Source organism: Henckelia pumila, chromosome 3 (assembly GCF_033568475.1).
Source record: "Henckelia pumila isolate YLH828 chromosome 3, ASM3356847v2, whole genome shotgun sequence".
Taxonomy (NCBI): Eukaryota; Viridiplantae; Streptophyta; class Magnoliopsida; order Lamiales; family Gesneriaceae; genus Henckelia; species Henckelia pumila.
The window spans coordinates 146,045,844-146,117,932 of record NC_133122.1 but is presented as its reverse complement, the minus strand read 5'-3'; the positions used below and the strand labels follow the sequence as shown (position 1 = coordinate 146,117,932).

Here is a 72,089-nt window from a genome sequence, read left to right as displayed (position 1 = left end):
GAATATTAATTTGGGCATTTTAGACCCTAGGATTGAATATTTGAATTATTTGAAAGTTGAAATAAATGTTAGGATTGATGGAATGATAATTGCCTCAGGTTTGGAGTAATTAGGATTGCATCATTTTTTTAAGAATTACTCTGGTAATTAATTGACAATTAAGGTACGAATTGATCGCTATCTTACAGTCTTTATGAGGATATGTAAAATGCCTAATTGTTATTTGAAGTGTTGACTTGTTTATATGTTTTATATGATGATTATGATGAATGATGCATTGCATTCATATTGAGTCATTAGAGCCAAGGGCGTTTTGACGTCTCACCACTGATGCTAGCGTAAGGACCGCGCAGTTGTGCAGACTGTTTCCCCTTGATGCGTACTGATGCAGGGCCGCACAGTGTTTGAAACTGTCCCCCTAGAACAGGTGGCCACATCATAGCTATTATTCTTTGGATCTAGATTTGATACCTGATGTTCTTTGGTACCATTCACTTGCATTGCATTAGTTGTTACATATCATTATTTTTGTTGTGATTTATTTGATCTTCGTACTGGGGTTTGACCCCTGTCCCTCGGAACTGCTGTGGTTTTGTTGTTATTGCCATGACAGGTAATACAGGTGGTCTATTGCCTGTAGTGACCCTTACCCGGATCACCTACTAAACAGAACTTAGGCATGCAATTAACTTAATTAACAGATATCAGAATAAACTGCGAAAACATTACTAAAATTACAATCCCAAGGCAAGGAATCTGTAAATATCCAAAATAAATTATACAACCAAATCGAAAGCTGTATCAACCCAAAACAACAGAAATAAACCTAGACGAAGCTCCATCTGGCCAACCACTGACTAGCCCCTCTTGGAAACACCCGCCTCGTCCAATCGCAAACCTGCCCCATGGAATAGGGTGTTCAAAAACACAGAGTACGAGACGTGAGCATAAAACGCTCAGTACGAGAGTATGAGTATACATGCATGCAAAGTGAACTCCCTATAAACTCGAGGTCAAGGATCAGATAACAGAGACAGACCGGGCCCTGGTATGTAGCACGTTGTGCCGTCGCTTCAGGAGGTGGCTCCCATACCATAATACCAGTGAATATGCCGAACCCAAATCGATGGAAGTCCAACCACTAACAGGATAGGGAAAAACCCTACTAACAGACATCTCGAAGGAGATAGCTCAGTATGTGTAACGCCCCGATTTTATCTTAATTGACTTTATTTGAGATAATCGGAGATTCCAGAGTTCAAGAGCCGACTTGATTTTGATCAGGGTCTTTTTTGCAAATTTTGGATTTTTGAGGGACTAAAATGCAAATATTGGATTTGTTAGATATTTATAGGAGCTTTTACTATTATTTTCACTCCATCACCTTCCTCTTCACGCCTCCCTCCTCCATTGTTGAAGAAATCGATTCTTCAAGCTTCCAGATTTCATCCCGAGCTCGATCCGTCCGTTAGAAATTATTTCTGAAGGCAGATTAGCGATCACGGCTGAGAGAGCTTCGTTATACCGTAAGTATTTCTCCGATCGGATATGTTTTGTTTTTCGGAGGTGGTTAGAATCGATTTAGATTCTAGTATGTTGTTCCTGGCGGAGTTCTGATCGTTTATTATCTGTCAGTTTTGAATTAGAGCGACGTTCGGATTTGTTATGAATTTTTGAAGGGATTTTTCGAAAAAGTGAGTTTTGTGATTTGTTGGAATTGGATTGTTTTGGTTGAATGTTGATTGATATGAGTTGCTTAGAGTGATATTATGCTGTTTGCATTTTCGGTTAGTTGAATTTATAGCCGTTATGCCGCCGGTTTGAGATTTTGGAAATTGGAGATTCGTTTGAGTTTTTGGGAGTTGCTCGTTTTGAATGGATTGATATTGGATTGATTTTATCTCCGCAGATTAGTTGAAGATCGGGGAGTTCCGAATTGGCAACTTTCGAATCGTTGAAGAGTTGATCGAGGTTTGTTATCGAGTTGATCCATCCTCGAAAGTTGAATTGAATTATCTTTATCGTTGAACTTGATTTGGAATGGAATTTTGATTTGGAATTCTTGTATCGATGTTGTTTCCAGGTTTGGAGCATCGACGTTGTTGAAAAGAGGTATAAGATGACTCGGAATGGAATGGAATGGAACGAATGACTCGAATCCGACTTGATTCGAGTGTTCCGGAAAAATCACATACTTGCATGTTAATTGATTATTTGAGTTATGTTGCATTGCATTCATATTGAGCATATGAACCCTGATTTGAATAGCGGGCAGGACGGCCCTTTTGATGATAGACGTTTTGGGAATTATATTGTGAGTGGCCTGGGTGTAGCTGTTTCACCTAGTGCTAGCATACTCCTTATAGTTGCACCAAAGTCTAGAGGATGGAGATACGTAGCACCACCTCGATCGGGAGAGTCGGTGAGTTGTTTACGTGATCTCGTCCTCGGGATCCCAAAAGCAAAAGCTGAAATGTTTTGATTATCCGACTTGATAATCTCAGATTTAAAGACATGCATTGCATTTATGCATATGAATTGAGTTTTAGACATGCTTGTGGAATTGCATGGTTGTTATTTGAATATGTAGAAGATGATGCATTTCGTTTGAGATATTTTTATGATATTGCATGTTTGTCTCTTTTACTGGGAATATTATTCTCACCGGATTATCCGGCTGTTGTCTTGTCTTTGTATGTGTGCTTGGCAACAGGTAGGGCAGGACCGAGTCAGAGATCGTATGGCTAGGTGGATGAGTTGATAGAGTGAGGCCTTGTTATTGTAGAAGTCGAATTTGAAATCGAACTTAGATTGTATTCGAACTCGATTTGTATTTTGGATTTTGGAACTTAGAATTGATGCATGTTCTACTCTTTCTTGTAATTGAATACTTCGTTGTTGGAAAAGTGTTAGTTGGATCATGTCGGAGCCTTTACGGGTGTTGGATTGCACTTTTGGAGCCTTATTTTGAGCTAAAACAGCAGGCCATGCGCGCCCGCGCCTGGTGAGGAGCGCCCGCGCGTTCTGCTCCCTTTCTCGGAGGCCCGGGCAGGGCTGTATGCGCGCCCGCGCGTCACCCTGTGTAAAAAAAAAAAAAAAAAAAAACTTTGCTTTTAATCTTAGATCTTGTATGCGTAATTATTGTTTATTCTGAGATTAGATGATTAGAATCGAGGTCTCACAGTATGCAAATGAATGCAGCATAAATCAATGACATATAAATCATGCAGTCACATAATACATGCATACTCAGTCAGGATATCTCGAACAGTACTTTCGTACCTCAAATCAGTGCAAGCTCTACCAACTCTAGGTCCACGCCTATAGTCTGCTCTTCACTGCCAAATGATACTACTATCATTATAGTGCTCTAAAAGCCTTAACTAAGCTATTGTATACTCCTAAATATTTATAGGAAGCAAAAGTTATACCTTCGTCCGTCGTTAGCCCTTTGACGTCGATGCCTCCAGAACTTGGGCACAACTCCGCTACGACTATCGAACGCCTCAACGACTCCCGGGTCAAGCCTAGGAAGGCTAGAACAACTCGAATACGACTAGAGTAGAGAGAAAATCCGGAATTGGAAATTGAAAGTGAATTCTCGGCCTTCTATTTATAGACAACGATCGGAGCCTTCGATTCTTGATCGGAACGTCCGAACATCAATCGGACCGTTCGATCCTGCCATCGGAGCTTTCGAAGATCCTGATCTGCCACGTGTCAAAATATCACTTGTTGACTTTGGATAGGGGTGATCGGAGCTTCCGATCCGACCACACGTCATGGATGACGTAATATCATCGGTGCCTCCGATCGCTCATCAGAGCTTCCGATCCTGTTCGGAGCTTCCGAACTCACCTTTGGAGCCTCCGAACCCTCCCAAAGTAATTATGATTAATTCCTTAATCACTAATTTTGGTTACGGGCTACAACATTCTCCCCCAATTAAGATATTTTGTCCTCGAAATCAGATCTTAAGTACTGAATGTAATACAGAAATCAGAAATATTCTTTATTCAAATCAAACGTTTACAGAGTTTGCAACTAAATACAACTTAAGAATGAAATCAAAACAACTCAGGATGGTCTTCACGCATCCTATCCTCAAGTTCCCAAGTAGCTTCCTCAGTGCCTCGGCGCTGCCACTGAAGTAAAACCAAAGGAATGACTTTGTTCCACAAAACCTTATCCTTATAATCCAGGATACGAATAGGTTTCTCAACATAAGTCAAATCCTTGCTTACCTGAACCTCAGACCGCTGCAGAATATGAGACTCATCCGCCACATACCGTCGCAACAGAGATACGTGGAACATGTCGTGAATACTGGAAAGATGCGGTGGCAAAGCTAGTCGATAAGCCAAATCGCCAATGCTCTCCAAGATCTTAAACGGACCGATAAATCTGGGAGACAACTTGCCCTTAAGGCCAAATCTGAGAATCTTGCGGAAAGGTGACACTCTCAGAAATACTTTCTCCCCGGCATCGAACTTCAAAGGCCTACGCTTGGTGTTAGCACAGCTGGCCTGACGGTCCTGTGCAGTCTTAATCCGTTTCTTGATCTGATCAACAATGTCTATCGCCTGCTGGATAAACTCCGGTCCCTCAGCCTGTCTCTCCCCCACTTCTTCCCAGAAGAGTGGAGTACGACAACGTCGCCCGTACAATGCCTCAAAAGGTGCCATCCCAATACTAGTATGATAGCTGTTGTTGTACGCGAACTCGATCAATGGCAAATGATCCTGCCAGGCTGAACCAAAATCCATGACGCACGCTCTAAGCATATCCTCCAAAGTAAGGATAGTGCTCTCTGACTGACCATCAGTCTCCGGATGATAGGCAGTACTCAAACTGAGAGTAGTACCCATCGCACGCTGAACACTCCCCCAGAATCTAGAAGTAAACCTGGGGTCCCGATCGCTGACAATGCTCACAGGCACTCCATGAAGTCGAACGATCTCCTGAATGTACAACCGAGCCATACGATCCACATTGTACTCCCGGCTATAGGCAATGAAATGCGATGACTTGGTGAGTCGGTTCACCACAACCCAGATAGCATCACAGTTCCTCGGGGATACCAGCAAATGGGTCACAAAGTTCATTGTGATAAACTCCCATTTCCATTTAGGAATAGGCAGACTATGAAGCAATCCTTCAGGTCGTCGGTGCTCTGCCTTGACCTGTTGACACACCAAACATCTCGAAACAAACTGATAAACACTGCGTTTCATTCCCTTCCACCAGAAACGAGTACGTAGATCCTTATACATCTTGTTGCTCCAGGATGACTACTCAACTTAGTGCGATGCGCCTGAGACAAAATCTCCTCTCGCAACTCTTCATCCTGCGGAATCACAAGCCTATCAGACAAACACAGAAAGCCATCTGACTGATAATGAAATCCAGACGATCTACCCTCGTTAGCTAGACGAGCTAAATGCTGGGTCTTCGAATCAGACATCTGAGCATCTCGAATCCGCGAATACAAAGCTGGCTCAGATAATATCGCAAACATCTGGATACTCTGCATACCTTTCTTATGCTTGAAGGTATATCCCGAAGTACAACAGCCACTGATTGCACTAGACATCGAACAAGTCTGAAGTGCGGATAGTCGCACCTTGCGACTCAAAGCATCAGCGGTGAGATTAGCAGCTCCCAGATGGTACTTAATCTCGCAATCATAGTCCTTAAGCAAGTCCATCCAACGTCTCTGCCTCATGTTCAACTCCGCCTGAGTGAACAAATACTTGAGAATCTTATGGTCGGTGAAGATCTCAAATTTCTCGCCATACAGATAATGACGCCAGATCTTCAAAGCGAACACAATGGCTGCTAACTCCAAATCATGGACTGGGTAGTTGTCCTCGTGAAGCTTCAGCTATCTAGAAGCGTATGCGATCACATGCCCATTTTGGGCCAGGACACAACCTAACCCCTGAATAGAAGCATCAGTGTACACCACATACCCTCCAAATCCTGACGGTAATGCCAACACTGGCGCAGAAGTCAACCGCCGTCGAAGCTCACAAAAATTCTCCTCACACTCGGAGGACCACTCGAAATCCACACCCTTGCGGGTAAGCTGCGTCAAAGGTCGAGCTAGTTGAGAGAAGTTCAGAATGAAACGACGATAATACCCTGCTAGACCCAGAAAACTACGGATCTCAACAACTGTCGTCGGACGCGACCAATTAAGCACCGCCTCAATCTTGCTTGGATCAACAGAAATCCCCTCCCTGGATATGATATGGCCAAGAAAGACCACTTTATCCATCCAGAACTCACACTTGCTCAGCTTGGCGTACAACTGCTCATCTCAAAGAGTCTGCAGTACCAACCGCAAGTGAAAAACATGTTCTTCCGTATTACGCGAATACACCAAGATGTCGTCAATGAAGACCACGACAAACTTGTCAAAATACTCCCTGAAGACATGGTTCATCAGGTCCATGAATATAGCCGGCGCATTAGTCAAACCAAATGGCATCACCAAAAACTCGTAATGCCCATAGCGAGTACGGAATGCAGTCTTGGCTACGTCCTGATCTCGAACTCTCAACTGATGATACCCAGATCTCAAGTCGATCTTGGAGTAAACTGAAGTGCCCTGCAGCTGATCAAACAAGTCATCAATACGAGGCAACGGATACTTGTTCTTCACAGTGACTCGATTCAGCTGCCGATAGTCAATTCACAGCCGCATAGACCCATCCTTCTTCTTTACAAAAAGAACAGGAGATCCCCAAGGAGATACACTAGGATGAATGTACCCCTTTTCCATAAGGTCCTGTAGCTGATTCTTCAATTCACGCATCTCTGACGGAGCCAGACGATACGGTGATCGAGAAATAGGTGAAGTATCCGGCATCAACTCTATGCCAAACTCGACTTTCCTAACAGGAGGAAAACCTGGAATCTCATCAGGAAATACATCTGGAAATTCATCTACAACAGGAATACTCTCTATCCCAATTCTCTCAGTGGACAAATCAATTGCATAGATAAGATAGCCTTCCCCGCCAGACTCTAGAGCTCGACAGGCTCTCAAAGCTGATACCAAAGGCATCGGGGGTCGCGCTTACTCATCATAGAAAAACCAGCTATCACTCCCCTCCGGATGAAAGAGTACTAATCTCTGATAGCAGTCCACTGAAGCTCGATAGGTAGTCAACATATCTATTCCCAAAATGCAATCAAAGTCGTCCATCGCAAGAGCCATGAGATTCGCTAACAGAATGTTTCCCTCGAACTCTAAAGGGCAACCCATCACTAGACGCTTAGCCAAAGCAGATTGGCCCGTCGGAGTAGAAACAGACATCACTACGTCTAGTGCAATGCATGGTAACTTATGCCTCTTAACAAAACGTGCAGAAATGAAGGAATGAGATGCACCAGTGTCAATAAGTACAAGAACAGGTATACCATAAAGCAGAAATGTACCTGCCATGACTTTCTCATTCTCCTCCACTGCCTGATCATGTCTCAGGGCAAACACCTGGCCAGAAGCTCGTGGCCTCAAATGAGAACTCCCAGCAGGCTGTCCCTGCAACCTCTGCTGAACGGTGGCCTGAGAACCAGATCCTGAACCAGAACCAGAACCTCCTCCCCCAGATAGTGGACAATCCCTCCGGATATGACCAGTCTCTCCACAACGAAAACAAGCTCCAGAAGCTCTACGGCAACGGTCGGTCAGATGGTTCTTCCCACAGTGATCACACTTGTCCTTCTTACCGAAATGGACAACACCTCTAGAACCAGAGGAAGAATTAGATCCAGACTTCTTAAAAGATTGGGCACGGGGACCCAAAGAACTAGCAGGCCTCGACTGAGAAAAAGACCTGTTCCGTCGAATGTTGTCCTCCGCCTGGTGACAACGGCTCACCAAACCCTCGTAGGACATGTCGTCGTCAACCGCCACACGGTCATGGATCTCAGGGTTAAGGCCCTAAAGGAACAGATTATACTTCATCCCAGAGTTGTCAGCAATCTCGGGGCAATAGGATAGCAGATCAAAGAACTTCTGCTGATACTCATCAATAGATATGGCTCCCTATCGCAGACTCAGTAGCTCACATGCCTTCGACTGACGGAGTGCAGGAGGAGAATATAGCTTCTGAAAAGCTGTGCGGAACTCGGCCCAGGTGGCACTCCTCTCGCCACAATAAAGGGTGCAGAAGTAAACCTCCACCACCTACGGGCTCGCCCATCCAGAAGATAGCCAAGGGTCTCCATCTTCTGCTCCTCGGTGCAGTGGTAAGTCTGAAAAGTCATCTCCATACGGTCTAACCAGTTCTCCGCATCCTCCGGAGACTCACCTCCAACAAGGGGATTAGGACCCATCTGCAGAAATCGCCGTACAGTAAAACGATCCTCATCACGACGACGATGATGACGGTCCCGACGACGCTCACGATCGTCATCTCCCCAGCGTCCACCTCCACTACCATGGCTACTCTGGTCATCGTAGTTCGCCATCTACAAAAGCACCTCACGGTTACCTAATGCAGAGTCTAAATACCAAGAATACTATGCATGCTCTGATACCATAAATGTAGTGACCCTTACCCGGATCACCTACTAAACAGAACTTAGGCATGCAATTAACTTAATAAACAGATATCAGAATAAACTGCGGAAACATTACTAAAATTACAATCCCAAGGCAAGGAATCTGTAAATATCCAAAATAAATTATACAACCAAATCGAAAGCTGTATCAACCCAAAACAACAGAAATAAACCTAGACGAAGCTCCAGCTGGCCAACCACTGTCTAGCCCCTCTTGGAACCACCCGCCTCGTCCAATCGCAAACCTGCCCCATGGAATAGGGTGTCCAGAAACACAGAGTATGAGACGTGAGCATAAAACGCTCAGTACGAGAGTATGAGTATACATGCATGCAAAGTGAACTCCCTATAAACTCGAGGTCAAGGATCAGATAACAGAGACAGACCGGGCCCTGGTATGTAGCATGTTGTGCCGTCGTTTCAGGAGGTGGCTTCCATACCATAATACCAGTGGATATGCCGGACCCAAATCGATGGAAGTCCAACCACTAACAGGATAGGGAAAAACCCTACTAACAGACATCTCGAAGGAGATAGCTCAGTATGCAAATGAATGCAGAATAAATCAATGACATATAAACCATGCAGTCACATAATACATGCATACTTAGTCAGGATATCTCGAATAGTACTTTCGTACCTCAAATCAGTGCAAGCTCTACCAACTCTAGGTCCATGCCTATAGTCTGCTCTTCACTACCAAATGATACTACTATCATTATAGTGCTTTAAAAGCCTTAACTAAGCTATTGCATACTCCTAAATATTTATAGGAAGCAAAAGCTATACCTTCGTCCGTCGTTAGCCCTTTGATGTCGATGCCTCCAGAACTTGGGCACAACTTCGCTACGACTATCGAACGCCTCGACGACTCCCGGGTCAAGCCTAAGAAGGCTAGAACAACTCGAATACGACTAGAGTAGAGAGAAAATCCGGAATTGGCAATTGAAAGTGAATTCTCGGCCTTCTATTTATAGACAACGATCGAAGCCTCTGATCCTCGATCGGAACGTCCGAACATCGATCGGACCGTCCGATCCTGCCATCGGAGCTTCCGAAGATCCTGATCTGCCACGTGTCAAAATATCACTTGTTGACTTCGGATAGGGGTGATCGGAGCTTCCGATCCTAATCGGAGCTTCCGATCCAACCATACGTCATGGATGACGTAATATCATCGGTGCCTCCGATCACTCATCGGAGCTTCCAAACTCACCTTCGGAGCCTCCGAACCCTCCCCAAGTAATTATGATTAATTTCTTAATCACTGATTTTGGTTACGGGCTACTACATTGCCTCTGATGGTACATCTGCTAGTGGAGCCCAGGGAGGGTATTGAGTTATCGTGAGTTTCCAGATACTATGCAATATTATTGGAGTCTTTTATTTTCCGGGGAGATGCCCATGTACCTGTATCGATATTTGAGATTTGTTTGCTAATGTGTTTGAGCCTTGCCGGCTTCCATGTGTTTAGTCCTGGCCACTGCGCGCAGCTGTAGGTTTCTGTTGTTGAATTGTATTCTATTTTCGAGTATTGTATTGTTGTCTGAGTTTTTGATTTCCATGGTATGTCCGATTTACGGAGAGGTCATACCGAATTTTCTGTGGGCCCGAAAGCAAAAAAAATTTAACTCGTTTTCATTGTTTACATTAATTAACCCTGATTTTATGGTCATTAAATATAAATCAGGAACGGGCCCTCACATTAAATAGAATATCCTCTCAAGTAACTTAAAAAGGGGAAACCGATAAGCGATAGCAGAGCACTGAAGAAAACAGAAAATTGTTTTAAAGTAGAACAAAAAGTGAATCGTATACTGTGAAAAACAAAGGACTTTAGAACCTATGACTTATAGGAATTGATTCCAAATTTTATGCGGTAGTTAAGTAACTTAACTGTTTCTATAGACAATGGTTCTATGTCTGACATGGTTTTATTAATCTATGCTAAAACTTGCTGGAACCACATGTAATACGGATTTAAACCGGTCTTGTAAGTTGGTCGGTTGTAGCGATTTTCAACTGGTCCATATACTCGATCAAGTAACTAGAGCGGTTTTAGATACGGGGAGTGGATGCAAAACCTTAAAGGCCGTGATAGCCGCACGTGTATGCCAGGGCGTTCTTAATACATAGGTCTAACTTTACCTTCCTCTTTGCTGAGGATGAAACTGATGAGGAATCTTTGATGCTAAATTCCCCATAATTTTCATGCCAAAGATGCATACTTTGCTGACAAATTGTCACTTTCCACAAAAGGCAAAAGTTCAAATAGAAAATTTCTAAAATGTTGTACATACATACATATGCAACAAACCGAGCACTCTACATAATTAATCAACAAGAAGAAAATAAACAATAATCAAACCTGTTTTTATAATCATCTTGATAATGAAAATGCTCGATTCAAACACGCAATTTCTGTTCCTATCTGTTTTTCATATGTCACTAGTTATTCAGAAATCAGAAGAATACAATATTGTTCAAACAACGAAATACACAACCAAAGGTAATGGGAAAAAGAAAAGACAAGCACTTTCAACAACTAATTCATACACGGGAAAATCATACACTTGCATGTGTGCATGGGTGATCAATAAAAAAGAATGAAGGAATCCATATATCCCCCAAAGAAAATTGAAAAAGAAAAATAATCCACAACACAATGAATTAATTAAGAAAACCCCAGTTAATTGAACACATAAAAGGGAGCTGAAAAGATAGCAATAATCAGATCAGATGAGGAATGTGTGCGGTGAGTCTTCGGGACAGAGCTCAAAAAGCTTGAGGTGGGTGACATTGTAAGGGTTTAGTTGTATTGCTAGGGTTAGAGGGTTAAGGTTAGGGTAGAGGAGGAAAGCAAGGAGAAACAAAAAGAAGACATTATTTTTTTATTTTTTTTTTTAAAGTAAACAAATATATTACTTTAAGGAAAATATTTTTTTTTTAATTAACTTGTTTTTTTTTTTTTTGGTTCATTAACTTTTGGATTTTTTTATTTTTAATTTAAAAAATAAATTTAATTTCAAAAACCGCTTGCACAAAACCGCTTGCACTGACAGCAAACGGTACATAAGCACCGTCCGCTAGCTGTCATACACAGCGGACATAACCCATGCTTTGTTTTTTTTTTGTTCTTTGTTTTTTTTGGTTTGTTTAGGTTGTTTGTTTTATTAATTATATAATTAGTAAATTATTTATATTCAACATTTCTAATTTTTTAAAAAAATTGAAATTTAATTTGTAATTTTAATTTTCGATTTGATGATCTACTAAAATATTAATATTAGGTAACAAAAATAAAAAAATGTAATATAATTATTTTTGTAGAAAATATAATTATAATTTACACAAAAGTAATAATTTTTCAATGTGTTGGATATATATTTTTAAAATAAAATTCATGAATTATCAATTATATTCTAAATATAATATATTTATTGTTAATGATTGTTCTTGCACTGAACGACGTGAATAATTTATAAAATGATGAAACGATCATTATTAAAATATTTGATAATTAAACAAGTTTATTTAATTTTGATTAATCTTAAATAGGTCTACTCAATTTTTTAATTAGACTCATTTGTGTTTGTCCATATAACTAAGGGGTCTGCACTGGTTGACACATAGACACCGTCTCATTCTTCTTTGTTTTTTTGTTTCTTTTTTGTTTGTTTTATTAATTATATAATTAGTAAAATATTGTTGTCTATTATTTATTTGTTTTCAAAATTTGTTATTTTTTTAATTTTAATTTTCGACTTGATGATCTACTAAAACATTATTCGACAAAAAAATGTAACATAATTATTTTTGTAGAAAATATAATTACAATTGATACAAAAGTAATATTTTTTTTCTATATGTTGGATATATATTTTAAATAAAATTCAAGAACTATCAATTATATTTTAACAAATATATTTGTTGTTATTCTTTGTTATTGCACTCAACGACATGAATAACTTATAAAATGATGAAACAATCATTACTAAAATATTTGATAATTAAACAAGTTTATTTAATTTTGATTAAATTTAATTTATTTAATTTTGATTAAACAAAATCTTGGACATAATTGTATTGATATTTGAATTTCTTATGATATCAAGAAACTTAATAATGTTTCAGATTTATATGGAAAAACATAAATCAGGCTAATTGAAAAATTGAGTAGACCTATTTAAGTTTAATCAAAATTAAATAAACTTGTTTAATTATCAAATATTTTAGTAATAATCGTTTCATCATTTTATAAGTTATTTACGTCGTTCAGTGCAAGAACAAACATTAACAACAAATATATTTTTTAGAATATAATTGATAATTCATGAATTTGATTTAAAAAAAATATATCCAACACATTGAAAAAATTATTACTTTTGTGTCAATTATAATAATATTTTTTACAAAAATAATTATATTACATTTTTTTATTTTTGTTACCTAATAATATTCATCAAATCAAAAATTAAAATTACAAATTTAATTTCAATTTAAAAAATATTAGAAATGTTGAATACAAATAATTTACTAATTATATAATTAATAAAACAAACAAAAATACAAACCAAAACAAACAAAAAAAAAAGAACGAAAAAGAAACAAAGCATGGGTTATGTCCGCTGTGTATGACAGCAGACGGTGCTTATGTATACCGTCCACTGTTAGTGCAAGCGTCCTTAGTGCAAGCGGACGCTGAAAATTAATATTTTCAGCGTCCATTGATACTAACAGCGTTTTGCAGTATTTATGTAATATCTCCTGTGATGCTGTATTTTTTAAATTAAATTAATTTTTTAAACTAAAAAAAAACCCTTAAATTTTCAAATTTTAGTTTTTGTACACTAACTTTTAGTTTTCGATTATTTTGGTCCAACTGTTGACGTGACATCCAGAAAATGCTGACATGACATCGGAAAATGATGATGTGGCACCAGGAAATGTTGAAATTTCAAGCTATCGCGTCATTAATCGGACCGAAAATTAATATTTAGTCTACCAAAACTAAACTTTGAAAAAATAATGGACCAAAACCGAAAAATAGACAATTTAGTGGACAAAAAAATATTTTTCCATTGAGTACAATCTAGGGGTGTAAACGAATGAAACATGTTCGTGAGCTTTTCGAGCCGGCTCGATAAATATTTGATTTGTATTCGAATTTATCGAATTCGAGCTGAATTCGAACATGTTCGAACTTTTTTTCGAGCCGAGCTCGAGCCAAAATTATTTTGTTCGATAGTTCGCAAATAGTTTGCGAGCCTTAATATTTAATTAATATAATATAATTATATAATAAATATATATACATTTCAAATTTTTTCGAACATTTTGAGATTTTCGAACCATAATATCCGAGCAATAGCGAATAAGTTCGAATATTTTGAGCCGAACTCGAACTGGAACTTCATTTCTAGCCGAACTCGAGCCAAAATATTTGAAATTATCGAGCTTCGAATCGAGCTTGAACTCGAATATACTTATATCGAGCCGAATTAAAGCCTTAAAATTAATTTAACATTATTCAGCTCGATTTGGTTCGTTTGCATTCCTAGTACTATCTATTTACTAGCATCTTTTCGACCCATGATCTGATGATGCATGCGTGTTTTAATATATATATTTGTTAACAAAAATCTTTTGGGTTAAAATTATATATTAAATAAATTATGTGTATGAAAATATTATTTTTAAATACTAAATTTTGATTTTTTTTTATTTTGTCATTGAAGCAAAAAAATTAGCAACTTGGATTGTTCCACCAAAAAGAATCAAGTATCACAAAAATTTTCGTCATATATATGTTTGACTATTGCAATTATCCCTATATATTTGTGTAGAGTCTTGTTCTCCTGCACCGAAACTTTGGGTGCCAGGTGATATGGCGCCCAAGTCACGTTACTTTTTTTTTTTTTTAATTAGAACTCTTCACGCCTTGGCACCCCTTCACTATCCATCACCCCTTCCTTCTTCACCATCCGAGCACCACAACCCCTTCACTGTCCATCACCCTCTTCCTTCTTCACGATCCGGGTAGCAAAAGGAGCAAAAGCAGGCGGTGTGACCCCGACCGCGACGCTTCTTCTATCACTGCCACTCCATGGCCGACCACCTCACAAGCAGTATCTGCCGAGCAAGTTGAAGGGCCATGACCAAGACTCTTAAAACAAGACTCTCATAGTAGGATGAAAGGTCGTCGAGCAGGTTGAAGGGCCATGATCCGGGCAGCACAAACCCTTCACTGTCCATCAACCCTTCCTTCTTCACGATCCGGCCTGCACAGGAGCGAGAGACGTCGCAGAGACCCCACGACCGCGGAGCTGCTATCACTGCCACCCATGGCCGACCACCATCATCGACCCATGACCAAGATTGCCCAGATCTGCAACCATTACCATAGTTTGAAACTCGATCGTCTGCCCATGTCTTGATCAAAGGGTTGCCGATGAGTGAGAGTGAAGAGGTGGGTCGGATACTGATACGACAAGAAATAGAGAATAGATATAAAAGAAGATAAACCAAATATAACTAGACGATTGTGTGGAATTTAGAAAGAAGTTAGATGGAGTTAGTAGTTAGTTTACTAGTTAGTAAAGTGGGTAGAGAAAATGTATAAATACAAGTATATCAATGTAACTCATTTAGAACTGGAATATGAATAAACTTCCCATTATTCTCTAAATTCTCTCTTTATCTTCTCCGTTCTTCTCTACTTCTCTAGGAGACCGACCATCTCGAATCGGCTTCCTAACATTGGTGCTCGCGTTGATTTCAAGTCTCGTGATTTCTTCACTCAGCCGATTTATTCCCAAGTTAATTTATTTCGGGTTGTTGATTGTTGATAATGGCGGCTGAAATATACCACGCTAGATTGGATGAGATTCTATCTAGGGTTACTGCATTACAAGAGAAACATGCACTTTTGATTGAAAAACAGAGTAACTGTATCACGCTTCTCACGGATTCGGTGAAAGAAATCACAATAGATGTGCAAAAAATGGATGCCAAGGTTGAAGAATGCATGGGTAATAATACAAATCTGGCAGCGGCGACGATTCAAACACATGGGAAATGCAATTGTTCGATTTCTTTGACTCAAATCATAGATTCTGCTCGCTCGCAATCGCAACAGACATTGCCATTTGTCCGACCCATGTGCTTAGTCATTCCTTGATTTTCCGGTGCTAATCCGAAAGATTGGGTCTCTCGCGTGGAGAGGTACTTTGATTATTACCAAATTCCTGAATCTCAGCGCTTAATTGTTGCTTCGGTTTATTTCGATGGAGATGCATTAAATTGGTATGATTGGATGAAACAAAATCACTTACTTCCTAGTTGGCATGATTTTTTGTTGGCAATTGTGCGCCGGTTTGGTCACTCGGACAATGTGGATTCTTTAAAAATGTCGAGTATTGTGCTACAAGATGGTTCTTTAGCTGCATCCCACCAAGTGTTTGAGCAATTGTCTGACAATATTATCGGAGCTCCTAAGCCTGTTTTGGAAACTAAAACTGAACCACCTCACACAATCAAGAAATTATCTTCCGATGGAAAACACCCTCGGATTTTGATTGCCACCTTGGAGCAGCTTCGCCACGACGATGACACGTTTGACTTCGAACTAGGGGTGTTCATCTTTCGGTTCGGTTCGGTTTTTAGTTTTTTATTTTGGTTTTTTCGGTTTTCGGTTTTCGGTTTTAGAAATATATAATCTGATATCCGAACCGTTTTTTGAAATGGCCCGTGTCCTGATTTAATATTTAATGATCAAACAACCAGGATTAATTAATGTAAACAACGAAAACGAGTTAAAAATTTGCGTTTTGGGCCTATAGAAAATTCGGCATGACCTATTCGTAAATAAGACATCCCAAAAACCTGTACAACACAACCAGCAATATATATTCGAAAATAGAGTCACAACTCCAATTCACAAACCTATAGCCGCATTGGCCAGGACTAAACTCAAGTACAATGCAATGAAATGCAATGTAATGCGTGACACGTATCAATAGAATAAGGGATACCAAATGGAGTCCAAACGAAACGTATCACAATAATCTCAGTGGCCACCCGAGCCAAGAATGCAGCAAACCTCGAATCATCACTGCTAATCCACACACGTAGCATCGAGGGCGACAGGAGCTACCCGTTCGGCCTCATGATGTCATCAGGAGTGTCGTACGTAGCATCGAGAGCACGGTTGCTACCCGCTCGGTCTCGTGCTAACTCAGGAGTGCACTAAATAATGTCACTCGCTCCATCGATGACTCAATACATATCAAGAGATCAATATCAATAGCAATCAAAGGAGTCAAGGCTCAACGTGCTATGAAAAATTGTAAATGAGTGAATGCAATCATATAATCCACATAAGCACATAAAACACGTTATCACTCATTACAAAATATTTAATATCATTACATGCCATTATAGGCGTCGTAATTAAACGGCTCATACGTACCTCAACCAACACTTAATTTACCACAGAAATATCTCAAGTATTATTCGAATACTCCAATCCTGTGAAAAACCATTTATGCATATTAATTCCTAATCCCTAGTACAAATCTGAGAATTATTGAAACTAAATCTAAAAATCAAACTAACATTTCCAAAATTTCATATTTCATATCAAAGCATTCTATCAATGTCCAAATATCGAATATACGACTCTTAAACGCCGAAATACCGAAATTAGAACAATCTAAATTTTTTCGAAAATTCCTACAAATTTCAAAAATTCGCATTTATATTTTCTAGAGCATCTAAACACTCCATTAATGAATAATCAACACTAAAATTCAAAAATCCCCAATTATAATAATCTAAAATTTTGAAATATTGCCCCAATAATTTTTGAAAAATAGTCAATACCTTCAATCAACTCCGATATAATACCTACAACCAATAATAAATCAAATATCAATTATCGAAATTCAATTGAATCAAAATTCCCAAAATTTGAAACTCTAATCTCGAAATCTACCTCAAAGCTAAGAAATAAAGCTCCAACTAGCCTGAATAACCTTCCTCCTGCAGCAAGCGGCGATCGGCGGCGAAGCAGGCGGCGATCGGCGGCGAAGCAGGCGGCGAACGGCGGCGGCTGTCGGAATTCGAGCTTCGAGCGACGCAATAAAACCTTACAATATTGGTACCAAAAGAAAGCTTACGTCGCGAGGATTCCATAACTATATTTATTTTCGAAAATCGATTACCGACGGCAAAGATACGGCAATTTGAAGCAACGAGAAAAGTTTGAAATGAAAAGAAAGAAGAAGACGCAGAAGCCGGTAGAAAAGACGAGGAGAGAGAGAGTCGTATATATGTATATTCATATTTAGTTTAATGTATATGTATTAGTTTAATGTGTATCTTGTTTTATTCATTCGGGGTTAGAATTTGACCTGGTTCGAGTTATTTCAACTCTTGTGTGCTCTATAAATAAAATATGCATTTTAATATCGTCTATAAACCGATATTTAATAATACATATTTGTAACACACAAATTAATTAACATATTAAAATCGGGTCCTTACAGTTCTCCCCCTCTAAAAAAAGATTTCGTCCTCGAAATTAACACACATCAAACTTATATACAAGTGGTCAAAGATCTACTACTGATAGTACATAGGGAAATCAGAGTACATGGAATAAGTCACCACATTGTCAAACAAATGAGGCCATTCTTGACGCATTCTAGACTCCAATTCCCATGTAGCTTCTTCTCTCCCATGTCTACTCCATTCCACCATAACCAAAGGAATCGTCTTGTTCCTAAGTTGCTTTTCTTTACGATCAAGGATCTGCACTGGATACTCAACATAGCTAAGGGAACTATCCAACTCCACATCATTAGCCCTCAAGATATGAGAAGGATCTGGTTCATACTTCCGCATCATAGATACGTGAAATACATCATGTATCGCAGACAAACTCTGCGGCAAGTTCAAACGATATGCCAAAATACCAATCTTCTCAACAATCTCGTACGGACCAATATAACGAGGAGCTAATTTCCCTTTACGCCCAAATATCATAGTACCACAAAATGGTGATACTTTCAAGAAAACAAAATTGTCAACCTGAAATTCTAAAGGTCTATGCCTGTTATTAGCATAGCTGGCTTGACGATCCTGGGCTGCTTTCATTCTTTTCCTGATCAGTTCAACTTTTTCTTTCATCTCTTGAATAAACTCTGGTCCCGACAACTGTCGTTCTCCTGCTTCTTCCCAACATATCGGAGATCTATATTTTCTGCCATACAAGGCTTCAAATGGTGTCATCCCGATAGATACTTGATAACTATTATTGTAAGAGAATTCCACCAAAGCTAAAGATTCTTGCCAACCACCACTGAAATCCTTCACAACAGCTCGTAATAAATCTTCCAATGTCTAAATAGTTCTTTCAGATTGACCATCTGCCTGTGGATGATAGGCAGTACTCATGGCCAATTTAGAACCCAAAGCTGATTGCAAACTAGACCAAAACTTAGAAGTAAATCTGGGATCACGGTCTGATACTATAGTAACTGGCACACCATGCAATCGCACTATCTGATCAATGTACATTTTCGCCATTTTCGTATATGTCCAAGTACGATCATATGGAATAAAATGGGCAGATTTAGACAATCTATCCACAATAACCCAAATGGCATCACAACCACGATTAGATCGAGGTAGGTGTGTCACGAAATCCATAGTAATGTGTTCCCAATTCCACTGTGGTACTTCAAGACTAAGTAACATACCACCTGGTCTCATTCTTTCAGCCTTCACTTGTTGACACGTCAGAAACTTAGCCACAAAGTCAGAAATATCTTTCTTCATACCTTCCCACCAATAATGGGCTTTCAAAATATGATACATCTTTCGAATTCCAGGATGTATACTATGTCGACTACAATGAGCTTCTCGTAGTATATCTTCTTTCAAATCTATCAAATTCGGAACCACAAGTCTACCATTATAACGCAAACATCCATCAGAAGCAACAAGGAATTTCCCTGACTGACCAGCTGGAGTTAATTCTTTCAAGTGATGAATATATGGATCAGTCTTTTGTGCTGCTTTGATTTTCGAAATTATTCGTGGTTCAACTTGAATAGATGAAACTATGAAATGATTACCTTTAGCTCGATAAGTCCATCCTGAAGTTCCCAAATGCTCATGAACTTTAGAAATAGTTACAGATGCTAACATCTTAGTATGAACTTTTCTGCTCAAAGCATCTGCAACTTGATTCACATTTCCTGGCTGGTATTGAATATCACAGTCAAAATCCTTAAGTAATTCCAACCATCAACGTTGTCTCATATTCAAATCAGACTGTGTGAATAAATATTTCAGACTCTTATGATCGGAATAAATCACAAACTGTTCACCGTACAGATAATGACGCCATATTTTCAATGCATGCACAATGGCAGCCAATTCTAAATCATGAACTGGATAACGAGTCTCATGTGGTTTCAATTGACGAGATTCATACGCAATCACGCGTTCATTTTGCATCAAAACACAACCCAGTCCATTTAAAGAAGCATCTGTACAAACAACAAAGCCACCTGAGCCTGAAGGTAATGCTAGTACTGGAGCCGTAGTCAGTTTTTCTTTCAAAGTATGGAAACTAGCTTCACATTCCTCAGTCCACACAAAATGTTGATCTTTTTGAGTCAATATAGTCATAGGCCTAGATATTTCGGAAAATCCCTTGATGAAACGCCTGTAATAGCCAGCCAAACCCAAAAAGCTACGAATCTCAGAGACATTGGTTGGTCGAGACCAATTAAGAACAGATTCAATTTTACTAGGATCGACAGATACCCCTTGAGCTGATATCACATGTCCTAGAAATAATACTCTGTCCAACCAAAATTCACACTTCGAAAACTTAGCATATAATTGTGATGTTCTGAGTTTCTGAAGTACTAATGTCAAATGTTTTTTATGCTCCTTCCTTGACTTAGAATAAATCAAAATGTCATCAATAAACACGATAACAAATCGATCTATGAATTCTCGAAACACACGATTCATTAAATCCATGAAAACCGCTGGAGCATTAGTCAACCCGAAAGGCACAACTAAAAATTCATAATGTCCGTAACGTGTTCAAAATGTTGTCTTGGAAACATCTTCCTCTCGAACTCGAAGTTGATGATATCCGAAACGAAGATCAATTTTAGAATATACAGATGTACCCTGCAACTGATCAAACAAGTCATCAATTCGTGGCAAAGGATACTTATTCTTCACAGTAGCCTGATTCAATTGCCGATAATCGATGCACATTCTCATCGTTCCATCTTTATTCTTCACAAACAAGACTGGAGCACCCCAAGGCGACACACTTGGTCTAATATAACCTTTTTCCAGCAAATCTTGCAATTGTGTCTTAAGTTCTTTCAATTCTGCTGGAGCTAATCGATATGGGGCTCGAAAAATAGGACTTGTCCCTGGCATCAACTCAATACTAAGATCTATTTCCCTCTGAGGCGGAAAACCCAGAATCTCATCAGGAAATACATCAGAAAAATCCTTGACGACAGGAATATCTGAAACTTTCAATTTCTCCTCCTTCATCACATCAAGAGCATAAATCATAAATCCTTCATTTCCTATCGACAATAATCTAAAAATTTCCATTGCCGATACTAATGGAATGCGAGATTGTGAATCATTACCATAAAAATTCCACTTATTGCCATAATACGGTATAAATCTCACACTTCCATGAAAACAATCAACAGTAGCTCTATAATTCATCAGCGCATCCATACCCATAATACAATCAAAATCAGACATAGCTAGTTTGATTAGATTGGTTATCATGATCTTATCCTCAAATCTAATCACACAATTCAGAACTATCTCATTAGACATCAAGAAAACACCAGCAGGAGTAGCAACAGACACAGTATCCAACAACGGAGTAAAAGCAATCTCATGCTCATTAGCAAATGTAACAGATAAAAATTAATGAGATACTCCTGTGTCTATCAAGATACGTGCAGGATAATCAAAAATATAACAAATACCTGCAATAACTCCCCCAGGTGCATCTTGTGCCTGATCCTGAGTCATAGCATGGACTTGAGCCTGCTGTGGCCCTGGAAAACGTTGCTGACTCTGAGGAGATGAGTACCTAGGCTGCTGAGGTGGTTGTACCGGAACATAAGGCTGTGTAGGAGCAAACTGCGGTACAGGAGTATATGGCCTGAACGATGGTCTTCCAGGAAACTGACCAAACTGTTGTGGTTGAGACTGTTGTCTTCCCGCATTTGGACACGCTCTGGCCAAATGTCCAACCTGACCATAGATAAAACAAGTCCCTGTACAATGTGCACTCAAATGGTTACCACCACATCTATCACAGTACACTCTACTAGTCGATCCAACTGAACTTCCACTACGACTACCACTGGAACTCGATGAACTGGACTGCTGTTTCTTTTTAAATTGTTTTCCTCGCAGTTTAAACCAAGGCTTCTTCACTTGCTGAGAAGACTGAGTAGGCTGATATGGAAGTAAACCCATTGGTGTCTGTGAACTGCTTCCAGCTCCTTGAGGAACAGATGCTGGAATTGATTGTGGTTCACCCCTGAGTAGACTTGCTTCAATCTTTTTTGCCTTTTCTACGGCTTTCATATAAGTGGATGGAGTTCCAGTAGTTACCAACGTATGGATTGTTCGTGTAAGCCCCTTCAGAAAGTGTGAAAGCTTTGACCGATCATTCTTTGCAACGTGTGGGACATAAGGCAAAAGAGCAGAAAACTGAGAAGCATATTCAGCAACAGATTTATTGCCTTGCACCAACAGATTAAATTCATCTTCTTTAGCAGAATAATAGGATGGTGGTGCATATTCTTGTGCAAATTGAGTACGAAAGACTTCCCATGTAATCTTTTCACCAGAATCTGAAAGTGTTTCTGTCGTCATTTCCCACCAAAGTTGTGCACGGTCTTTAAGTTGAAAAGGAACTAACTTCAGTCGAATTTCATCAGGATACTCTAGTCCATTAAACATATTGTTGAAACTTTTCAACCAACTAGCAGCTTTCTCACTTCCTTCATTGCCAAAGAACTTTTGAGGACGCAATTCCTGGAATTGAGAAATTATTAATCGTATTCCTCCCATTTTCTCTGTCAATTGGGCCACTGGATCAGCATCAGCCTGAACCGCTTTCCTTTGTCAGGATTTACCCGTGGCTGTTGTTCCACCTCTAATTCCACATTCTTTGGAGGCTGAATAGCTGGTCGACCACGTCTTCCCCTGACAATATCATCAAGATTTCTAATATTTTCCGCTGCAGACTCTTCTACAACTTCCTTCCCTTTTCTACCTCTTTCTCCTGGTGCCATTCTAAAAGACACAAGGCTTTAAATACAGGCAAAAATATCTTAACCAACAGAAAACTATGATAGAAACTCAGAGTTCTAATACGAATTCATAAACTAAGTTCTGAAGCGAAGAACTACTGGTTCTATCAAATAAGTTCAAATAATAAACACAACAAGCAAGTAACGTAAGAACAAGTAGTCACACACATACGCAACCATTTTGTTAGTGTCTAAACTCGAGTGTACTAAACTCTAATTCGAGCATATCCCAGTACACGCTCTGATACCAAATGAAAGGGCCCGTGTCCTGATTTAATATTTAATGATCAAACAACCAGGATTAATTAATGTAAACAGCAAAAACGAGTTAAAAATTTGCGTTTTGGGCCTATAGAAAATTCGGCATGACCTATTGGTAAATAGGACATCCCAAAAACCTGTACAAACAACCAGCAATATATATTCGAAAATAGAGTCACAACTCCAATTCACAAACCTATAGCCGCACTGGCCAGGACTAAACACATGCAGAGTCGGCAAGGCTCTATCACACAAATACCAATTCAAAACAAAGTCCAAAACTATCGATACAGATACACAGGAGATCACCCCGGCAAATATAAAACTCGCTAAACTGATATATACATATATCTGGGAACATGACTCCAAGCTCGACTCACTGGGTACCACTAGATGACGCTCCACCAGACGCGTCAAATCCCCCTGGATAACCTGCTATGGAATCACAAACAACCACAACATAAAAAGAAAACAGGGGTCGGACCCCAGTACGAAGAACTAGAAAAATTACGACAAATATAAATGACATGAATAAAATCAAGTACAATGCAATGAAATTCAATGTAATGCGTGACAGATATCAATAGAATAAGGGATACCAAATGGAGTCCAAACGAAACGTATCACAATAATCTCAGTGGCCACCCATGCCAGGAACGTAGCAGACCTCGAATCATCACTGCTAATCAACACACGTAGCATCGAGGGCGACAGGAGCTACCCGTCCAGCCTCATGTTGTCATCAGGAATGTCATACGTAGCATCGAGAGCACGGTTGCTACCCGCTCGATCTCGTGCTAACTCAGGAGTGCACTAAATAATGTCACTCGCTCCATCGATGACTTAATACATCTCAAGAGATCAATATCAATAGCAATCAAAGGAGTCAAGGCTCAACGTGTTATAAAAAATTGTAAATGAGTGAATGCAATCATATAATCCACATAAGCACATAAAACACGTTATCACTCATTACAAAATACTTAATATCATTACATGCCATTATAGGCGTCGTAATTAAACGGCTCATACGTACCTCAACCAGCACTTAATTTACCACAGAAATATCTCAAGTATTATTCGAATACTCCAATCCTGTGAAAAACCATTTATGCATATTAATTCCTAATCCTTAGTACAAATCTGAGAATTATTGAAACTAAATCTAAAAATCAAACTAACATTTCCAAAATTTCATATTTCATATCAAAGCATTCTATCAATGTCCAAATATCGAATATACGACTCTTAAACGTCGAAATACCGAAATTAGAATAATCTAAATTTTTTCAAAAATTCCTACAAATTTCGAAAATTCGCATTTATATTTTCTAGAGCATCTAAACACTCCATTAATGAATAATCAACACTAAAATTCGAAAATCCCCAATTATAATAATCTGAAAATTTGAAATATTGCCCCAATAATTTCTGAAAAATAGTCAATATCTTCAATCAACTCCGATATAATACCTACAATCAATAATAAATCAAATATCAATTATCGAAAGTCAATTGAATCAAAATTCCCAAAATTTGAAACTTTAATCTCGAAATCTACCTCAAAGCTAAGAAATAAAGCTCCAACTAGCCTGAATAACCTTTCTCCTGCAGCAAGCGGCGATCGGCGGAGAAGCAGGTGGCGAACGGCGGCGGCTGTCGGAATTCGAGCTTCGAACGACGCGATAAAACCTTACAATATTGGTACCAAAAGAAAGCTTACGTCGCGAGGATTCCAGAACTATATTTATTTTCGAAAATCGATTACCAACGGCAAAGATACGACGATTTGAATCAACGAGAAAAGTTTGAAATGAAAAGGAAGAAGAAGACGCAGAAGCCGGTGGAAAATACGAGGAGAGAGAGATTCGTATATATGTATATCCATATTTAGTTTAATAGATATGTATTAGTTTAATGTGTATCTTGTTTTATTCATTCGGGGTTAAAATTTGACCCGGTTCGAGTTATTTCAACTCTTGTGTGCTCTATAAATAAAATATGCATTTTAATATCGTCTATAAATCGATATTTGATAATACATATTTGTAACACACAAATTAATTAACATATTAAAATCGGGTCCTTACAGTTTCCTTCGGTTCGGTTCGGTTTTTTCTAAATCGGTTCGATTATTTCGGTTTTGATATAATTATTTTAATTATTATTATAAATATATTTTAAAATATAATATGTTATCATTGATTTTTTGTAAAATATTTAAATTCAATGTCTAAATGACTTAAATAAACAAAAATCAACTAAAAATTATTAAAAATGATTCGTTATTCACTAGGTATCATCTCATAAAATATATAATATAAACCATTATATAAATAAAATTATTAATTTAATAAAATTTCGATTTTTTCGATCGGTTCGGTTTTGAGATATATAATCCGAAATCGAACCAAATAAATTTCGGTTTTAACATTTATATCCGAATTTCAAATTTCGATTTTCGGTTCGGTGTTTGGTTTTTTCGGTTTGAATTTTTGGTTTTTTCGGTTTTATCCGAAGTTTGAACACCCCTACTTCGAACTCCATGGAAATTATCGGCAAGATAAAATATGTTGGGCAGTCCTATTAGAAAACCAGAAAATGTTAATGTTGACGAGAAACAAGGATTCTTGTTAAGTGAGGTGATGGCCGAAGCGCCGAAAGGGGACGAAGCGATGAGAAATTCACGCATGTTGTCCCTTCCAATGTTTCTTGCACCATTTTCTCCTATTGTTGCAGAGAGTTTTGAAAATATTGCAATGCTTGTGGCTGCTGAAATGTTTGTCGAGAATACAGATGTCACTAATCAGGAAGCAATCAACCAGTTCAAAAACCATGTAACTCCTACTGCATTTCCAGATTTTGATTGTGGTGTACCATTACTGGGACAAGTTTTTCTTGTTTTAGCTGATGCCGTTGAATTTATTGGAAAAAACCATGTTCTAATATTCTCCTTGTCAGTGGCTCTACTTGCAAATCAACCACTATCCACTTTTTCCACCACTTTTGTCTTTCGGCAAATCAACACAAGGTGTGGCGGTAGATTGCTCAAATATTGGTGCAGCGGGACAGGTTGTCGGTGGAAGAAACTTCTTGGGATGAACTTGTGCCTCTTGGAGCACTTACCTTGACTTCTACCTTGAGGACAAGGTTTTTCTTGACGGGTTGGGTAATGATACGACAAGAAATAGAGAAAAGACATAAAAAAAGATAAATCAAATATAACTAGACGATTGTGTGGAAGTTAGAAAGAAGTTAGATAGAGTTAGTAGTTAGTTTAGTAGTTAGTAAAGTGGGTAGAGAAAATGTATAAATACAAATATATCAATGTAACTCATTTAGAACTGAAATATGAATAAACTTCTCATTCTTCTCTAAATTCTCTCTTTATCTTCTCTGTTCTTCTTTACTTCTCTAGGAGACCGGTCATCTCGAATCGGCTTCCTAACAGATACCGAACAGTGATGGGAGGAGATTTACAGAAATAGCACGAATATATTGAGCGAGGAAATTGCAGAAGATTTGGTGGTGGAAACAATCTGCAATGAAAGGGACAATAATATTGTAATGGACTTTTAAAAATTTGGGCTTAAAAGTTTGTGTTTAAAAAAACTAAAAAAAAGAAAAAAAATGACTTGGACGCCAGCTGGGCGCCATGTCAACTGGCGCCCAAAGTTCCCCTGGGTGCAGGGGGAACAAGACTATATTTGTGTATATTGCAATTTTAAAAACCAAAATTCCAATTTCTCCTAAATAAAAGTAGGAAAGTTTTCTTAGTAAGTAACTGAAACAATATTTTTTTGTTGTAACATAGAGTAATAAAATATATTTATTTGTTTATTTTTCTAAAAGAAAAAATGATATTTTTTTGTCCATTAATTTGTTTTTTTTGTTTTGGTCGGCTAAATTTTCAAATTTTGGTTTTGCTACACTTTTAATTTTCAGCAATTTTTCTCCAATTGCTGACATGAAAGTTTGAAAAGTCAGCATTTTCCAAACTCGCATCGTCATTTTCCAATATCGCACCAATATTTTTTTAGTGTCACATCAGCAATTAGATCAAAATAACCTAAATTTTAAAGTTAGTGTATGGAAATAATCCGATGTCATGTTTGACTAGGGTTTTTTTTATAACAGAACCTTATCTTTCTTGATGATCATGATATAAAGATTCATTGCTAACATATATTGAATTAATTTAGACCAAAACTAAGAAATTAAGAGGGTAGTGAATACGTCGAAGAGAAAATGTACCGAATGAAAACGAGTGGAATATCGGAAAAAATATTGATAGGATACAGTGAAGTCTTTGGGTTGTTTTCTTTCTTTCTTTCTTTTTTTTTTTTAAATGATTGGATTTTTTTAGCGATTTTACACATATACATAAATACAAACGGCCAGCAGAACAAAGAATGGCTAGAGCCTAGAGAAAATAATATCTTAAACAAATACAAATACAATGCAAACAATACCCAATTGTGATCATTACTTAATCTCGTATGAGGTAACTAGCTAATTTAACAACAATAATATATATATATGTAGCCCTGGAGAATTTTTATACTTGAATCATCAGTTTGCATTGTCCCATGCCTTGGAAGCTGCATGTCAGAGAAATAAACATTAATTAATATGACGTTAGCCTATCAGCATAAAAAATCGCAAGATCATCACAAGATTAATAATATTCTGTTGATTTCGAGTCACATATAGTGTGAACAGCTGATTCTATACTACATCGAGAAAGAACTCTTGAGTGTATTTTTCGTACGAGATGTTCGAGTTACCTGCTGCAGCAAGAGTCCAGTTGCTATCAAGTCCAAGTGCCCAGAAAAAGTATCCCCCGAGACCCTTAGCCTTGGCAAACTTAACCTTATACTCCACAGAATTTGTATCATCATATCCAATCCAATTAGTCCCAACATAAGAGTACGTGGATACAGTTGCCCTATCGAATACCACCGATGCATTGTTATCTGCATTGAATCCCAATATATCAGAATAACTCATCACACCCCCGCCAGGCCCCGTCCCCACCGCCGGAGCTCCGATTCCATGCTGCCTTGGATTCTTAAGCTCCCATGTTCGACCATAAACCGGCAAAGTTTATATATAATTTTCTTGTATTGATTGATGATATATCCCATGCATGGCACAAAGTATTTATAATGATTTGAAAAGTCAACGTGGAAAATCTAATAATATTGTACCAAATTGGACGTAACGGAGTCGGCAGTAATAATAAAGTATAATTGTTGATTGCTTGATTGGATATTTGTGCTTGGAACATCTTCGTGTATATCTGTAATTTTGGATTTGGCCAACTGTATTGTTGAAACTTTTTTTGTGGGCTTTGAATTGGAAGATTCGATGAATGTTTTGGATATTGCTACACAATAAGTGTCTAACTAACCATGGTTTAATTTAATTTTTCAATATGCGTCCTTGAATTAACGATATGATTATAGAAATGAATTGGTTTGTTGTTTGAATTGGTACGAAATCTAAAAATAAAATGAAATAGGAAGATTTAGACGTACGTACATTTTTCTTTCAAAACAATAAAACAATGTCGTCATATTTGATAAATTAAAATTTTGTATTGAATTCTTTGTAATGTAAAAATTAAAATTTTGTATTGAATTCTTTGTAATGTAAAAATTGTTGTACAAATTTGATTGTACATGTAGCATTGCTCAAACAATAATTATGTGGTTCTTGGCCAGCAAATCTACATAATACTAAATTAAAAATTTATTTCCTTCTTTTTATATAAAAGATCTGATTTCATTATTATATTTATCCTTTTGTACTAAAATATTAATTAAACTAATGTATAACATAAATCATATAATTTGGATTTTGGACACAACTAACATACAAACATGAAACGTATTTTTTTGCGGAAAAAAACTCAAAAATATGCATATTTTCCATATCCAAATGTTGGAAAATATTGCCGTAAAGAAAACACCAGCAGAAGAAGGCATTTTCATGCATGTTTTGGTACTGAAAATTAGGCGCAAGTGTTCAAATATACAACGGACAACAATGAGCATGACTCCATAAGATGAGACAGTGAACCCCTTCAATGGGGGCTAGTGTTGACCAACAATTTAAGTTACATATCACATTGCACCACAAGAAATGGTGAAAAAATATATTCCAGCATTATCGCGATGTAGGGGAGGCCAAGCATCAGGCTTTACGAACAATTTGTCGTCGTTCTCGGGAGTATTCAACTTCCTCTCTCTGATGCATGATCAACAGAGCTCTTCTCACCTGACATAAACACCAATCATGCAAAGTCTCATCAAGATACTGCATTGGGAACCTTAAATTCAGAGCAACGTAATACGTTTCTAAGTGTATTAAAGTATTTATCCTTACTATGGATTCATTCATGCCCATCCTGGTAAGCTCATCAATCAGACGTCTTTCTGATATACGCATTCCTATTCCCATTCTTCTCTTTATCTGAGTTTCAGCTTGCTGTTCATGGCAAAGGGTTAGCATGGCAAGTCAACTTCGAGACTGTAGACAAGGCTAATCAGACGGAATGATCTCACCTTTATCTCATTTGCTAGCTCGGGAGTTAAATTAATATGTTGATGGACACCGGAACGTGCTGCATCTATAGTTGAGTTGTTGAAGAGTCTGATAGCTTCACGAACGTGCTCGTCATTGGCAACATCTGACCTGATTATCAGGAAGATTGTAAACAACACCTAACTCAGAATTAAAGATAAAGATCAAACCACAACAAGCATAATATCATAAAACCCGACCATTAAGGGGGGGTGGGGAAGAAATAAAACAAAACCTTCAATGCCACAGACCTGTTCCATTTCAAAGTCGTGTACACGTAATCGATGGAACCATCTCGTATATGATAAAATATGAAAGGAGTCGTTCTGTTTGCAATGTGTTCTCTACTTGCCAATTATTTGTTTTACTACCATGTTACAAACCGAACCTTCAGAATTGCCTTTTCTAGCCATAACAAGCAGCAAACTTTGCATATTGACATGTCACTTTTCGGGGGTGATTAGCAAGATGTTGGTTCCAAAATTTTCTTGAATTTTCGTTCAGGTTATTGTTCAGACAGCAGTAAATACCCAACCACAAATCCATCACTTCAATGTAAGAACAATAAGAAAACACGGTCACTTTATTTATTGTCAAGCATTAAGGTAAGATATCCCGACAATTTGAAATCATGGTTAGTTGGAGAGTAACAGATGTTTACTCTATCACTGAACAACAAAAAAGTTGAATTGTCTGCATATATCATAAAAGAATTCTTATAACTTCCCCTTGAGATCTTACTATCCTTTTAATGTAGAATAGTTAATACCAGAAACAACTTTTAAAAGCAAAGGAAATCATTACAATCTTATACTGAGGACATACAACAGGTAATAACTTACAGTGTCATTCTGGCACTTGCTTCACTCAACCTCACAATAGCTTCCAACTGTCTGACTGTAATTGGTATTACAGCTGTTTCCCCTGTTTCATTTGCTTGACGCCTCATGTCCTAGAAGAAACAAAATATCAAATGAAGCAGAAGAAACTTATCTGATCAAAAGAACATTTGCATCATCAACAAACGTGAAATTTCATGCTTGGATCCAAAAACAGGAATTCTCAACACTGATACTGCACCCATAAAAATACTGTGGTTCCTCAATGAAACAAATTGATTGCCAGGAAGAATAATGACTTCAGAGTAACAGTCCACCTATTAGCTCACATGGACTACTGAAATCAGTTGCAGTTCTTTATTTGCTAAGAGTCTACTGCTCTTCTTAGAATCTAGATTAGCATCTAAAGGTGAAATGCACATGCAAAGATAGTTCATGGATCGTGAGATAATAAAATTTTCAACCTTGAATCTGAAACCTTGATAACTGGCTCAATCTATTGCAGAAATAATAATTCACCTGTATCTTTGCAGTAGCAAACCCAGGGGATGAAACCAACTCAATAAAACCGATATTACCATTAAAACATGACAAATAACTTGAGTGTTTCAAGTGGTAAGAACTCAAAAGATTCTGATAATATTTCGGCATTTAGTGCATCATCTTAGCCTAACTCTGATTGATTTGTTGACAAGTACCTGTCTAATGTTTACATATGTTTCTTGCAACAAAGTGGCAGCAGATTCTGAGAGACGGGGACGGCACTCGGTTCGAGCATACTGAATGTACCTGCACAAAACAATTAAATACTTCAACAAGGGAATGCAGTTACGCAACTATTATGACAATTGAAAGATGTTCTGCACAAAATTATTGACCTCTTCAGCCAGTTATCCTCCTTCGAAGTCCTTGAATCACTTGTTACTGCATTAGCAGATGCATGGATTTTTATGATGTGACTGGCAATATTCTGCAAATGAATCAAATTAGATTCTGCACCGTCACCTTGTACATCGGCTATTTTAGAGTATGCTCTCTTGGAGCAGGAAATAGAGATTAAAAAAAAAAACATTTCCACCAAGTTGGAGTATGCCTTCATTTAGTCCAAGAAATACGACCTGACACATTAAGAAAAGCTAACAAGTGTATGCATGCCTGTAGACAACACCAAACTTGAAGTTGTTCCAACTGTAATTAATACTTTTGTACCTTGTCTTGAGAGTACATTCTGATATCTTTCACTATAAAAATCAAATCAAATCTTGAAAGGATTGTGGTCTGCAAATCAATGTTGTCTTGTGCAGTCTGCAAACAAAATGGTTGCTAGTTAATCTCTTTTGCAATAAAAAAAAACCTTAAACTGATTAGAAGAAAGCACTCGGAGAACAAGGCAACGTGCCTTGAGATCATCATATCTCCCAGACGGAGGATTGGCTGCAGCAAGTACAGAGGTTCTCGAATTGAGAACAGTTGTTATTCCTGCTTTAGCAATGGAAATAGTCTGCTGCTCCATTGCTTCATGAATGGCCACCCTGCATACCAGATGTAATTTTCCTAAAAACTCCGGTTGTAAGCAGTAAAACATCAATTCTTATGTCAATAAAATTATACTGTCATCACCTGTCTTCTGCCCTCATTTTGTCAAATTCATCAATGCAAACAACACCCCCATCCGCCAAGACCATTGCACCTCCTTCCAAATAAAATTCCCTCTGCATATTTTGGTAAAAATCATTGCAAACATTGTATGAAGTATAAAGATAATGCATGCTAAATCAAAATTAATCAATAGCTATTTATCACGACCATAGCACCTTGTAAGCAATAGACAGGAGTGAAAACTTACTGAGCTATTGTCGCGAATGACTGAAGCAGTAAGACCAGCAGCAGATGATCCTTTTCCAGAAGTATACACAGCCACCGGAGCTGTCTTCTCAACAAACTTGAGAAACTACACAGTAAAAGTGTGCATCTTTTGAAAGATGTATTTTCATAAATTTAATGCAGCATAAAAGAAAAATCCCATAACATGAAAATCCAAAGCTAATTTAAGATGTACCAACTATGATGGGAAAGGTTTCCCATATATATGATGAAAATACATGATAAATTAATTAAGCTAACCTGTGATTTCGCTGTGGATGGATCCCCCAAAAGCAACACATTGATGTCACCTCTCAGTTTTACACCGTCAGGCAAAATCTGCATCAGCAAAGGAGTGATTTTCAAGAAATTGAACAAAATAATAATATCGATACTGGAGTTTTTAAAGTCACAATGCGATTTGAGACACATGGATGCACTTAAGTCTCGTTGCTAGTGATATTCTAGGACTTGGATGTGTGAAAACAGTTCATTTGCACAGTATCCAATATAAACCAACAATATTGAACGAAAATAAAACAAACATATATTTGACATAAAAAGCAATATAGAGTCACATTGCATTTCATCTGAAAATAACAATCCTGCATTAAAGACGCATACAAAATACACCTCATACATTCAGCCATGCCAAGGAGTGGACATCACTAAAGATCACACCCGCATAGAAGGGCAGAGCCCTGTCTTGCCTAAGTGCGCAGCAGGTGAACTTTTAACTAAAATTAACACAGATGACCAGTTTATTGCATACCTTCCTAGAACCTCCAAACAAAAGGCAGGCAACGGCCTTCTTCACATCATCATGACCAAATATGGATGGAGCAATCTTAGAGCAAATTTTCTCATATGCATTTTTATCCGACGAAAATTTTTTGAATTCTTCAATCTGAAAGGGTAAGATGGGGAGACAAATTTATTAATAAAATTTTCTGAATTATGTAGCTCTACCTATCAAAAATCTGTACATTCGATAACTAGAAACAAAGAAAACTATGACAATGATTGCTACCTCCTCTCGAGTGAAATTGGTTGGACCTCGGGAATTAGCCTCAGATGTTTCCTCTAGGCCAACCACCCGGATATAGGGTTGTCTAATTGCAACTGCTCCTTTGTGGCTGCTCAAAAAATACTGAACACGTCACATAATGAGGATACATATTTTGGATTCTTATTCATTCAGGAACAGATTTCTTACGAAGCAGAGGAGTTGGCAGCTTGAAAGATACTGTAAATTCCAATAATGGTCAACCTTGTCCCGGGAACGATTGTTTGCACCAGATGCCTATCAACAGATAAAAGTATGTTCCTTGGCAACTCTCCAGTAGGCACATCCTTGGATTAAAAAAAAAGCCCATATAACCACTAAAGATTATAAGATAATATCAACTTTAAAGAACACCGACGACAGAGACCATATCTGCATAGAAGTTTATCTCTACAGAATAAAGCACATACCTCAGGATTTTCCTGCAATTTTAGTGTCTGTTGATCGACGTACTTGCTTTTATCTGGAAGCACAATCCATGGATCAAGTGGGCATGGTTCTTCCCCAGCCTGTGAGATGACAGCAGTCAGCATATCATTCCAATTAAACTAGGCAGAATTTGAAAAGGTGTTCAGATAAATGTTTATGTTAAGAACCTGAGGGATGTGATCACAAGATCTAGGCATGATAGCTCCACCAAGCCCGGGACGGCATGGAACAAGCTTTACGTTCTTACAGTTCTTGCACAACAACGTCACGTATGTTGCTTTTGCCTTGGTTCTTGATGCTGCAATAACAATCCCAGACACCTTAACCAGTTTTGAAATATATTGTGCCTGCATGTCACAATACCAAAAGACGCTGGTGATTTCATTAAAATGCACACTCTCAGCAGATTGAAGGCACTAAAATGCGCAAATCAACTAACCCCCATTGATCTCATTGATATTGGATCCTGATCTGATCTCAACAATACTTGCACTTCCCCAGTCGTTGGTTCTTCCATTTCACCAGTTTCTCCAGCAACCCTTGATTTAAGACCTGCCAGTACTTCTGCTGCTGCACTTTCGAACTGTTTCATATTCAAAACAAAAAAGTAGGCATGCTTAGTATATCAATGAAGTGAGCTTTAACAACATACATTTTAGGCATCATCAACAATTAGAGAAATGTGGTAGGATTTAAACTTACAGTGACAAAGCTAGAAAATTTGTCTGTTGGGATTTAATCATGCGTTGATTAATTAAATTAAAATAAATAAATAATTCAACACTATTGCGAAAAAAATAGCAAACAATTTATTTCAAAATAAGAGTCAGTCTAACGAAACAATAAGTGAACATTCATTGACATTGTGGTTTCATGTTCTAGAGTGATCCCGTTAAGTTTTTACTTTTAAAATAGCTACAAGTGCATCAATTTTATTTTTATTTTTTAAACAAAAAAGGCTCGTAAAAAAACTTGTATCATGCAAGTGTTTCATTGAGAATCGTGCTTCCTTTGGCTTCATCGCAGTTTTGGGGAGCCAAATGAGACAGTTTTCAGATATAGATTAGCAAGGAAGCATACCATCAATATATAGATTTGCCCAAAACGGCCATAATGTAGATTTGCCACAGCACAACAATTTGCACTAATTCTTTTAACTAGAAAAGATCAAATTTTACTCAATTTCAGTCCACAAGCAAGCCCAGCAGAAGATGAAGGATCACACTTACCAGGGGAAGGTACTCAGCAGGGTTTTGGCGAAGGAATTGGGGAAGGGTTTGGTCGGGATCGTAAGAGATGAGATCGGCGAGATTGACGAGCAGATATTCAGGGTTGGACAACAGAGCTTCTCTGTAAGGGAAAACATTAGGCAGGCTCTTGCGCTGGAAATTCCTGATGAATTCCTTGAATCGCTGAAGCACGGCGTGCCGATTCACCGTCTCCGAGTCACCTCCGCCGCCGCGGGGGAACTGAGCCTGGTCGCTGTAGTATATCCCTCCCTCGTCCCAGCCAGACATATCTTCTCTCTGTGTTTGTGTGGAAATGAAAATGGAGACGGCGGGTGATGAAGTAAGTTTACTTAACTAGCTGTTTCTGGCGGGAGTACTTTGGCGGGAAATATGAACCACGTGACGAGCACGTGTCAGATGCATTCAGCAACTGAAAAAATAAATAAATAAAGTTTCATTTCTTTCTCCCATTTAATAAATAAAATAATACGATATAATATGTAATCTTATATTTAATAACAATCGTATCTTCTTACCGAGAAATTCTATGACATCCTAATGGCACTGCCTTGGAGGTGGCGTGTAAACTCATGATTCATTAAAATCAATGGACCTCATGTGAGACCACTAATTTTAACCAATCATGCTCTGTCACGCCACCCCAGGGCAGTGCCCTTTGGGGTGGCATAGAACTTTCCCTTCTTACCATCGGTCACTAGGTACGGAGGAAAACATCGAGCTAATATAATAGTTTGTGAATTATTTTATAGGTAAAACCATATTAAGTAAATATTGTGTGATTTGTTGGGATAATTCATTAAAAATGAATATCCCTCTAGTTTTAAAAGAGTCTCAATTATGTCCTTAATGTTTTTTCGAGGCTTACATCTCTCATGTTTTGAACTGTGTGTCAAATCTGTTCCCACCATCAAGTATTCTGTTAGTGGTTGACGGGATAGTTCATTAAAATATCCCTCCAGTTTTAACCGAGTTCTGATTATGTCCTTAATATTTTTTCAGGGTCATTTATATCCTTCATGTTTTGCATTGTGTCTCAAATTCATCGTCGCCATCAAGTCTATTGTTTATGGTTGGCGAAATTATCATGAGAGATACACGTGAAGATATTTTCCCAAATTAAAAGCTTAATTATATTCTCTTTAACCTTAATTCCCAAATCGCCTCATTCAGCACTCCTCACGTGACTACCTTGCGCTTGTGAAGGTGTACCTTACGTTCGGATTGCTTTCCCCCACTAGGATTCTGCCATATGGAATAAGATGGCTGATGAGTGGTAGAGTCTTGGGATTGTGTTGGGTTTGAGCACGGTGAATATTTTATTTATGTCGGTTAGTCCGGTTGTAGAGAAGAGGTTCAGTACCGGATCGTTAATGGATTCCCACCCGGCTTCTCGTTTAAAACGATGAGATCTTCGGTGTGTATGATAAGTATGTCGGGCATTACCCGACCCATTGACATGTTTTTCATAACCCATTTTGGATTCAGATCCGTAACCAGTCGCCGGATACGATCTTTTCTCACCTGGAATTGCATGAAATTCTTTCACGGTTTTGTATTAATTCGCGTTATCCAGAATTGGAGAGAATTTCATGATGACATAGAGAGAATTTGAGAGAATTTAAGGAGTAAACAAGGAAGCGAGTTGTGAATTAGGGTTGAATAGAGTGGAATTGGACTTTTAATTCGAGCAAATATTATCACATGCAGCTCTCGTGATAATTCCCTTAATGAAGATAATTCATTAAAATATCCCTCTACTTTCAAGAGAGTCTCAATTATGTCCTTAATATTTTTTTGAGGCGATTTATATCCTTGATATTTTGAATTGTGTCCCAAATCTGTCCCCACCGTCAAATCTTCTGTTAGTGGTTGAAGAAATTATCACGAGACTTGACGGCGAGGATAAATTTGAGACACAATGCAAAACATGAGGGATATAAATGACCTTGGAAAAACATTAAGGACATAATTGAGACTCTCTTGAAACTAGAGGGATATTTTAATGAATTATCCCTGATTTGTTTATGCGATAAATGTTGATAGAAAGAATCGAATGCATTACCATAGGTCAAACGCTCGTAGAGCCGTCCAATTGGGTTGAGCACTTCAGATCAGCTACCCCACCAAACAATTATACAATTTAAGTGATTTGAATTGAAAATTGTCATCCCATTTAAAAGAATGCCTAAATTGGCCAGCCCGTGCACGTCACGTGCCCAGACAACACGGGCTCGGGTTGGCTCGCGGGTCTAGAAGGAAAATTATTTTTTTAAAAAATGTGTATAATAGATTTATGGTGATATATATATATATATATATATATATGTGATTTTTTTTGTATTATTTACCTTGTATGAAATGTACAAGTGTGAGATCAATAATTAATAATTTTATTGATATTTTTTATAAATATATTTATTTATGAAATTAACATTTGATTAATTATAGGGATTTTTATTTTTATTCTTTTTTTGTGTTAGCTCACATAACCCGCAACTTACTTTGGATTAGGTTGGATTGGGTGATAAGTGCAATTTCATATATGTTACTTGGAATTTTTATTTTTATTGAGCAAAATTATGCGTTTTTTTTGTCTTTTTGTCGTCGCGGAAAAGTAAATAATGTCATGGAATCGTGACCTAAATGGGGGTGAGACTATGTTCCACCAGGTGTGTTACACCTGGTGGAGCTTAGCCGTTGGATCATGGGAGGGCTCACTTGAAATCATGTGGGTCCCACGTGATTTCATGTGGAGGCATTGATCCATCGGCTGTGCTGCACCTGGAGAAAAACTCCAGGTGCAGCATAGTCCCACCCCTAAATGGAGGATAAAAGACCAAAGCGGTGCTGCATAAAAAAATAAGATGTATAAACTATAAAGAATGAATCAAGAAGCAAACCATTGTTGCAGGCGCACCCGCGCCACTTCACAAGCGCCATGCGCTACCCCTGCTCCCCCGTGCCTGCCCTACACCAAGAGTCCGAAGTCATACTTTAGGCACACACGCACATGTCCTTGGGCACCCCTGTGCCAACTAGATATAGTATTTGTGGAAATTTAAACTCTTGAAATTTAAGAAGATTTTCCTAGCCTATTTTTGGATAATCTAGGTTTTTACACAGAAAAATAGGAGGTTGTAACACCCGGAAATTTTAATACGTAAATTCGCATGCATAATTAGGAGAAATTAATTTTAAAATAAGGGTTAAATGAATTTATGTGTTATTATGTGATTTATATGCATGATTTAAGTTATTTTAGCATTTAACCCAAAATTAGTGATTTTTGTGATTTATGGAAATTAATTGGTTTTGATCGCGTAGACGGGACCGTGGACGGACGAGATACCAAAATATTTAGCCAAAAATATTTTATGAGTTTTATGAGCCTTAAAATATTATTTTAAGATATTTTGTCAAGAAAATTTTAGTATTTAGTTATATATTTATTTAATAATTGATTTTTAGTCAAAATAAGTCATTTTATTGACTTTTATTAATATTTAAAAATTCCCAAAGTTATTATTTCGGGATTTTGGTTTAATATCAGATTTATTATTAATTTTATTAGTTTAAAAATTTATATTTTATGTCATATTATCTACCTAACTATATTATATTAATTAATATTCTATTTTATTCTATTTAATCTATTTAAAACCTAAACCTACCCTACCACTATATGATTGAGCCGATAACTTTTTCTTCCACCCTCTCCTTCACGCCTCCATCATCTTCCTTGGCAGAAAACTCCATAGCCGATCCAACCAAGCTCCACCTTTGAAGGTTTTCGGTCCGTTCGTCATCCCGGAGTCCCGTAAACGCATCAATCGTTATCCAATAATTATCAAAGGCATGTATATTTCCTTATTTTGGCCACCATATGAGCTATTAACCAGACATGATGTTTTCTTCTCAGATTCCATATGAATGTTTCGAATTTATGCTAGTTTATTTATGGTTGATGCATGATCGTTGATTGTTTCATGTCATGGTTCACGTTTCTGTTGCATGGTTCGGTCCAGAGGTTGTGGCTCGGTCAAGGGGTGTCCTAGGGTGCCTAGGGTTGAGCTGGGTCCAGGGGTTCAGGCTGGTTCACGGTTGGGTTCAAGCTGGTGCAAGGTTTGGTCATGGGAGGCGACAGTTTAGGGTTATGGGGAAGAGGGGCTCGGCTGGTCATGCTAGGGCATGAACCAGCCGAGCACCTGTTGGGTTCGAACCGGCAGGACCCTGGGAAGGTCCTGCCGGCGGCGGTCCGGCCAGTAGTGGCCGGACCGAGGCGGCAGCAGCCCCTGAAAGGCTGCTGCCCGAACTGCACGCGCAGCATGGGAAAGGAGAGGAGAGGGGATCGGGTAGGTGGGTTCTGGGTGGTTCCGGGTCGGGTCAGGGTAGTGGGTCGGGTCAGTAGGGTCTAGGGTCGGGTCAGGTAGGTCCGGGTCCGGGCTAGGTGGGCCGGGCTCGAGTATTTTAATTTTTAAATGTTTAATGGTTTAATTGGATTTTTGGGCCATTTAATTAGAAATAAAATTATTTGGGCTTCCAAATAATTTTATTTGGGCTTTTTAAATTATTTTTAAGTTAACCCAATAATTTTATGGGCCCGTGGGCCCATCGGAATTTTTGGGCTAGTCAGTGATTTTATTGGGTCAGTCTAGGAATTTTTATGAATTTAATTAGTTATTGGGCCTAAATATTTTTATTTAAGCCCAATAACATTTAAGTATTTTATTTTAGTAAAAATTATAATTTTTAAAATTAGTTATTTAATTATGGGCTTTAAGTTAGTTAACAGGCTTTAAGTCAGTTAAGGGGTTTAGTAGAGACCAGCAGTCTGGACCAACCCATGAAAATAAACTAAGTCCGGAATATATATTTAATTATTTTTATGCATGAAGTCTATTTTAAGTAAAAGTATATTTATTATTAAAATTAATTAAATATATATTACGGACATATTTTAAGTGCATGCATACATGAAATATTTTATGATGTGTTTATGATTAAGAATTGAGCATGAAAAATATTTTTATGGAAATTGAAGTGATGTGACAGCATAGAAGTGGGTTCTACCACTGACACAGAGGTAGTTCTACTACCGGCATAGAAGTGGGTTTTACCACTGGCACAGAGGTAGTTTACTACCAGCATAGAGGTGGATTTATCCACCGCCACGTACGATGGTTCTTTAGACTGATCAGTCGGCACAGTTATTAGTCACATTCATGGATATGACCATACACAGTTTTTATGTTTATGACATGCTCAATTATGTTATGTATGATGAAGAAAGTTATGTTATGTATAAGATTTATAATTAAGCATTTATGTTATGAAAAATGTTTCCACGCATGCTCATGTACATGTATATGTATTAGTATTTACGTGATGCATTATTTTTAACCTTGTTATAAAGGATTAGACATGTTGAGCCTCTAGGCTCACTACGCTTATATGGTGCAGGTGAGTATGATGTAGCTCCTACCGGTGGCGAGGACGTATGAGCGAGCATGGCAGTGGCCCCGTGACCGTCTCGCTAGGAATTTATTTATGCATGAGTTATATTTAGGATATTTTTATGTTTTTATTGGTTATAATTAATTATTGAATTTTCATGATTTTAGTAGACATTATTCTATTTATTGCATGGCTCAAGATTTTATCAAATAAATGTTTATTATTTTTATTAAACGAGTTTTTATTTGTAATATATTTTTAAAGTTTATACATATATGTATGGGCGTATATGTATATAGTATAGTAATAAAAAAAAAAAAAAAAAAGTTTTTTCCGCATTTTATTAGTATTAGGCGTTTCAATTGGTATCAGAGCACGGTCCTCGGAGGGTGTCCATCTGCCACGTGAAGCTCAGAAATCCTGCTACTGGTCTGTAAGTTTTAAATGTTTTTAATAAGATTTAAAAGGAGCATATGTATTAATTTTAAGTATTTCATGTTCAGTAAGATTTTTGAAACCCTTAGTTATGCATTGCGATTTACGTAAAGAAATATGTGGTGGTACAGAATGCCTCCCAGACAGATGAATAGACGCGGAAGACCTCCACCTCCACCGCCACCTCCGCAGAACCCTATGACAGCACTGGAGCAGGCCAGTGCTACGATGATGGCAGGGATTACTGCTCTGTTGGAGCAGCAGGCTGCACGTCCCAGACTATCCCATGAGGAGGACGTGGCTGAGAGGTTCCAGAAGAAGGGACCTAAAGAGTTTACTGGGACCACCGATCCTTTGGTGGCTGAGGGATGGATTCGCTCTCTTGAGTCCATCTTTGATTACATGGGGATCACAGACACCGACAGGGTGAACTGTGCGACGTACATGATGAGAGGAGATGCAGCCCTTTGGTGGGAGGGTGCAGTTAGGGGAGTCCACTCGCCCACGCTGACGTGGACAGAGTTCAGGCGTATCTTCTACGCCAAGTACTTCACTGAGGATGTGCGCAGTCGCATGATCCGTGAGTTCATGAGTCTCCGTCAGGGGGACAGGTCTGTTGTGGAGTATGTGAGCCAGTTTGAGAGGGGCTGTCGCTTTGTGCCCATGATTGCTGACAGTCCGCAGGAGAAGCTGCGACAGTTTGTGGAGGGCCTGAAGGCTGAGATCAGGCATGATGTGCGCATGGCAGACGTCTTTACATACGAGTCTGCAGTGAGTAGAGCCTTGCGTTCCGAGGAGGGTCGGAGAGAGATCCAGAAGGAACAGCAGCGTAAGAGACAGCTCCAGCTGGAATCTTATCAACCATCTTCGCAGCCACCCACGAAGAAACAGTACACAGGGCCATCTAAGGACCTTAACCAGCAGAATCAGCAGGGTCAGCAGCAGCAGCAACAGAGGGGCGGGGCCCCTAAGGCAGGAGGAGTACCACTTTGCCCGAAGTGTCAGAAACCACATTCGGGTCTGTGCCTAAGTGGGTCGAATGTGTGTTTCCATTGCAAGGAGCCGGGGCACATGTCCGTAAATTGTCCAAGGAAGAAGAACACCACAGGGAGGGTGTTTGTCATGCAAGCAGCTGGGGCAGACCCAAACACCACTTTGATGTCCGGTATGCCCTAACCTATTCTTTTAAGGGAACTTTGGTGAAGTTAAAAATATTTTGTTTATCAGAGTGCGCAGCAGAAGCATTACTTTTGGGATACCGAAACCTGGGAACTAGATATGTGATAATGAGTTTAGCGAATTGGATTTTGAAGAACTCCGTTATTAGAATTTGATCCGTCGGATTTCGAGGACGAAATTCAATTTAAGGGGGGGAGAATTGTAACACCCGGAAATTTTAATACGTAAATTCGCATGCATAATTAGGAGAAATTAATTTTAAAATAAGGGTTAAATGAATTTATGTGTTATTATGTGATTTATATGCATGATTTAAGTTATTTTAGCATTTAACCCAAAATTAGTGATTTTTGTGATTTATGGAAATTAATTGGTTTTGATCGCGTAGACGGGACCGTGGACGGACGAGATACCAAAATATTTAGCCAAAAATATTTTATGAGTTTTATGAGCCTTAAAATATTATTTTAAGATATTTTGTCAAGAAAATTTTAGTATTTAGTTATATATTTATTTAATAATTGATTTTTAGTCAAAATAAGTCATTTTATTGACTTTTATTAATATTTAAAAATTCCCAAAGTTATTATTTCGGGATTTTGGTTTAATATCAGATTTATTATTAATTTTATTAGTTTAAAAATTTATATTTTATGTCATATTATCTACCTAACTATATTATATTAATTAATATTCTATTTTATTCTATTTAATCTATTTAAAACCTAAACCTACCCTACCACTATATGATTGAGCCGATAACTTTTTCTTCCACCCTCTCCTTCACGCCTCCATCATCTTCCTTGGCAGAAAACTCCATAGCCGATCCAACCAAGCTCCACCTTTGAAGGTTTTCGGTCCGTTCGTCATCCCGGAGTCCCGTAAACGCATCAATCGTTATCCAATAATTATCAAAGGCATGTATATTTCCTTATTTTGGCCACCATATGAGCTATTAACCAGACATGATGTTTTCTTCTCAGATTCCATATGAATGTTTCGAATTTATGCTAGTTTATTTATGGTTGATGCATGATCGTTGATTGTTTCATGTCATGGTTCACGTTTCTGTTGCATGGTTCGGTCCAGAGGTTGTGGCTCGGTCAAGGGGTGTCCTAGGGTGCCTAGGGTCGAGCTGGGTCCAGGGGTTCAGGCTGGTTCACGGTTGGGTTCAAGCTGGTGCAAGGTTTGGTCATGGGAGGCGACAGTTTAGGGTTATGGGGAAGAGGGGCTCGGCTGGTCATGCTAGGGCATGAACCAGCCGAGCACCTGTTGGGTTCGAACCGGCAGGACCCTGGGAAGGTCCTGCCGGCGGCGGTCCGGCCAGTAGTGGCCGGACCGAGGCGGCAGCAGCCCCTGAAAGGCTGCTGCCCGAACTGCACGCGCAGCATGGGAAAGGAGAGGAGAGGGGATCGGGTAGGTGGGTTCTGGGTGGTTCCGGGTCGGGTCAGGGTAGTGGGTCGGGTCAGTAGGGTCTAGGGTCGGGTCAGGTAGGTCCGGGTCCGGGCTAGGTGGGCCGGGCTCGAGTATTTTAATTTTTAAATGTTTAATGGTTTAATTGGATTTTTGGGCCATTTAATTAGAAATAAAATTATTTGGGCTTCCAAATAATTTTATTTGGGCTTTTTAAATTATTTTTAAGTTAACCCAATAATTTTATGGGCCCGTGGGCCCATCGGAATTTTTGGGCTAGTCAGTGATTTTATTGGGTCAGTCTAGGAATTTTTATGAATTTAATTAGTTATTGGGCCTAAATATTTTTATTTAAGCCCAATAACATTTAAGTATTTTATTTTAGTAAAAATTATAATTTTTAAAATTAGTTATTTAATTATGGGCTTTAAGTTAGTTAACAGGCTTTAAGTCAGTTAAGGGGTTTAGTAGAGAGACCAGCAGTCTGGACCAACCCATGAAAATAAACTAAGTCCGGAATATATATTTAATTATTTTTATGCATGAAGTCTATTTTAAGTAAAAGTATATTTATTATTAAAATTAATTAAATATATATTACGGACATATTTTAAGTGCATGCATACATGAAATATTTTATGATGTGTTTATGATTAAGAATTGAGCATGAAAAATATTTTTATGGAAATTGAAGTGATGTGACAGCATAGAAGTGGGTTCTACCACTGACACAGAGGTAGTTCTACTACCGGCATAGAAGTGGGTTTTACCACTGGCACAGAGGTAGTTTACTACCAGCATAGAGGTGGATTTATCCACCGCCACGTACGATGGTTCTTTAGACTGATCAGTCGGCACAGTTATTAGTCACATTCATGGATATGACCATACACAGTTTTTATGTTTATGACATGCTCAATTATGTTATGTATGATGAAGAAAGTTATGTTATGTATAAGATTTATAATTAAGCATTTATGTTATGAAAAATGTTTCCACGCATGCTCATGTACATGTATATGTATTAGTATTTACGTGATGCATTATTTTTAACCTTGTTATAAAGGATTAGACATGTTGAGCCTCTAGGCTCACTACGCTTATATGGTGCAGGTGAGTATGATGTAGCTCCTACCGGTGGCGAGGACGTATGAGCGAGCATGGCAGTGGCCCCGTGACCGTCTCGCTAGGAATTTATTTATGCATGAGTTATATTTAGGATATTTTTATGTTTTTATTGGTTATAATTAATTATTGAATTTTCATGATTTTAGTAGACATTATTCTATTTATTGCATGGCTCAAGATTTTATCAAATAAATGTTTATTATTTTTATTAAACGAGTTTTTATTTGTAATATATTTTTAAAGTTTATACATATATGTATGGGCGTATATGTATATAGTATAGTAATAAAAAAAAAAAAAAAAAAGTTTTTTCCGCATTTTATTAGTATTAGGCGTTTCAGGCGGGCACTGCACGTGAGAAAAAAAGAACACCGGAAGTTGAAGATTTGGAAAAAGAGACGAAGATTGCATTGATCCAGGGACAGAGAGCGCGACCTCCACTTTGTTCTAATTATTATCTTCCTTAGACTTTTATTCGGATGACTTGTTTTGAAACCATGCTTTCATATTTTATGGATTTCATCATGAACTAAATTTTTCATCTAGAGGGATGTTATAGCGAGACTGAAATCATGTTTGTAAATCTTTGTACATGTTTAGTTGAGTTCTTTATTTAATTTATTGGTGTTTCGCTGTTCTTATTGCTTTTAGTTTATTGGTCATAAATTGATTAATTTGTATGTTTAATTTTGTCACTTGGAAAGGGAAATTCAAACAAGAGTTAGGAAATCACTTTGTTGGTGAACATAATGTCAAAAGACATATAACACCTTTGAAGCCTGAAATGATTTCTATATCATTCATGTTATTTGGAATTAGATTGTTGATAGAAATATTACAAGTCTATTTTAGATAATTAAAATTTGTTCATGCCTGAGAAAAGGGATAGATAATCATCGAAATCCTGGCAAATAAATCCAAAGAACCCTCGAACTGACTCATTGATTGGGATGGCAACGGGGCGGGTCTAAACCCGCCTCCGCATCAAACCCGCCCCGACGGGGCGGGTCTGGACCCGCCAAAGCGGGTTCATAAGCGGGTCCGGGGCGGGTCTCGGGTTTGGCCAAACCCGCCCCGGACTCGCACTGCCAAAGTATTATATATATAAATTTAAAATATTCATGTATATATATAAATATAAAATATATATGTAATATTAATAATATATAATTATATTATTATACTAAATAATTAATATTTTATCCATAATTTGAATGTGTAATATTATTGGATTGAAATGAATTTATTTTATTATGATATGTTTAGTATAAAAATAAATCATTATAATGTTTTTTAGCTAATAAATAAATATTAATTAATTACAAGTTAATAAATTTAAACTTTTGAGAATAATTTTTTTTGTTTTAAATGTTAAAAATTTATATTTGAAATTAAATTTAATGATATTTGTTAATTTTTAAACTTTTTATTTTTTTATTTTAATAAATTTAAAATTATTTAATTTATGATGGGTTCAACGGGTCTAACCCGGATTGAACCCTCTGAGTTCGCGGGGCGGGACGGGTCCAAAGGGAGACGGGGTGAGTCTCGGGTTTAGCCAAACCCGCCCCGTTGTCATCCCTACTCATTGAGAAAAGACATGATAGAAGTCGCATCTCTATAATTATCTCATTCATTGCCTCTTATCTGTGAGTTAATTCTTTAATATTGCAAAAAAACTTTCGAAATCTAGAATCTTGCCAATATCCTAGCTTTAAGTAGGATTAAGTCGTACTAGTTACGAATATTAAGTGTAATATTAATTATTCAGTCTCTGTGTGAATAATACTCTACTCATTCTTTATTAAAACTCACCCTCGTGGAAAAACACGCATTGGAGATTTCCAGCCTACCAGATTTTTGACGAACCGGCATGTCTTATCATGTATTGGCCTATTTTAAATTTAATGATATTTGTTAATTTTTAAACTTTTTATTTTTTTATTTTAATAAATTTAAAATTATTTAATTTATGATGGGTTCAACGGGTCTAACCCGGATTGAACCCTCCGAGTTCGCGGGGCGGGACGGGTCCAAAGGGAGACGGGGTGAGTCCCGGGTTTAGCCAAACCCGCCCCGTTGTCATCCCTACTCATTGAGAAAAGACATGATAGAAGTCGCATCTCTATAATTATCTCATTCATTGCCTCTTATCTGTGAGTTAATTCTTTAATATTGCAAAAAAACTTTCGAAATCTAGAATCTTGCCAATATCCTAGCTTTAACTAGGATTAAGTCGTACTAGTTACGAATATTAAGTGTAATATTAATTATTCAGTCTCTGTGTGAATAATACTCTACTCATTCTTTATTAAAACTCACCCTCGTGGAAAAACACGCATTGGAGATTTCCAGCCTACCAGATTTTTGACGAACCGGCATGTCTTATCATGTATTGGCCTATTTAACAACTCTAAAGACTCACATACTTCACCAATTCATATGTGCCTCAACAAGAGAAGTTTCTCTAATATGTTAGGACCCGTATAGCTATGTCAAATATCGAGGCGAGTGCATGTGGAGCAAGCAACATTAGACAAGAATATATGTGTAGTTCTTTTACAAAAACTGAAAAATAAGAAAATAAAAAATTATACAATTCCTCTATTATACTGCAATTAAGTTGATTTTCACGCACAAGAACCATCAAACTACCCACAAAATCAAACATCAAAATCGTCACTCACACAAAATGGCCATATGAACACACATTAATTCACAATGCTCCATGGCCTTCTCTTCCTAAAGACCTATCATTTGTTTGCAGATTCAACGCAGACAACATCTTGACGACTTCTCGCATCGAAGGTCTGCTTCTTGTGCATAGTAAAGCGACTTCAAGAACCGACACCATCTCTTCTTGGGACGAGCTGGAAGGGGCGATTCCATTGTCTTTAGTCATTTCCCTTATCAGAACCTCTCTAGGAGTGTTCTGCATACTTAAACCGACGGTATTTGCCAATCGACCATCGCTCAGCACATGAAGAACGAGCTCCCCGAAGTTGATTATGTCCTTCTGTAGCTCATCTGTCATGGATGAGTTGGATTCACCCATTCCTGCAAGATTATGCGTAGTAGTATTTCAGATCAAACTAGAAATATTTGTGCATTCGTCATCAAAAACCAAAGTTTTTATATTTCAAGTGAATGAATAAATATGCCTTCAGATTGGCTATATAAGCTACTTATAATGATCATATTATCTCCTGCGAAATATACATATGGATAGCAGAACTTATTGAAAGTGGAAGTATGAGCATGCATTTACCTGTTTCTTTTCTATTCTTTTCTGGCAGTAGACTACTACTTGATTGAATGAATGCGGTGAGCCCGTATTCAGCCAAATGGGGTTCCATATTTTCATCGAAATGCACATTACTCGCCTTCAAATCGCCATGAGGAATTGCTGGATAACACTCATGATGGAGGAAATGTAGCGCCCTTGCGACTCCAACTATTATCCTACACTTAGTTTCCCAATCTCTCCTCACCCGAATCTTTTCTGCTAAATCATTATTAGGCAGGTAATCGTACAAAAGATAGGCGAAGTTATTGTTGTAGCAAATCCCAAGCAATCTTGTCAAGTTCTTGTGCCTTGAATTACCAATCCTAATCAGGTGTTCTAGAGCATTTTCCTTTTCTTTTGGCTCCCATGAAATCTTCTTTACTGAAACCGTGATTCCTGTGGGTAAAACGACTTTTCTGATCGAATCGGGCAATGCGTGCACTGCCTCCTCCCCAGCTTCATCTCCACTAAAGCTTTTCAAAACATCTTTTGCCGTAAACCGAGGAAGCCCATCAAAAGCAACCATTTTCCAGGGACCTTTACTTCTTTTCTTGAAGTATAGGATCCCGAACACTGCAGCCATGATGAACAAAACCGCGACTGCGCAAATTATAAGAATCCAGGCTACCTTCTGTGCTCTTCTGCTTCCTACTTGCAGTCCATTTGAAATCCCATTTTCACGATTGCAACGTCTCAGAGGTTCCCCACAGAGCTTCGGATTACCAAGAAACGCGCTAATATCCATGGACTTGAACTTCGATTGTGTAGGGATTGAGCCCGAGATATCATTATACGATACATTCAGCAGTTCCAAGCTCGTAGAGGTTCCAAACTCGACTGGGATTGGACCGGTGAAATCATTGTGTGACAGGTCTAATACACTGATAACTGGAAGGCTAGCAAACTCCACAGGTATTGAGCCGGTCAAGTTATTATCAGCCAAATCTATCCTTAAAAGTTCCTTACAATAGGATACACTTTCTGGGATTTTTCCTGATAAATTGTTCGATCTAAATTCAAGAACAGACAAGGATTTGCAATCCTCAAATGAAGGAAGATTGCCAGATATCCCGCAAGAACTCGCGGAGAAGTTTTGAAGAAGTGGCAAAGACCATGCTTTAACCGGTATAGTGCCTCCAAGAAACGGATTATCAGATAAATTGAGATACTCAAGCTTTAAAGCTTGATCAATGTCGGTTGGAATTCCTCCGGTGAACCTGTTCCTAGACAAATCCACATATGACATGTTCTGAAATTTGCCAAATTGCAGTGATATCTTACCTGAGAATAGATTATCTTCGAGCCTAAGGCGAACCAGAGAAGAACAATTGGAGAGCGATGGAGACAGCCCACCAGTGAAATTGTTTGAAAACAGGATTAACTTAAGCAACTCTCCTCCATAACATATATCAGGTGGTATGCTACCAACAAAATAATTTGTCGAAGCATCCACATGTTTAAGTTTCGAGTATCTTCCCAAGTTAAAAGGGAGTGACCCTGTAAAGTAATTGTTCCATATAAGCAATGTATCCAAATTTGGAAGCCGAGCAATACCTTCTGGAACACTGCCACTCAAGTCATTGTACATCAAACTCAACAACCTAAGATTCTTCAGCTCCGAAAAACTGTCTGGGATTGGACCAGAAAGCAGGTTGTCAGATAGATCCAAGCTTCTGAGTGTCGAGAGTTTGCTGAATTCTGATGGGATTTTCCCAGTAAGCTGGTTTTTGAACAGAAAGAGTGATTCAAGATTGGTGAGATTGCTGAGTTGGTTTGGTATAATGCCTGAAAGATTGGCATCCGCGATGTCAAGATACCGAAGTTCACTCATATTACCAAATTCCCATGGAATCCCACCTTCATACGAGTTGTACCCAATCTCCATATGCGACAATTTCTGCATTTTCCCCAACTCAGGTGGCACACCCCCACTCAGAAAATTTCCTGCTAAATGAATGAATTCGAGGCTCTCGAACGAGCCATATTCAGATGGGATTTCCCCGCTGAAGTAACTCCCTGCAAAATTCACCACTTTGAGAAACTCCAGCTGCGAAACTTCCGCGGGCAAAGGCCCCGAGAAGCTATTGCTGAAGGCATCAAGAGCCACGAGATTTCGCAGACCCGAAATCCCACCCGGAAACCTGCCAGAAAAATTGTTCCTGCTGATATCCAGCAACCTCAAGCTCGTGAGATTGAAAATCCCAGTGGGAAGTTGATTCGAGAAGGAATTGTGGCTGAGGTTGAGCTCCACGAGATCAAGAAAAAGAGCAAACTGCTTCCCCGACAATGAACCTCCAAGATTCTTCATTGACAGGTCCAAACCGATGATTGTCGAAGAATTCTCGCTGCATTTCACTCCAGTCCAAGAACATGCATAAATCGGAGTCGAGGGCTGAATCCCATCAGGCAAAAACCAATCATTCAAACTGTCGGAGCCATCAAAAAGTTCGGATTTTAGGCTCAAGAGAGCGTCCGTGAGAGGATCAAAAGCTAGTATCGGCACCATAAACAGCAAAGAAACAACTACAAGATTGAAGCGTATTGGATGAAGAATCTCCATCGGAACTTGCACAGAGGAAAGATATGGTGGCTCACTCCAAGAGACCCCAGGGACTCGAGAAAGAAAGATATAATAACATTAATATATGAAAAAAGAAAAAAAATTAAATCTTTATGCATATTTTTTTCAAAAAAAGAATTCATTTGTTGATAATTTACAAGTTCATGGTGTGGGAATTGATGCATAGGGACTAGAGAAAGACTTGAAGAAAAAGAGGGAGTGATATTTAGTGATTTAGTTGAAATGAGAATATGATTGGATTTGCTTTAGGGAGCAACATGGGTCATCTCATTATTTTATTGATTTAATTTTCATATTATTCACCATTATATCTATGAAGCATCTCCTTTTTTTCTTGCTTTAAACAAGGGAGAATTCAATCACAAGCTAGTTAATTCGAAGTGGGATTTAACTATTTAAGCAATCTTTTTATCATTTTACCATCAACCCATGACTTTATCCATACCTAATGATATAAAAAAAAACATTGGAAAGCAGTCAATTATGTGGGGAGGTGAGTAGATAGACATTTATCTCTGTATGTTATGTCGATCGAAAAAATTTATTATTGAAGGCATTATTAAGACTAAGTAAATAAGTAATCTACGCACGCGAAAATTCGCATGCAAAAATAACTTATGGTAAATCCAAAAATAAATTCGATTTTTTTTATTAATATTTTCTTGAACGAGTTTGCAAGTTACTGCATTAACCTGATATTTTACTTAATGTGCTCAAAGAATAACGGTGACAGATGCCATCATATAAAAAAAATTGCCATATTTTTATGTTCAATCTTACAAATGATCCAAGAATTGAATCACGGGTTTAATTACAAATTTAAGCGGGAATAGATCGAGTGACTTATGTGGACCACATGTACACACGATTTATGACACCTAAACTCGTAGTATCTATGTTCCAAAATACACGGGTTATGTATTATTCTTCGTTGTCTTTAAATATATAGTGAAATTTTTTTACACCTATTAACAAAGTTTTTGAAATTCTTGAATGAATTAAATGATAATACAACAAAAAAATGTTTTTCTAATATATTCGTAGTATATCTAGAAACTAAAAATATATACCAACAGCATTTAAGGGCTGTAAATTAGTTGGAATATAATTATTGAAAAATTGACTACACTTGTGCATAAAATGACATGAAAAGGCTGTGCTGGGATGGATTGTAATCTGAAGCCTGAATTTGTTTATATATTTACAAATAAATGAGTCCTTTTTTTCTGCAAAACATTTAATTTGGCCATAAATTAGGGTCAGAGGCTCACAGGTTTTTTCTCTTTGTGCATATACGCACTTAATGCACCAACAACAAACTATACTCATTACTTCCTTTATCATTATTATCACCCCGTCTTTTATTTAAATTCCAACTATTTTTATCCATGGTGGAAATATATGTGGCAGTGACTCCAATTTTTTTTACTCTCAATTCTCAAATTCAAGCTATATTTAAGTCCCATTGAGTCGAAGTTTAAAGTACTAAAAACAATTTTTTCAAACACAATATATTTCATTGACATTAGAAAATAATTAGAACGTATATGATCACACGTGTTTCTCTCAAAGTTTTTGAATCATTAATATTCATAGGATTTTCAATTTTCATCGAGCCATTATTCATAACCTTTGCTTATTTTTATTTTTATTTTTTACCCTAACTTTCTCTAATGTATTTGAAATGCTTCAAATATACTTGGGGAGTATTAGTTTTCTAAACACTAGTTTGATCAATGCCATTTATAAAAATATTTTCTATAATCTTTTTCCTATCTTTCTCTTATCTCCTATTGCTAGCTTGAATTCAAAAAATATAATTGTTATTTGTACTTCATTTTTTGTTATTTATATTCTATTTGTAAATAAATTTTATACATCAATTAATGAAGTATAGATAACACAAAATGAAATGCAAATAGCATTATATACCTTAAAATTTTGATTAACTTTCAATTAATTGGTAAAGTTTGATTTAAAATTACCATTATATCCTAACTTAATTTTCAATAAAATCAAAATTATTAGACAAATTAGATTCTTATTTTTTAGATATTAGATGTTTTGTAATTTACCAAAATGAAACCCACTTTATATTCTTTGATGTTTTTTTAATTTACAAAAATGTCACCATTAAAATTGATATATCTATTACGTTTTTGTGAATATTTGTTTAGGAAAACACAATATTTTTATATTTTTTTTGAAAATTTTCAATTTATTTTTATTTTTTGCTTTTGTTAAAAGATAGACTATACGAGCACACAATATGTGCATTAATAAAATAATAATTATATATTAAGAGAGAGGTGGTAGACCACCTTTTTGGTCTCTGGGTGTGGCTTTAAAAAAAATTACCATTTTTTAAATCATGTACTCCCTCCATTTTAAATACATAGTCCTACTTTTTTTTCACACAAATTAAGAAAAAATTATTGGGAAAGTAAATTTTATACAAACTTCCTATTTTATCCCTATTTAATGTATTAAAAAATGATTGCACAATTTTTAATGTGTAGTTAATAGAGATATATTAGTAAAGGAGTGTAAAAAAATATTATTAAATATGATATATGACTATGTATTTGGGACAAACAAAAAAAGAAACGTGGACTATATAATTGAGACGGAGGGAATATTTGTTTAATGTTTTCGTTACAAAAAATAGATTTAATAAACACACAACTATGTGTGCTAGACATAGTATTAATCTTACTATAGTAGAAACCATCTAATTAACTAAATTTCAGTTAATTGGTAAATTTGATTTAAATTACCACTATATATAATTTAATTAATTTTCAATGAAATCAAAATTATTAGGCGAAATTAGTCATTTATATGACTTATTTGTTTTTAGTCATTAGATGTTTTATTATTTACTAACATGCCACTCATTTTGTGCTTTTAATGTTTATATTTTCAAAAAAAAGTCACATAATTTATAAAATTGATGTATCTATTATGTTTTTATTAATATTTGTTTAGAAAAACGTTTTATTTTTTATATTTTTAAAATTTTACAATTTATTTTTATTTTTATATAAAAAAAATTATACGAGCACGCAATGGGATAGTAGTTAATTTATTATAGCTCACTCTAGGTTATTAAGGACTGGGATTGCGGTGGAACAAAATATATAAACTTAATTTTATTTAATTTACAATTAAAAATAATATTAATCGTATTTAATTTCTCAAATCTCAATAAATGTCCAAGACCAAGACGAGAGTAGGACCCTTCCCCGATAACGGTAAATGACAAATTTTTCTTTAAAGACCAAAAAAGGAGACAGATTTTGCACTAATTACGTGGAATCCAACTTTTTTGGCACAGATTTCTATGTCATACATGCAGTATTAACGTAGCTTTTTAAATACCATAAATGATTGTATTGACTAGGCACAACCCACAATTAACCTTTTGTTCGAAGCTCTCTGCAAATATTGGGGAGATTTCATTTAATCTGTACGGGCATTGTCTTGATCGGAATGGATCTCTTATTGTGAGATCTCTTACAGTATGGGTACTTTGGCTTAATTATAACACGTAATCATAACCAATTGCAAATTTCAAATGGAATCTTGCTACGTAAAGTATTTTTGGATTTCATTAATATGTGTTTTTTTTAATTTAGTAAAATGTTTTAAGTTACATTTATTTATTTTTCTTTTGTTTTTTTTTCTCACGACTCGTCATCTTTCTTATTTTTTCTTCCATCTAATATATTAATTTTTTGTTAAATTTATTATAAAATAATATGTAGTTTAATTTATTTAAGTTAAATTAATGGTTCCGTTCAAAAAAACATAAAAAAGTTAAATTAATGGTTATGGGAAAGAAAAAGTTAAATTCTTGATTTTAATATTAAATATTATATTGTTTCAAAAAATATATATTAAATATTATATTAATAATAATATTTTGTTATCATTTAATAATGCCTCTGTATCATTTCTCTGAATTTTATATGAGTATTGTCAATTTTTTATGAATAAATTTTTTAACAATATAAGACTATATTAACATGTTAATGTTTAAATTAAAATTTAGAACATTTCATCATGCATTATCGGATAAAACTAATAGTAATCACTACACTTCAATAAAAAATAAATAATCATATATTTTGAGTCTTCATTTCAATTAACAATGAAAACGAACAAAATTTAAACCTAAATATGTTTTACCAAATTAAAAAAACTCATATCAATAAAGCCCAAAAATAATATAAATTTAACATATTGTTTTATAATAAATTTAACAAAAAATTAACATATTGTTTTATAGACTTAAAATGTTTTACTAAATTAAAAAAAACATATTAATGAAATCCAAACATACTTTACTAGCAATATTCCATTTGAGATTTGCAATTGATATGGTTACTTGCTATAATTAGGCCACAACACCCCTTACTGTTGGGGATCCCACAGTAGGGGATCCGTTCTACTGTTTTGATAGTACATCTAACGATGAAAATTTATAAATATATGTGGGATCTACTTAAAAAGTAATAAATTTCACATGTATTGATAAATCTAAACCTTTAGATCTTCTATTGGGCAGTGCCTGTACAAGTAGGATCTCATTTACCCAAATACAAAACACCTATTTTTAGCCAAAATTAAGGATTCATTTATTGTCGAGAGCATACTTTATCATACAATGTCGAAATGGAAATGGTTTCTTTATAAAATAAAAAAAAAAAAAAAAAAAACCAACCAGGATGTTGTGTTAATAAACTTATTCTAACAAGTAAAACCATTGGGTTGGTCTACACTATACCGGGAGTATATATTTCCATATTTCAGTATCATTGATCATATCTCCTTCACACTTTATAAAAGTTGACATATGCATTGTTATAAAAAACGGCGCTTAGGCGATAGGCGGTTGCCTACCGTTCCGACTTTTAGACTTACATTTGATTCATCTAAGTGTTATTTCATTAATCGGTCGCCTCGGCTCAAAATGCGCCTAGGTGGCCCTCCTAGATTAATATATAATATATTAATATACATTATTTATTTTTTAATTTTAAACTTTTAAAAAATATTATTTGACAGATTTTTCGATCAATTTGTATCAGATGAAGATGAGAAATAAACTATAAAATTTAAGTTTGAATTCGATAAATATGAATTATTGAAGAAATATTAAGATGAACGATATCTAGGTGATAGATACTAGTTTGAGGATGATTAGATTAATTAAGGTATAGCTTAAGAGTATTAGATTGGTGTCAAGTTCATCAAGTCCATGTGCTTAGGCCCAAGAAAAAAGTCTATATATTAGGAGGGCCCATGACCCATTTACAAAAAAATTCTATAAATGGAAGGCTCCTCCCCATTTTTCAAGGTATACAATCTCATTCTTTCAATTTATTTTCTAAAAGCTTTATAGTTTTTGTGAGTACATATTTTGAATGGATCGTTGGCTTGAGCATTAGAGAGTTTTCGTCGAGCATCCCCCGCACCTCCAACCTTATTTCGTGACGCAAGTGACGACCCTAGTTTTTCTGGATTGTATACGCAAGGAGCACTTGGTTTCCTAAAGTTGTTGCTTATTCTAAATTGACTGAGCAATCGGAAGACTCTCTTCAGAGTAGCAAGGTTTCTTGCAGCATCACTAGGATAAAAAAAAATCATATAGGGAGGATTAGATGTTTAGGCTAAAAATTATATAGTTTATTAGATATTTAGGCTAAAAAGAAAAAACCGTCTAGATCCGGCCACCTAATCGTATAGGCGCTAGGTAGTGGGTGGCCGCCCGCCTACCACTTTTTAAAACATTGGACACATGTATTGATGATTAAAGACTAACATTTGATCACATCAAAAAAAAAAAAAAACGCACAGGTTTAAATAGAATAATCCTAAAACGAGTAACCACTCGTAGTTTATTATATATATATATTACCATTTAGAAAAGGAGAGGCTGTAATTTGATAAAGCCTTTTAACATTTCAACATACCCTTCTAACTTTTCATTACTATTTATTCACAATTTTTATTTTTTTAAAAAAAAAAACATATACAATCATATTAATCCATAAGATAGTTGTATAATTGTATTCTCACAATCTCAATATTTTTACACGTAGCATTTACATTTTTACCGTTTAATCACTTAATCTATTAGTGGTTTGTAAATTTTTAAAAAACATGTTTATCATAATTATATAAGTATTAAAATTTATATTGATTTATTCTTATTCAAAAAAATATATATTTAATTAGATTTTGTTGTTAGGATGATCAATAACGTTTATCATTAGGCCAAAAACTATAGCAGTTAGTCAAAACTTAATTTTATTTCTTTATACTACTGACAGCGTAGATGAGTCAGGTCATTAAGACCATGAGTCCATCCAAAGTGTGCCTTACTACTGATGTTTTCTCATATCTTTTGAGATCAGTTTTATCATTTTCCTATCGTCGACACTGTCCCCAGCAAAGACAGTATTACCAGTTAAGATTCGGTGTCCATATTTTACAGCTCACCTAGCCAACTAGATCAAACAACACAATGTTAATAGCATGACACACTAGAACTTCTCAGGAGATTACTCATCCTATTACTACTCTCATTCATGCACGCTTAGCCCGATATATTTAATTTTGATATAAACTTGCACAAAAATTTCATTTAAAAAAAAAATTTTAAAAAACAAAATATTTCAAACACACACGTTTTGTATGAATTGTCGCTAGTTATTTATTAATTGATATATGCGACCTAGATAAATTATCTTGGCACGGGTGATAAAACAAAACAGAAAGTCTCATAATATATATTTTTTAACGACGTGAAATTTACTGTCGTTATATATCGGTGTTTGTTGGGTATATCTTCATATTAACACAGTAGTCTGAAAATTGTATTAGCCAGTTAAGAATTTATTTGATAGGTAAGAGACCAAAATTTTAAAGAAGCAAACATGCACTAAGATGAAAAGTGTAATTTTCTCTAAAAATATAATTATTTTTTAATATAATTGATAAATTTATATATATATATTTTCATTTTTTTTGAAATATATATATTTTCATTTTTAGGGACAAATAATCTTGATTTTTCTACTGAAACTATTATTATTGTTATTGTTATTGTTATTTAGAGAAAAAATATTGAAATTTAAGTTTGGACAAAAATTTGTGATTTTACTCAATGAGGTCAAGGTAGAGTTTGTTCAAATAGACAATTTCCGATTTGTAAAAGTACTTTTTTTAGATGGTTTTACGGATCTTTATCTGTGAGATGTGTCGTCTCTACTCATATGTACAATAAAAAATAATATTTTGGGCACAAAAATGAATACTTTTCATATGTGATCCGAATAGAAGATCCGTCTAATTAAATTGAATCATTAAATCGTCTCACAGAAATTTTGCGTGTATGTTATTAGGTTGGTCGCAGATCTATCCAATGTATCGAAAGATAACTAGGTGCAAGTTTCTTCATTATATACTAGCACGGTATAGAACATACGTTGTGTTGCTTGTGGTTCGTAAAAGAATTAGAATTTTTTTAAAAAAATTAAATTTAAATTATCAAAATGTGAAAATTAAATGACAAAAGATAAAATATAAAATTTATAAAATTTATAAAATATGAAATTGAGTGAATAAATGATATTTTCGGCATTACGAAAATACTTCTTCAATATACCAATAGTTGGTAGTATTAGTATATTATATATTTGACTTTAATAACAGTGATATATATAATTATATTTATATATAAATTATTTTGTTTATCATTCCCAAGATCTTAACTACTCAATAAAATATGTTCAAAAAGTGTTATCGAGCACGTCAAGAGGCGCAGATTTTGCTTTAATCACTTGATTATGGCACAGAAATTAGCCCAACGCGGAATATATTTCTATTTGTAAAATTTTCATATTTTAAAAACATCGTTTATATATATATATATATATATATATATATATATATATATTTTGATCACACGCATCTTAGGGTATGAGAGATCTACGTGCACCCAGGGGCGGAGCCACCCCAAAGGCTGGGGTGGGCTCTGGCCCGGTCTTGTTTTTTTTTTTTTTTGGTAATAGTATATATGAGTTTTATTAATATTGGATTTCAGCCCTACTAGTTTTGAGGCTAATAATTATTAGCCCATTAGATTTTTAGCCCAATAACAAATAAATTCGCGTCAGACAAACCTATTAAATCTATTTCTCTTTTAAAACTCCATCGCTCTAACTTGAGGATGAAACGCTCATGGGCAATCATCGACTGACAGAACCTCAAAATCGAAAGAGGGTTGCTGTTTCGCCCACAATAAACTTCATTTTGATACTGATTTTGGGTGAAAAATCGCAAACCAAGCTGAAACCCGAAGCCCTAGCTCTTGGCTCTATCTCTACCCGAGTTGTTCTTCAATTTTCCAAGGTTTTTAATTTTTTGCCGATTTGTGTTAATTTGTATTCATCAAATTTTGATTTGTATTGATTAGTGTTATCTTCTATCGATTTTCCAAATTAATTTGTGATTTTGTGTGTTTTTTTTTATTTTGTATCGTTATTTCAATTTTTCATGCTTATTTATATTAATAAACCTAAACTACTTTAATTCCTTAAACTGAAACAAACAAACTCCGAGATATTAATTGGAAATAATTATATTTATTTGCAATTTGATATTAGAATTAAAAATGGTCGGAATGTGAGAAATCATGGAAAACGTTTCTCAATCCTAGATTTAAAATTGAGGCAGTAGAATATATTAGTACAATTTATTATGAAAATTAAAATGGTTGGATAACTGGATTTTTTATATTTCTTTCATGCCATATTATTTGGAAATTGGAGAGAGTCAGAGACCGAAAAAGATGCATGAAATGTTTGTGGTAGGAAAGTGTATGTCCGAGCTTATTTGTTTGAGTAAATCAATTCTTTATTCGTGGTGATATATCTTTATTTGAATTTTTGAACTTTTATTGGGATTGTGTTTGTATTTTTGTGTTTGTTTGAGTTTTAATTAACTTGTTATTTGTAGCTTGTATATTGGTTTTTTTTCATCAGTTATATATATAATTAATAGGCTGGTTCTTCTGATGGAAGCTCGAGGAGGCAAGACGAAAAATATATTTTCATATTTTAAACCAAATGCTAGTACATTAACAAGAGAAGAGAATTCTCCGACTAATGCTGGTATCTCAAATTATGAAGAACAACATCCTGCCAAGTATCAAAGGGTTGAGAATGATATTAGTAGTTATGTTCAACTAGATCCGGCCATGCGTACTTCGATATGGCAATGTCCTGTCAATGAAAAAGATGCAATTAGACGAGCTTATATCTGAAGGGGACCATATCAGCCTGTTATGGAATATCCGCGAACCAAATTAGGGGAACAAAATCGACGATTTCAAAAATGTTGGTTTGAGAAATTTTCTTGGTTGGAGTACTCTCCAAATAAAGATGCGGCCTTTTGCTTCCCATGTTTCATTTTCCAAGAAAAAACAGCTCGTTATTCTGCATTTACAGTTGATGGTTACAGTTGATGGGAAGAGATGCGCTTTCTTGATGCATACGGGTGGTCCTACTTCACCACATAACAGTTCCTTGCAATCTATGAGTGTTTTGATGAATGTGAGTGGTCACATCGATAAATTGATGAATGCACAAACATCAAAAGAAGTGAAAAAGAACAAACTGAGGCTTAAGACCACAATTGAAAGCATTCGTTGGCTTTGTTTTCAAGGATGTGCATTGAGAGGACATGATGAATCTTCATCTTTCAAAAATCAAGGTAATCTTATAGAGATGATAAATCTTATGGGAAAAATGGATGTTAACATTAATAACGTTGTTTTAGAAAAAAGCACCAAGAAATGCAAAGTATACATCACCGAACATTCAAAAAGATATTCTGCACATTATTATTGAGAGAGTTAGAAATAAAATACGTGAAGAGATTGGAAGTGCAAAATTATGTCTTTTGGTTGATGAGGCTAAAGACATATCAGACAAAGAACAGATGTCTATTGTGTTAAGATTTGTTGATCATGAAGGCTTCTTAATGGAGCGTTTCTTTGATATTGTGCATGTTCCTGACACCACTGCGTTAACACTTAAAAGAGAAATATGTAATGTGCTTGGGCGACATAAGTTGCATATCAAAGATATTCGGGGTCAAGGATACGATGGAGCAAGCAACATGCGTGGCTTTTGGAACGGACTGCAAGCTCTTTTTTTGAGGGATTCTCCACAAGCATATTATGCACATTGTTTTGCACATAGACTTCAATTGGCATTGGTAGGGGCTGCTGAAAAGGAGAGTTCAATTTGGCTATTTTTTTCGAAATACTTCTATTTGTAATCTTATTAAGGCGTCTCCAAAGCGTCATACTGAGTTGCAATCTTCCCAAGCTATTGAAATTGCAAATATGGTAACTACTGGTATTCGCGAGACAGGTGCAACCTTAATCATATGATTTTTATCTAATCAAATTTTGTTGTCGTTTGTATTCTCGTTGATAATTTATTTCTTATTTATTTTAAGCATAGGTACTGGCCTTAATCAGATTGGTACTTTGCAAAGAGCTGGGAAAGGCGTTGGAGTTCTCATTTTGAGTCAATTTGCAGTATGATAGATATGTACAAGTCTGTGATTATCGTGCTTGAACACATAGTGGAGGAAGCATCTTCGAATTCTGTACGGGGGGAAGCTGCAGGTTCTTTGATTGCAATGAGATCATTTGATTTCATATTTATCTTATATTTGATGCACAAGATTATGGGGGTAATAGATTTGCTTTGTCGAACTTTGCAAGAGAAGTCTTTAGACATATTAAATGCTATGGATCTTGTCTCAACTACAAAATCTTTGCTTCATACTTTGAGAGCAGAAGGTTATGATACTCTTCTAATGATTGTGCAATCAGTTTGTGAAAATAATGGTATTGAGATGCCGAATATGAGTGGTTGTTATAGGTCTGGTACAGGACGTTCGTGCCAGCAAAGAGACTCTATTACATTTGAGCATCATTATCGTTTTGATGTATTTAATGCTGCAATAGATTTTCAAGTGGAAGAGTTAAATAGTAGATTCAATGATGGGGTTGTTGAACTTCTCAGACTTAGCGTTGCTTTGGAACCTCGAGACAACTTTAAGTTGTTCAATGTTGTTGATATTTTCAATCTTGCAGAGAAATTCTATCTTGGTGATTTCAATGAACAAGAACTACATTATTTGAGAAGTCAGTTGGAACATTATAAGTTTGATATAATTCATCATGAAAGGTTTCAAAATATCGCTACAATTTCTGAATTATGTCGACGATTAGTAGAGACTGAAAAGGCAAAACATTATCACCTGATTGACAGGCTGATTCGTCTTGTTCTAACGCTTCCTGTTTCTACTTCAACAACAGAACGATCATTCTCAGCTATGAAACTTCTTAAAACTTCTCTTCGAAATAAGATGGAAAAAGATTTTTTGGCAGATTCTATGATTATCTACATTGAAAGAGAATTTACCGCGAAGATCGACACTGATTCAATAATTGATGAGTTTTATTCTATGAAAAACCGCAGGGCGCATCTTCAATAGTTTTATCTTGTTCGCTGATATTATATCATATTTTTTAGTTAACTTTAAAGGTGTAAATGATTTTCTCAAAGTCAGTCAGCCCAGGGTCATTAAATTTTCTGGCTACGCCCCTGCGTGCACCCGTGCCCAAAACAACTCCGATTACCTTGAAATTTTTACGGTAGGGTCGTCTCAAAAATACTAATCCAACTATATATCATATGATACAAATTTCAATTTCGGTGGTCGGAAATGTGAAGATGGCAGGAAATTGATAAGATTTGTATCGATAAGAAAAAAAATCATATCTTAATTTTAAACATGATTAAACAAAAAACAAATTGACAAGATTCAATATAAAGATGAACAAAGACGATGAAATCAACATATTCAACAAATTTTCACATGCTGAATAGAAGAAGAAGAAGAAGAAGATAAAGCCAATCAATTACTCGAGAGACGCCAAATAAAACAGAGCAATTTCAGGGTTGCATATATTTTTGTAATTTTTCACAAAATTAATGTATGACGATCTTACAGGTCAATTTTGTGATGCAAATATCTAATTTGGGTCATCAAAGAAAAATTATTAATTTTTATGTCAAAATTATTATTTTTTATCATAAATATGTGTAGAGTCAACTAGTCTCACGGATAAAAATCTTAGAGACCATCTCATAAGTCATAAGAGACTTACCACTTTTTTTTTTTTTTTACTTGGTTTAATCATCCTCTCGCTTGCCCGTGTGCAGTGTCAGACCTAATATTTTGAGGGCTGAGGCGAACAAAAAAAAATTGGTACCCTCAAAACTTAATATTCATATATTTTTTTATTGACATAAATATAATAGTATTTGTAACATGAATTATAGAAATAAAATATAGAAAAAATATGTCATCCAAATACTAAAAAAACTAAGAAGATCCAAAAAAATATATGAAAATCATGTTCAAAACCAATACATAGTCATTTGAATATTGTTCATCTTGCAAATTTTGAAGCGAAAAATTTGATTAAGTTTGCATAGACTTTCTCAACAAACTTTTTTCCATAGATAACATACCTAACCCCATTTAGACTTTTCATAAATGATATTTTTTCAAATAAAATTATAAAATCCTTTAATTATCAAACCGATAAAAATGTTATAAATATATTATTATTATAAATGATTATCTTATTAAAGATATGTGATCAAGATAAATATGTAAAGATAATATTTGTACAGATTTGTATCTTGTAATCTTTTCCTATAAATAGGAGTGATTGAGTTCAATGAAATTTGCACCGGAATATTGACTCATATGAATTCTCTCTTCTTTCATGAATTATCTCTACTCAATCTCTCATTTTCTTTTATGATTTATAACACGTTATCAGCACGATGTTGTAACAAACTAAGAATGAAAATAATTCTCATTTTATTGATGCTATTGGAATAGCACAACGTGTTGTCAATACTCAGATTTATGAGAGATATTCATTGGTGCTCTAGAAGTAGCACAAAGAGATATTCATTGCTACTCTAGAAGTAGCACAATGAAAATAATTGATATATTGGTGTCCATGAAATATCATGAATATGTTGATGGCTATAAAGTAGCACAACATGATTTTATATTGAGAATTTGAAGAAATTCATGATCATGATATAATATATTGAGAATTTTGAGAAATTCATGATTACAATTTTGATATATCGAAAGATATTCATGAATTCATGATAAAATATATTGAATATTGAGATATTCAAGATTAAGATCTTATATAAGATCACATATATTGAGAATCTAAAGAAATTCCTAGTTATAATATAATATATAGGGAATCTGAATAGATTCATGATAAAGATGAGATATATGATTTCGTATATTGAGAAAGTGAAGAAATCATGATTGATATCTGATATGATATCAAATATCTATAAATATCATTGAAGAAATTGTTCTCATGCCATAATATATCAATATTGAAATATTGATAAAAAAGATACAAGATTTGATAATATTCTTGAAGAATATTAATATAAGATCCTAAATTTGGAAATATTCTCGAAGAATATAATGTAATACCCTTTTGGTTGTTGAGATCTTATTAATTGAGAATTTAGTACAATTTCTCAAAGACTATCGATATATGATCTAAAATTGTCAATATCCATAAGAAAATATTATTAAAGATATATGTGATATATATATCAAAAGATATTGGTTTGATATCGATTCAAATCATATTTTGTTTTTAATGCTCTAGAAGAAGCATGATATATTATTTGTCACTATTTTTATGAATATCGACTCGATGTTCAATGATGAACTACACAGGCCATTGATTGAAAATTATGAATGTGCGGTAGTAAGATCGCAACACTATCAACCGGAAAAGAAAAATAAATGTTAAACCCAATGAATTGGACCATCATCTATATTGGGCAACGACGATGATGGATTGATGGTAGCCTATGCATGATTATGTCAATGGGTTGATTTATGACTAACTTCAAGTCATTTTATTTATTTATTGAACTAATTTATTTTGATAAATTAATTTTGTATTTGTTTAAACTAAATTATGAAAAACTCTAGCATGTGTTGATTCACATAAATTATTTTGATGATATAAAATAAGAACTACAAATTTTGTGAATCTATTCTATTAGTCAATATATTGCATGAGATATTGATTATGCAATTTGGTGATAAATTTTCTGATTTGAGAAATTTTATATTTTAAGGATATATTGGGTTGTTATATCTTTATTCCATAAAATTTTGATTATGGATTTTAAATTCCTCAATTTTTATTGTGGATATAAATTTTGAATTTTTTCAATCATTTGATTAAGCTATCATTTTTTAAATGAATGATAGAGTATTTTTATCACATGTTATTATCTTACATGTAGGAACATGAATTTAATGTAAAACGATATTCGTGATAGATCGAATGTTATTGTTGAAGGTAAACGATCTACTTGATGCATACAGGTATTTGAAAAGGTACGTCCGATTTTTTATTCTTTAATTATAATATCTTATTTATAGTATTTTGTTCAAGGAAAGACAATTATGAAAGTTGTCTGATTAATGTGGTCCATTCTTTTAAGTGAATGTGACAGTGTTAATGAACACAGTTGATACACTGTATTTTAATTCTTCAAGGAAGAATATGTCATCCCGTATGAAGCGAGATATGAATTTGGCACAAACTATTGAGATATACGTCATAATCAAGTATTGTACTAAACATACATCGGTATCTCGTATCACTATTGTGAGAACTTCGGGTTGCTAATCTCATCTTAGGACAATTAATGATTAAAACCAATTAATCATATATAAAACAAATACTCAAAAAGAATAATTCAATTTTTTTTTTTTTTTGTGAATAGTATCTGGCTAGATCCGCCAACTTCTGCGGATCGAGCATGGCACATTTTTCAGCTTCTCTGTTTTGGAAAAATCAGGGCTGTCTAGATCCGCCAACTTCTACGGATCGAGCACGGTACATTTTTCAGCTTCTCTGTTTTGGAAAAATCAGGGCTGGCTAGATCCGCCAACTTCTGCGGATCGAGCACGGCATATTTTCCAGAAATTCAGCATAAAAGTTTGTTGCTGTCAAGGCTTGCATCTTGGCACAATACAACATCAATCAAAGATACTAACATGATATAACTTCTATAAACATACATATACTCATAATTCAAGTCTTGAGCATAATAAACTAGCTTTTACAACTTCAACTAGATCACAAACTACTCAAAACATAAGATTACACAACTTGTTTCAAAGTTCTTCCAACATATCATGTTAAGTGTTCTACCATGCTTCTAAATACATCTACAACCCGAGTCCTCACGTGCTAGACTCTCTCCTAGCTGTCAATGACGTCGATGACTAGCTCCTGCCCCATCTGTTGTCATGCACACATAAAAAACAAGACAACAGCCGGATAAACTCCGGTGAGATACAATTCTCAGTATAACCAACATATAGAAAGCGTTAAATAAATCATATCGACTCTATTTAAAACTCGACTCAACAAATAGAGTACATAAACGCTTCAAATACGAATTGATTCACGTAACTTCGAGGCCATCAAGATTCATAACTGATCTTGACATGGATATCCATCTAACGAGTTTGTAACCGACTCGCAAATAAGGTTAACAGCAACCTTGGCATAGAATCAATTCAATATAGCATCATATCAACTCAAATTTAAAGATCCACTACCTGAGATGGATCGACAACATCATAATAAAATCAAAAATATAAACAAGTATGTGGTTTTTGCGGGCCAACTCAAAAATAGTCGTTCTTGAGTTTCAAAATCCCTACTTCGTGATGTCGTCATTATACCTTCGTTTATCTCGATTCTAAACTCTTCAAATCTGAAAGATACAACCAAAATACATATATTAAACTTCATTTCAATCTATCATTTCAGAAACGAGTCAAAACCATCAAGAATTCATCAATCAATTGCATTTCAAACCTCCACTCTTTCTTCGTTCGTTCAAGTCGACGTCTTGTGTCGTTTAGCCTTCAAACTCGACTGAAACGGAAGAATAAAATTCCATAACATTCACATCATCAAGATAAGTGTTTCAGCTTAGCTATCGAATAACAAAACAGTCCAAAAACTCGATTAAACGGCGTAGCGATTGAATATCGGTAACCGACGTAATCCCGAAATCATTTCTTTTATTCAAACCATATATACGTGTTCTCAATCAAGAAAACCAGCTGATATATCATTCAAAACTTCATCTCAATAGCTATAAAAATTGATTAACATGCTGGAATCAAGATTGGATACAAATAACACAAACTCATCAATCCGGTTTCGATATAGAATCGCATAAACGTCGATAAACATAATCGAAAACGCAACATCTGATATCTGCCCTTTATTGATTTTGAAACCCATATAACACAACATAAAACTTACACGAAATCGAATCCCTCTTCGTAAGGATTCCAGAACAATTTACGGAATCAAAATCGGACATCCGGTTCAAAAGTTATAAAGATTTGAAGATTGCAAATCCAAAAGAAACGAAAGGATCTCAGCTTTTCTGTTCTTATTTTTCTGAATAGAGCCTAAAGTTACACGTGCACATGCTGAATCATATATTTTAAATTTGATAACTTTCAATCAAAATTGCACTTTAGTCCCTCAACTCTTCAATAATTGCAATTCGGTTCTCGACCCTTATTTTAATTCAATTTTAATCCTAAATAATTTAAGAATATTAGAATTTAAATCGAAACTCTAAATATTCCCAAATTAAATATACTCGGATTAAAATTAAATAAATTTAGATTAATATTAATTAATCCCGGGCCTTACATATCACTATCGTACCTGAAGTACGTAAAAGATTTATTGATATCTATCAAGCAAGATATAAAAGTTTGCGGAGAACGTTGATGTCTACCCAAATCATATGTTTCAACGGATATTGATTGGATGTTTGAAAGATCTAGAAGATCGTTTGAGTGACGATGAAAATAATGATGTGCTTGATATTATAAAATAGTGATAAACATTGACGTATATGGATTTTTGAATCTAGTAGATATTGATTTGGTTTAAATAGTATATTACAAATCAATATTTCTAGAAGAGCTAAAGAGCTCCAGAAGTATCATTGATACAAATACTTTCAGAGTTTGGCATAATGAATTGAATTGAGCATTCAAATTATATAAATAGTTGAAAAACTATTGATAGTGCACAAAGATGTTGATGAATAAGCCAAAAGTTTTTGGATCGATAAATATAAAGTTTTTTTGAATCAAAGATCCAGAAGATTTTATGAATTCTTATTTATGGCTTAGCGAAATTGAAGACACTATCATAAAAGCTCAAATTGATAGAAGTCCCCATATTATCTGGAATGAATAAATAACGTGGGCCCACGAAGCGCAACATGATGTTTGCGAAAATACGTATTGAGAAAAACTTCCAGAATATGTAATCAAGACAAGCTTGATCAAAAAAGAGGATATACATATCAATTTTATGATTATAAATACGTTGGTTTAGTTGATTTATTTTGCCTCCAATCAACTAATAAATCATAAAAAAAATGCGTCATATTTCGGGATATCTGAAAGATATATTATAAATATTATGCCAAATGCTCATGTGCTGAAAGTTAATGTTTGTGCAAGAAATGCACTACAATAAATCTCTTGAAGAGATTGTAAATATGTTGGAAATAAATTGAATCTTATGATCAGTTATATTGAAAAATGAAATTTTATGACGCGAAATTCTTATTTATTATTCTTGTAAAACAATGTTTCCAACATTGAGGGAGAGAAGATAGAAGCTACAAGAATATTTGAGATCGATCCCAATGAAATATAAAGTGAACATGATGTTCAAAGTTTAAATCTCAAATACATTATTTGATCTTGTATATAAGATCGTTTAGCTTCATTTATGTTCAAGTTGAATAATTTAAATCGTCTTTAGTGACGAAGAACCTCTTTAAAGAAAATGAGTGAACATCTCAATGTGAAAAGAACAATGGAGGTTGGTCGTTATGAAATAAATCGACGTCTTGCAGGACCATATCTTATATTACTTGCAAGTAAATGAAAAAAAACGCTAAAAGCGTGAACGATCAATTATTTCAATGAATCCAATTTGGATTATGTTATTCATGAACAAAAACAAGTATATCAAAATATGAGATTTCACAAATTATTTGGGATCGAAATGATATAATCATTCGTGTGTTTTGCTATTACGCAAAATGATGATTATTTTGAACTACAACTTGTTGAACTTTCAATAACAATGATATGTGGCAATATGAGCAAATATTAGCAAAGTTTCTCAAAGTATTTCAAGCGGATTATGAGAAAATATTTGCACTTATCGTGGATGTACTGATTTGATGGTGATACATATAGAAATATCATCGAAAGATTCGATGCTCAAAATATTATTTTTGCCAACTTGAAGAAGAAGAAAAGATATTTGGTCTTGAAGTACCATATATATGGCAAAATCAGCTTCTGAATCAATTTTTGGCAAAGTAGTGCATAAGATTGAAATATTAAGAGTTAATAATTGAAAGTGATGCTTGCAAGAGGGGGAACAATTAAAGTGGTACTCTTTTTCCCTTGTCTATGATTTTTCCCATGTGGTTTTTCATAACAAGGTTTTTAATGAGGCAATTAACAAGTATCAAGAGATGTCGTACTCTTTTTCCTTCATTAGGATTTTGTCCCACTGGGTTTTTCCTGATAAAGTTTTAACGAGGCGCATCCATCGTCGGAAAGATATCCAAAGAAAATATATGTTGTTGTACTCTTTTTCCTTCGTTCAGATTTTTCCCACGAGATTTTACCGTTAAGGTTTTAACGAGGCAACACTTAAGTCCCGATGAAGTTCTCAGACATACATCTTGCCAAATGGAGATTTTGAAGAATCGATTGCTTGTGCAAATAATCATATAAGGGGGAGTGTTATAAATATATTATTATTATAGATGATTATCTTATTAAAGATATGTGATCAAGATAAATGTGTAAAGATAATATTTGTACAGATTTGTATCTTGTAATCTTTTCCTATAAATAGGGGTGATTGAGTTCAATGAAATTTACACCAGAGTATTGACTCATATGAATTCTCTCTTCTCTCATGAATTATCTCTACTCAATCTCTCTTATTCTTTTATGATTTATAACAAAAAACAATTAAGAACAATCCAATAATTCACTAATTTTAATAAATCCAACATATTATTACACAAAATTAAACATGATTTATGGGAACAAGCTAGACTCTCAAAGCATCTGAAAGATTATTCGAAATAGAATAATACTATGAGTACATAGAGTTTTACATATATGATTACACGCCTTATTAAATTAGGAAAGTATCTCAAAATTATTTTCAAATTTCTTTCTTTTCAACCTACAATTCATTGTCTTGATCAAAAAACTTTTTAACGAAAATATTATTATTTTTCATTACTTACTTATAGAATTAATTTTACAGAGTTTAACAAAAATAATAATTTTATTAAATTTTGAAATATAATTATTTACCGATTTCAAAAAAAAAAAATTGTATTTTTTATAGTAAATATATTTTAAAAGTTTTAATATTAAAATTTCAAATTTAAATCATATATAAGCGATATTTTATTATTATATATTTAAATTAAAATATATTTAATATTATTATGTGTAATAATTAATTATTTTGTTAAAAAACAAAATAAAAAATCAAATCATATTGGTTTGGGTTGATTGGTTTAGTCAAGTCCGAATCCGTCACTATTTATTTATTGTGAATTGGTTTGAAAAATTTTAAAAAGTTTTTTACTTATTTATAGAATTAAGAAATATTTATTATATTTTTATATATTGTATATTAAAAACAATTTATTGTATATTATATCATAGATTTTCAATATGTAATAATTATTTTGTAAAACATTGATTTTTTAAAAATAAATTTTATTTTGTGTAGTAAGTATATTTTAAATTTTGTAAACTTTAACTTTCAAATTTAAATTATATAGAATTACATAAGTGAGATTTTATTATTATGTATTTAAATTAAAATAAATTGATTATTATTATTTTGTGTATTTAATTATTTTGTTAAAAATTTTAAAAAATCAAATATTTTGGGTCTAACCTGAACCCAAAACCTCAACCTTAATCCGAAAATTATCTGATCAACTCGGGTCCGGTTCAATTTTGACACCCCTAAAATTGCACAATAAATAATAAAATAAAAAATAATAATATATTCGTTAAGACTTTTTTGAACAAGACAAACAATTGTAGGTTGAAAATAAATAAATTTTAAAGAATTTTGATATACTTTTCCAATTTATAGGGTGTGTAACCCTCTATGTAAGACTCTATGTATACATAGCATTGTTCACTGAAATATTTGATTTGTGATTATTTTTCATTATCATTCAAATTCAAATTATTTCTACAGCATTCAATTTTGACAATTGTCCATCGAAATATTTGATTTGTGATTATTTTTCATTATCATTCAATTCAAATTATTTCTACAGCATTCAAGATTTCAAGTTCAAACAATATCCCTTGAAATTCAAAATATTTTTGCAAATATTCATAGTAGATAAGAAATACTCAATTTAAAAAAAAAAAGATATTGAAAAAACAAAATTCAAATATGCTTGAGCCATAGAAGTAGAAGATATTTTTTTACTTTTCAATTGCTATGTTTTATTTGGCGTCTCTCGAGTAATTGATTAGCTTTGTCTTCTTCCTCTATTCAGCGTGTGAAAATTTGTTGAATATGCTGATTTCATCTCCTTTGTTCATATTTATATTGAATCTTGTCAAATTTTTTTCTGTTTAATCACGTTTAAAATTAAGATATGTTTTTTTCCTTATTGATACAAATCTTATCAATTTCCCGTCCTCTTCACATTTTCGACCACCAAGATTGAAATTTGTATTATATGATATATCGTTGGATTCGTATTTTCAAGAAGACCCTATCTTGAAAATTTCAAGTCAATCAAAGTTGTTTTGGGCACGGGTGCATACGGATCCCCCTGCACCTTAGGTGTGTGGGATCAAGACTCATATATTATGAGATTTGAACCAAGAAAGAGAAATTTATTAGTTACCGCTATGTGGCTAGTTAGTTTAATTTAGAGATATTTTAGCAGAGAAAAGTGTTTTTGAGTATTAGTTTTAAAATCAAGACCAGAAAACGAGCTTATTTATTTAAAATAACATCATAATTTATGTGCGAT

At 35.4% G+C, this 72,089-nt stretch overlaps 3 protein-coding genes across 3 annotated transcripts; 1 reads left to right on the top strand and 2 right to left on the bottom strand.

The window, feature by feature from the left end:
- Window positions 1-29,212: 29,212 nt before the first annotated feature.
- On the bottom strand, window positions 29,213-35,542 carry LOC140890650 (DNA replication licensing factor MCM5). Its single transcript, XM_073298591.1, has 18 exons — window positions 35,243-35,542; window positions 34,453-34,596; window positions 34,181-34,360; window positions 33,995-34,093; window positions 33,735-33,871; window positions 33,549-33,654; window positions 33,291-33,425; window positions 32,780-32,857; window positions 32,502-32,606; window positions 32,276-32,367; window positions 32,055-32,187; window positions 31,865-31,960; window positions 31,534-31,625; window positions 31,354-31,444; window positions 30,659-30,768; window positions 29,798-29,927; window positions 29,619-29,720; window positions 29,213-29,510 (listed from the first exon to the last, which is right to left on the bottom strand). Exons 1-18 carry the CDS (start codon window positions 35,528-35,530, stop codon window positions 29,427-29,429), a joined length of 2,202 nt encoding a protein of 733 aa, XP_073154692.1. The 5' UTR covers window positions 35,531-35,542; the 3' UTR covers window positions 29,213-29,426.
- An 11,892-nt stretch (window positions 35,543-47,434) lies between these two features.
- LOC140891386 (uncharacterized) lies at window positions 47,435-50,890 on the bottom strand. The gene is made up of 2 exons (XM_073299848.1): window positions 48,141-50,890; window positions 47,435-47,929 (listed from the first exon to the last, which is right to left on the bottom strand). The coding sequence occupies exons 1-2, from the start codon at window positions 50,716-50,718 to the stop codon at window positions 47,589-47,591; spliced, it is 2,919 nt and encodes a 972-aa protein (XP_073155949.1). The 5' UTR covers window positions 50,719-50,890; the 3' UTR covers window positions 47,435-47,588.
- An 8,083-nt stretch (window positions 50,891-58,973) lies between these two features.
- On the top strand, window positions 58,974-62,325 carry LOC140889686 (uncharacterized). Its single transcript, XM_073297408.1, has 3 exons — window positions 58,974-59,160; window positions 59,812-61,187; window positions 61,276-62,325. The coding sequence occupies exon 3, from the start codon at window positions 61,360-61,362 to the stop codon at window positions 62,323-62,325; it is 966 nt and encodes a 321-aa protein (XP_073153509.1). The 5' UTR covers window positions 58,974-59,160; window positions 59,812-61,187; window positions 61,276-61,359.
- Window positions 62,326-72,089: the final 9,764 nt, after the last annotated feature.

Bases quoted from the DNA above. Each gene is read 5' to 3' on its own strand.
- LOC140889686 (XM_073297408.1), top strand. From the start codon at position 61,360: ATGATAGATATGTACAAGTCTGTGATTATCGTGCTTGAACACATAGTG.
- LOC140891386 (XM_073299848.1), bottom strand. From the start codon at position 50,718: ATGGAGATTCTTCATCCAATACGCTTCAATCTTGTAGTTGTTTCTTTG. The intron at 47,930-48,140 runs GTAAATGCATGC...ATAATCTTGCAG, and splicing joins AAAGAATAGAAAAGAAACAG to GAATGGGTGAATCCAACTCA.
- LOC140890650 (XM_073298591.1), bottom strand. From the start codon at position 35,530: ATGTCTGGCTGGGACGAGGGAGGGATATACTACAGCGACCAGGCTCAG. The intron at 34,361-34,452 runs GTTAGTTGATTT...TGTGACATGCAG, and splicing joins TATCAATGAGATCAATGGGG to GCACAATATATTTCAAAACT. The intron at 29,511-29,618 runs GTAAGGATAAAT...TGTTTATGTCAG, and splicing joins TGGGCATGAATGAATCCATA to GTGAGAAGAGCTCTGTTGAT.